This window comes from Triticum aestivum, chromosome 1B (genome assembly GCF_018294505.1).
Source record: "Triticum aestivum cultivar Chinese Spring chromosome 1B, IWGSC CS RefSeq v2.1, whole genome shotgun sequence".
NCBI classification, from domain to species: domain Eukaryota; kingdom Viridiplantae; phylum Streptophyta; class Magnoliopsida; order Poales; family Poaceae; genus Triticum; species Triticum aestivum.
The window spans coordinates 425621126-425693214 of NC_057795.1; the positions used below are offsets into that span (position 1 = coordinate 425621126).

The following is a 72089-nucleotide window of genomic DNA, read 5'->3' on the forward strand; positions in this document are numbered from 1 at the left end:
TTGGAGATGCTCGTCGGAAGAATACCCAAAGTCCTCCATCCCCAGCTGCGCCAGCTCCCGTCGATGACTGTAGCAATATTCACCAGACCCTCGGTCCAGTGCTCCACAGTCTCTCTAAATGAGTTCTGGGTGACGGCAATACTAACCAGCAGCGCCTCGTCGGCCTTGATCTTCTCCGTCAAGGTCACTTCCCACTCCCAGGCGTCGTCCAACGTCTGAGTCAACGTGGCCAGCTTCAGCTCGAGATCAGCATTGGAATCCTTGGCGGCGCTGAGCTCCTTGCTCCTCTCAGCGAGAAGGCCCTGCAGCTCACCATGAGCGGCAGCGTCCTTCTCGCGCTCACGCTTAAGCGCGGCAAGCTCCTCGCCACTCGCCCTGAGATCGGTTTCCAGCTGCGCGACCTTCGTCTCCAGCTCCTTCTTGACGGCCTCGGCAGCTACGGCAGCGTCCTTTGCTTCCTTGAGCGCCCCGCCGATTGCTTGCTCGCGCTCGGCAAGCTCCTCTTCGTGGCTGTCAAGGTTGACCTTGCGCTGCGCCAACTCTCCCTCCTGCGCGGATAGCTTCTCGACAGCAAGCCGCTGTTTCTCTTTGACCTCAGCCTTCTCGAGGAGGAAGGCTTTCCGCTCCTCGAGAAGTTGCTCCCGCTCCTCCGCCAAGGACCGGAGAGCTTCCTGCCTGAGGCCCCGGAGCTCCTCCGCGCGCTTCTCGATGTCAACTCCTGCCCTCGCGACAAGCGCTTCTCGGGAAGCCATCTTGGCTTGTCGGGCGCGGTAGAGCGACATCAGTTTCAGCAGCAGCCGCTCCTCCTCAGGCTCGTCGCTGCTGCTGCTTGGCGCGTCGACCAGCATCAGCCCAGCGGAGGCGAGCACCTCTCCGTCTAGGATTTCTCCCTCGACCGGCGCCCTGGAGCTTGACGCCCAGGGGAGCTTGATGAAGATGTCATCGCCGGCTTTCAAGTAGGCGCCGGGCTGGGGCTCTTCGGAGCCTGGCGCTGCGGCAGTGGCGGAGGGATCGGCGGTCGGTGTAGCGCCTGTCGCTCCTACGGCCTCGGGGCCGTCAGTGCGATCACCGGATCCCTCGCCAGCTTCTGCGGCGGTAGCTTCGGCGGCCTCTTCGCTGGCGGGCTCATCAGCGCCGGCCTCTCCTTCGGTGGCGACGGTGTCGTCGGCACTGCCACGCGCGCCCTCCTCGCCGGCGTCCTCGGTCTCCATCGGCTCCGTGGCAGATGGATCTGACAAACGGAAAAGGGAGAGAAGTCAAGCAAAAATGCAAGAAGAAAACCAGAAGAAGAAAAACCCAAGGGCAAGTTCTCAGGCAAAGGGATTACTTGTGCTAGGATCTGCAGTCATAGTCTCAACCACCGGAGGATCACTGGTGCCGTCCCTTGCCGGAGAACTGTCCCTTGCCGGAGAGTTCTCCCTTGCCGGGGAACACTCCCTTGCCGGGGAAGCCTCCCTTGGTGGTGTAGTAGAAGCGGATGGCACTTCGGGAGCGGCTTCCTGGCCCTCCTGGTGGGGCTGCTCCGCTCCTATACAAATCCAACAGTTAAGATATCAGCAAAGAAAGAGCACCCATGAGCGCCTGTCAGCAAGAAATAAACCATGTACTTACGCTGGGGGCTGCGCTGGGGGCTGCTTTGGGGAGTAGCTGTCGGGTCCGTCAAGGTGGTCTCAGACACACCCCCTGCTGACACAGTGGGATCATCCTCGATGACAATCACCGGAGCCTTGGCTGTCTTCGCCGCTCTCTGGGCCAGTGTCCTGAAAAGGAATGGGTTCAGAGTGAAGCAATTTAGATATAAGACAAAGCAACAAGATTGAAGAACTACAAGAACAGCGAAGAATCTTACTCTTCCTCTTCCTCGTCGGAGCTAAGCGCGGAGAGATCGAAGTCCGGCTCCCCTCTGGTGCGGCGAGGCGGAGGAGTAGGTTCCCTTGCCCGCTTGGCAGGGGCGGTAGCGGTGGACCGGGAAGATCCCGCTCCAGTTGCCGCAGCAGCGTGAGGCACTCCAGCGGCAACAGTGCTCGCCGCGGTAGAGCGTGTCGCACGGCTCGGCGGCTGTTGGCTCGTTTGCCGCCCCGCTACGTCCCCGGCCCTGCAGAGACGCCTTCTTGGTGCAGCTGGGGGCTCCACTTGCGGCAGGCTGTCTGAAGGTTCGAGCCCGACAAGAGCTCCCTCGCCGGGCTCGCTCGGTTTGTCTTCGGGCCCGGAAAGCTCTTCCTCGCCGGCAAACTCCTCGCGCTCGGCAAGGCTTGCCTCCTCTGCTGCCTCTGCCTCCTCTATGGTGAACCCGAACTCGCCCGCGGCAGCTGCTGCCACAGCCTCTTCCGTCCTAGTGGCGATGCGCTGCAGCTCCGCATCGGTGGTGTCACGGGTGAGGCTCTTCTGCTCGTCAGCGTGGACCGGCACTTCTTCCAAGTTGTCGAAGAACACTCGCATGACATCATCCGCAGGCTCTTGCCAAGTTGGAACGATTCCGTGTGAATCGCACAACGGCATCATGGCGCGGATCCGGTCAAGCGCAGAATTATTGCACAACGGAACAACACTCCTCGGCAAAATGAAAGGATGTTGGGGATCGGGTTTGAACAGCTCCAGGAGCATCGCATCCAGCTCCAGGACGGTGAAGTTGAAGTTGAGGCCCAAGCGCAGCCTCATGATATCCGTCGAGTTCTTGAACTCCCAGGCGGGTCTCCCCCTCTCCTGCAGGGGGGCGATGCGGTGGCGAAGGAAATCTGCGCCAACGGCGCCTACAGTGAGCCCGGCAAGCCTGAGGCGAAGGATCCGGGTGACGACGATCTTCAGCCTGTCGTCTTCCGGGGCCACGTTGCTCCAATCATTGCCGCGCACTATTGGGGCTTGGCGCAGGGCAGTGAACGGCTGTGGGTCCTCCTCGACGATCCAGCACCACTCCTCTCTCCACTCCTCCCATTTGCTGCGAAGCTCTCCCTCCAGATAAGCTTCTTTCTTGCCGACTCTCGAGATCCAGGCGATTCCGCTGGCAAGGGGCTCTCCTCTCTCGACTCGGGGCATAAAGAAATGGCGGAAGAGAGCTACATTTGGGTGGACTCCGACAAAGTTTTCGCACAGATGTGCGAAAACTGCCATGGTTAGAACGGGGTTGGGGGTGAAGTCAAGGAGGCGGAGCCCGTAGGTGTTCATGATGTCGCAGAAGAATTCCGAGAAGGGCGGGCAGAGCCCGCAATAGAAGAACAGCGCGAAGAAGGGGTACCCGTTTGGAGTCAGTTCCGAAGCGGTGGCCGGGAGTACCCTCGTGCATGGATGCGCTCGCGTCTCCGTCGACCAGAAGAGGTAGTAGTACTCCCTCAGCTCCTGCGCACCGAGCTGGGCGGAGAAGATCGCTCGCTCCTTCCGCAACGCCGCGAGCCGCTGCGCCTCGGCCGACTTCACGCCCTTCCCCTTGTCGGCTTTTGGAGCCATGGCGGAGGTGGTGGGGGAGATCGACGGCGTTGGTGATGCTGGTGGCAATGGGGGCGGAGCGCTGCTCTCTTTCGGCTTCGGGAAGAAGAGGGGAGCGGCGGAGATTTGTGAGAATGGAGAAGCAACCGGCGAGATGGGCGAACTGCCCCTGTTTCCCCTGCTTATAAAGAGGGAGGGGGCGGACGTTTCGCCCTTCCGAATAAAGAATCCACCCACGATCTCTCCCACGACGCTGCATTCAACGCGTGCCGTTGGGGAGGGCGCGGTGGATGCAGAGTAAGATACGGCGTAGCCCAGGCCGCGTGTGCCCGTGCCCTGTTTTGGGCCTGGCCCAACAGCGCTCGGCACCGTGTGTGGCTGAGGCCCGGGGGCTCCTGTCGGTGTACTAGAGTAGGGGTACCCTAGTATCTCAAACTTGTGCACGGGCAGTTGCAGCGCCCCGCGGCAGGGCTTGCCGGGTGACCGCCAAGGTCCTCCGTGGTTCTTTTGGAACCATCCAAGAACAAAGTATTCAAGCCAAGAAGACAAGGCCCCGGCAAGAGGAGCTTGCCGGGAAGGCCAACTGAGGCATCTCAAGGAACTTGCCGCGACACACCACGCATCCCGGCAAGGCCCGGTGAGCGACAAGCTTCCGGGCGCGACAAGACAACGACCGCGGCAAGGCACTTGCCGTGGCAAGCGGCCACTCTGTGCCCACGCTCCAGCACATCCACCAATGTGTCGCCCAGGGGGCCTTTCCAGGCGCGCGTGGCGGGAGGCTGTGCAGCCAGCGGTGCGCAGTGGCATGCGATGCTGACAAGATAGCCATCGTGGCAAGCGGTGGCGCCCCTGACGGTCCTTTTCTGCACTGTTTGGGTGACACAGACGGGCATTTAATGCCCTTATCCCCTGCCGTCAGGGTTAGGTAGGATACACTGTACAGGTAGCTGTACCAACCACCTCTCTTTTTACGTTTTTACCCTTGTTTACGCTGCCACCTGTCGGCGACCCCTTGAGCATATAAAAGGAGGCCCATGCGCAACGTAGAGGGGGTTCGGCTCAGTTCGAAATAGCAACACTCATGCTCGGTCTCGTTAGCTGCTCACGTGTACTGTAACACTCAGCGCTCCCGAGCACGAATACAATACAATCAGACAAGCAGCAGTAGGTGTGTTATCTCTCCGGAGAGCTCCGAAGTTGGGTAAACTGCTCGTGTGCTTCGCCTCGATCTGCTCTTCGTGCGACCTCCGCCCCCCGCCGAACCGAGAGGGGCTCGGTCCGTCGGTCCCATAGGTGTTCGTGGATCAGTTTCCCTGACACACATTTAAGTCTAACCCACTTCCTATGCATAGGGATTTTGTGAGCAAACAACTTATGGGAAAAATAATCAACTATCATAGGAAGGCAAAACGAGCATAGCTTCAAAACTTTAAGCACATAGAGAGGAAACTTGACATTATTGCAATTCCTACAAGCATATGTTCCTCCCTCATAATAATTTTCAGTAGCATCATGAATGAATTCAACAATATAACCAGCACCTAAACCATTCTTTTCATGATCTACAAGCATAGAAAATTTACTACTCTCCACATAAGCAAAATCCTTCTCATCAATAGTAGTGGGAGCAAACTCAACAAAATAACTATCATGTGAGGCATAATCCAATTGAAAACTAAAATCATGATGACAAGTTTCATGGTTGTCATTATTCTTAATAGCATACAAGTCATCACAATAATCATCATAGATAGCAACTTTGTTCTCATAATCAATTGGAACCTCTTCCGAAATAGTGGAATCATCACTAAATAAAGTTGACACTCTTCCAAATCCACTTTCATATTCGTCATAATAAGATTCAACATCCTCCAAAATAGTGGGATTACTACTTCCTAAAGTTGGCACTCTTCCAAACCCACTTTCATCAATATAATCATCATAAGTAGGAGGAATGCTATCATCAAAATAAATTTGCTCATCAAAACTTGGGGGACAAAAATAATCATCCTCATCAAACATAGCTTCCCCAACCTTGTGGCTTTGCATATCATTAGCATCATGTATATTCAAGGAATTCATACTAACAACATTGCAATCGTGCTCATCATTCAAAAATTTAGCACAATTTTCCTTTCCGTCATACTCACGAAAGATATTAAAAAGACGAAGCGTATGAGACAAACTCAACTCCATTTTTTTGTAGTTTTATTTTATAAACTAAACTAGTGATAAAACAAGAAACAAAAAGATTCGATTGCAAGATCTAAAGATATACCTTCAAGCACTCACCTCCCCGGCAACAGTGCCAGAAAAGAGCTCGATGTCTACTACACAACCTTCTTCTTGTAGACGTTGTTGGGCCTGCAAGTGCACAGGTTTGTAGGACAGTAGCAAATTTCCCTCAAGTGGATGACCTAAGGTTTATCAATCCGTAGGAGGCGTAGGATGAAGATGGTCTCTCTCAAACAACCCTGCAACCAAATAACAAAGAGTCTCTTGTGTCCCCAACACACCCAATACAATGGTAAATTGTATAGGTGCACTAGTTCGGCGAAGAGATGGTGATACAAGTGCAATATGGATGGTAGATAAAGGTATTTGTAATCTGAAATAATAAAAACAGCAAGGTAACTAGTGATAAAAGTGAGCGTAAACGATAGTGCAATGATAGGAAACAAGGCCTAGGGTTCATACTTTCACTAGTGCAAGTTCTCTCAACAATAATAACATAGATAGATCATATAACAATCCCTCAACATGCAACAAAGGGTCACTCCAAAGACACTAATAGTGGAGAACAAATGAAGAGATTATGGTAGGGTATGAAACCACCTCAAAGTTATTCTTTCGGATCAATCTATTCAAGAGTTCATACTAGAATAACACCTTAAGACACAAATCAACCAAAACCCTAATGTAACCTAGATACTCCATTATCACCTCAAGTATCCGTGGGCATGATTATATGATATGCATCACACAATCTCAGATTCATCTATTCAACCAACACAAAGTACTTCAAAGAGTGCCCCAAAGTTTCTACCGGAGAGTCAAGAACGTGTGCCAACCCCTATGCATAGGTTCATGGGCGGAACCTGCAAGTTGGTCACCAAAACATACATCAAGTGGCACATGATATCCCATTGTCACCACAGATAAACACGACAATACATACATCAAGTGTTCTCATAAAAGACTCAATCCAATAAGATAACTTCAAAGGGAAAACTCAATTCATCACAAGAGAGTAGAGGGGGAGAAACATCATAAGATCCAACTACAATAGCAAAGCTCGGAAGACATCAAGATTGTGCCATAGAGGGAACACGAGAGCGAACTTGAGAGAGAGAGAGAGAGAACAAACACATAGCTACCGGTACATACCCTCAGCCTTGAGGGTGAACTACTCCCTCCTCGTCATGGATAGCGCCGGGATGATGAAGATGGCCACCGGTGAAGGATCCCCCTCCGGCAGGGTGCTGGGAAGGGCTCCCGAGAGGTTTTTGGTGGCTACAGAGGCTTGCGGCGGCGGAACTCCCGATCTCTCTTGATATTCAATGGTTTTAGGGTACGTAGGCTTATATAGGCGAAAGAAGTCGGTCGGGAGGTGCTCGAGGGGTCCACGAGACAGGGGGCGCGCTTGGTAGGGGGGGGCCTATCTCCTGGGCTCCTCGAGTATCTTCTGACGTGGACTCCAAGTCTCCAGGATGATAATCTTCCAAAAAATCACATTGCCGAAGGTTTCATTCCGTTTGGACTCCGTTTGATATTCTTTTTCTTCGAAATACTGAAACATACAATAAAGCAGCAATATGGGCTGGGCCTCCGGTTAATAGGTTAGTCCCAAAAGTAATATAAAAGTGTATAATAAAGCCCATAATATGTCAAAACAGATAATAAAATAGCATGAATGCTTCATAAATTATAGATACGTTGGAGACGTATCAGTACTCTATCGCAAACAAACAAGCATACAATAAGTACTCAACTAGAAGCATGGGTAAAACTCAAATAAGAGATCTAACCAGAAAGTTCAACTTAAGAACTCCGGTTTGCAAAAAGAATCAAATCAAACGAAACAACGAAACTCAAACTGCGAAAGAAACAACATCCATTTACTAAACTGGACTTACGTCAAACTTTACAGTACCAAAACCTTGTTTAAGTTGGTTAACCAGAAAGAGGGCTGCGAGACGAAGATCTGGGTGCTTGAATCGCCTGATTCTGATAAACAAGCGAAAAGATAAACTAAAACGAAAATCAGGGCAGAAATTGCGATCGAAAATAATCGTGGAAAATCCCTAGAAAAAGAAAACTGACGAACAGGCTAACGAACGAATGTTCACTGTCTGCGGCTAACGGGTGAAAACCGTTCCTTAAAACGAACATACGAACCGGCGTTCGCTAAATAACTAAACCGGGAAAAAAATAAACCGATCTAAAAAATAACCGCGGGTTTCTTAAAAAAAACGAACGGTTAACCGGCAAAATCGGCGGCGGATCGGGTGGCTACATCAGGACGGGGTCGGCGAGCGGAAGAACGGCGGTGGCAATGGGTGGCGGCGGGGACGGGTGGCGGCGGGGCTCCGGGGAACGGCGGCGGCGCGGGCGGGAGGCGGCGACGTCGGGACTCACGGCGGCGGGGGCGACTCGCGGCGGCGGCGGCGACTTACGGCGACGGCTGCGGGTGGCTGGCGGCGGCACTAGGGTTTTGGGGGGCTGGGCTGCGTCTAGAGCCTCCCAGCTCTTAAAGGCCGACCGGGCGCAGTGTCCGGGTCGGACACGGCCCGTTAAGTCGGTTGGCGTTTTTTTAAAAAAATTCGCACGCAGAAAAACAAAGAAAAGAAATACTAAATGGACTCCAAAAATCCTGAAATAAATTTTCCCCGTCCTTTAAAAATATAGCGGACAAAGTGAACATTTAATTGGGCCTCTAATGAAATTTTGAAAAATGCATTTTTTCCTAATTCAAATAAAATAGCAATAAAACTCCAAATAAAAATTTATATTTGATTTTAATAATTAACCTCCAATATTTGTTTATTTTGGGAAAGTCATTTTATCCCCTCTCTTTTATTTTTATAAAAGAAATATTCAAAGAGAAAATAATTAAAATCAAATGATCCTTTCAAAATTTGAGAAAAACTCAAATATGAAAATAACAAAATCCCCAACTCTCTCCGTGGGTCCTTGAGTTGCGTAGAATTTCTAGGATCAAGCCCAAAATGCAATAAAATATGATATACAATGATGATCTAATGTATAACATTCCAAATTGATAATTTGGGATGTTACAAAGTGGCAATGCACACAGGGGCAACTATGTCCAGAAAATGTTTAGATGACGGTCAAACCTGTTTGACCAGACGGAAACGGCGCGGAGGGATATTCCCATAACGCCATCTAACAGAAGAGGGGTATAGTTGAGCACCCTTTTTATTTCGGGGTAAAGATGAGGTCGGGCCAAAGTTAGGGGGAAAATTGGAATTGGCCCAACATTAATTGTTGAATATAGAGACTCACAAACTTCTTTCCTTAAAAAAGGACCAAGGAAATCATATGTTAAAACCAACCAACCCTACAAGCCATCCTTAAAGATATTAAAACTTACACACATGTCTATGGGGAAATCGAAACCTTGCACTCATAGTGGTGAATGGTGAGTGAAGTCGATGCCTCCCCTGAACCTTTGAAACAACATCAGAGCTAGATAAACATTGTTGCTGGAACGGTCAGGAAGTTGTCGGTTGGAGCCAGAAGATGTTGTCAACATCAATCTAGGAAACATATCACCATCCTAAAGAAGACACTACGAAGAGGGCTGGATGACTACAAAAATACAGTTAGACATCACTACTGGAATTAGCTTATTTGTTGACTGCCAATTTTTTGTTGTCTGCTGGCTGACGGCAAAGAAGGTCTTTGCCATCTTCTTACAGAAAACGGACGGCAAAGAACTGGCTGATGGCAAAGAAGGTCTTTGCCATCAGCCAATTCTTTGCCGTCAGCTAGCAGACGGCAAAGAATCTTTGCCCTCGGCCAACAGACGGCAAAGAGAGAGGTGGGCCCCACTAATGAGCTGCTTAGAAAAAATATAACGGCCCCCCTCTTTGGCGTCTGCTAGCAAACGTCAAAGAGCAAAAAAGCTGACGGCAGAGGAGGGCGGATGACAAAGAATTGACCTAACTAACGGATGAGCCCCACCCCGCCCCTCTCTCTCTGTTTCTGTCCTCTCCTCCCCGATGACCACCGCCGCCCCCACCACCCGCCCCCTTGCCCCGCCGCCCGCCCACCTACCGCCCCTCACCCCATCACCCTGACCACCCATCGCCCCCCTTGGCCCACCACCCCACCACCCGCCGCCGCCCCCTTGCCCCGTCACCCCTCGCCCCGTCGCCCCGACCACCCGCCACCGCCCCGCCGCCCGATCGGCCCACCGCCGCGGCGCCCCGCCGTCCCCACTACCTGCCCAGCGCCCCGAAGCCCTGCGGCCCCCGTCGCCACCGCCACCCTGCCGCTGCGAAGCCCTGGCCAACGCCATCTCCGATGAGTTTTTTTTCTTTTTTCTTCTTTTTTTGTTTAATTGTTAGATTAGACTAGATATGTGTTAGTGTTAGAAGAAGAAGAGAAGGAAAGAGGAAGAAGAAAGGAAAGAAGGAAAGAAGAAGAAGGAGAGAAGGAAACACCCTGACTCCCTGACCCCCCGACCCCAACACCCCGACCCCGACACCCCGACCCCGACACGACAACCCGACCCCGAAACAGCACCCCGACCCCGACACGGCACCCCGACCCCCTGACCCCGACACCCCGACCCTGACACCACACCCCGACACCCCGACCCCGACACCGAAACAGCATCCCGACCCTGACACGGCACCCCGACCCCGACACGACACCCATGACACCCCGACTCTCGACACCTCTCAAAAAGGTGCTATTTGGCCTTCCAGAGGCCGAGGGGGTCATATATTTGTGAATTATGAGTTAGGTCGTATATTTTTCGATTTTGTTATGCAAAACATAATATATATTTGTGTTGATCAGGTGGATTTAAATGTGCAGTTGTTTCATCACTGCGAGAGTGTGGTGTTTGACGACCTCCCTGTGCATTCGACGAGCTCCGCCCCTGCGTTCATTGGTGAGAAGAAATGACATCTCCTCCTCCCCCCTTCATTTGCTCTATTCCGGTCTTCATGCCGATGAAACTTGCTAGCTATAGGTGTCAATCATCAGTATGCGTAACCACTATGCGTCTCCCGTTCGAAAGGGTTACATCTATAAATATGCATGCATTTGCATATTTATAATCATGATTCTTTTGAATTGTCCAACGTTATCCATGGACAGCCCGAGTATGTGTAGATTGGGTTTGTTTTCCCATACGCTCTGCTCCGGATCTGATGCAGAATTTCATCAGTGCCTCCCTGTTGTTATCCAGCTACACGTCCTCTGTGCTTATTGCCGACACATGTATCAGGAGAACAGCGGGGAGGTGCTGCCGAAATTTTGTGTCGGATCCGGAGCATGGGAAAATGAACCCAATCTACACATACTTGGGTGGGATTAGGACCTATCTTTACCTATTAGCATGTAGGTTGCATGGACGTAATAAAACTGACAAACTCCATTAACTGATGGATATGGTTTGCTTAATTATGTATATATTTCTTGTGTGTCCAGTAGGAAGTCTATATGAGTGATCGTGCGTGGATGTACACTGGTTACACTAGTCAGAAAGTTTGGACCAAGGAATGATTAACAAAAACCAAGGGGTTTGTTAGAGCCACATTTGCAAATGGCCAGAAATTAAGGTGGTGCCCCTATGTCGGTGTGACAACTATAATCGGAGCGACGAGCTTGAAATGAGTAAACACCCGCAGAAGTTTGGTTTTACGCCTGGTTACATAGTTTGGACATTACATGGTGAGTCTGCCCAACGTGCTAGAGCCGAGGTGGTTCATCATCGCGCCGACGAGCATGGTACCGGAATGGAAGACATGGTGCAAGACTTTGACGATGCTCGGGACTTGGACGAGAGATGAAGGAATCTGCAAAGGCCTTCACTGAAATGTTGGAGTCCTCAAAACGTCCTCTCCACAAGCACACTGAGCTTAGTCGGCTGCATGCCATCTCATAAATAATGGCTTTGAAGGCTCAATTCAACTTGGGCAGAGAATGCTATGACGCGATGATGACATTGTTTAGACGATTTCTACTCAAAGGCCATGTGCTACCTGCAAACCTATACCAGTCAAACAAAATCCTCCGTGCTCTTAAGATGCCCTATGAGAAGATACATGCCTGTGAGAAAGGATGTGTCTTATTTCGGCGTCAGTATGAGGACTTGAACTATTGTCCCATTTGCAAGTATTCCAGGTATGTTGTGGTAGACAATAGTATGGGTGAGAAGACGCAGACCAAAATACCCGTTAATGTTCTTTGGTATATGCCAATCGTACCAAGACTTTAACGTCTTTTCATGGTCAAAGATACGGCCAGACAGATGACATGGCACAAAACAGGCAAAAGAACCGAACTAGATGCAGATGGGAATGTGATGATGGTGCACACATCGGATGGTGAAGCGTGGAAGCGCTGCGATGCATTACATAAGGAAAAATGGCAGATCCAAGGCATCATCAAGTCGCCGTCACCACGGATGGGTTCAATGTGTTTGGTCAGACAGCAGCCCAATATAGTTGTTGGCCCGCGTTTGTCATTCCACTCAATCTCCCCCCCCCCCCCCCGGGCAGATTATGCAAAGAAAGAACATTTTCCTGACGTTGATAATTCCAGGGCCCAACTATCCGGGGAAGAATATGAATGTGTACATGCAGCCACTTAAGGACGAATTGCAAGAAGCTTGGGATAATGGGTTCAATACATACGACGCCTTTAGCCAACATAACTTCATAATGTGTGCCTGGTACATGTACTCAACGCATGACTTGCCGGCGTATGCGCTATTCGTTGGCTGGTGTGTGCATGGAAGGTTCCCGTGCCCCACATGCAAGGGCACAAGTATACTTGCTTCTACTTGCATAGACCGTTTCTAGATCCTCGCCATAAGTTCAGGAAAGACAAGAAGAACTTCATCAAAGGTAGAGTTGTCAAACACTCTGCACCACCTGCGTTGACAGGCCAACAGACCCTAGATCAGTTAAACACTCTCGAGCCAGATCCAGAGCGTCCAAGGTATTTCAAGGGGTATAATAAGGAACGCGCCTGGACTCACAAGACATGCTTCTGGGATCTACCTTACTTCAAAGACCTCCTTTGCCCACACAACATCGATGTGATGCACACTGAAAAGAATATCGCCGAAGCCATTTTTGGTACATTGTTCGGCATAGAGGGGAAATCAAAGGATAATAGTAAGGCTTGAGTCGATCAAGAGGAGCTATGTGATAGACCGTTACAAAACATGCAAGAACCGAAAGGAAAGCGGAACTGGACGAAGCCAAAGGCATGGTTCAATCTTGGAGGGCCAGCTATGAGGGAAATTATTTTGTGGGTGAAAATGCAGTTGATGTTCCCCGATGGGTGTGCAGCAAATCTAAAGAGGGGAGCGAGTCTTGATAAATTGAAAATATTTGGTCTAAAAAGTCATGATTGGCACATATGGATTAACCGGAAAATGCCGGTGATGTTGCACCTGCTTCATCCCTGAGCATGAATGGCTAGTACTGGAAGAGCTGAGGTATTTCTTCCATGTTCTTTGTGCAAATTATCGCTTGGCCTCCTAGAAGAAATGGAACAGTTGGCGCCGGAGTTGATCTGCAAGTTATAGATGATCTTTTCGCCAAGCTTCTTTAATCCAATGCAACACTTGATTTTGCATCTCCCGACCGAGGCAAGATTGGGGGGGGGGGCGTGCAAAATCGTTGGTGCTACTCAACTAAGAGGATGCAGAAGACGCTTCAAGCAAAATGTAAAAATAAACGTAGAATTGAAGCATCGATGGACGAGGCATTCATCTACAGGGTTTCAGAGGGAGAACAGGAGGCCGCGTCTATGGTTGTCGAAGCCGAGTGCAAGCACCTACTTCAGAACTTATGGCACGAGGCTCGGGTGCAGGCCATCGAGACTACTATGCCTCGAAGGGTATTAAGAGGGGCAAGAAGAAGTGTCGCAGCAAGTTTCTGAGTAAGGAGAAGTACTTGCAGGTAATTACCTATTCTTAAGGCCTTGAACTTAGTTTTCTTGATTTGATTCATAGGCGTAGCGCTGAAATTTCTCTTAACTAACTTAGGTGCCCCCGAGATGGTGTGCGGATAAGATGGACTGTTGGGAGGCGTTGGTGGATATGTGGTGTTCTCCCCAATGGCTAGTCGAACACCATAGGGCCAAGGATAAGCGTGACCAAATGGTTGGTGTGCCACACCATCAAGGGAGCTCCAACCTGTTTGAGTGCGGGGATCACCGGGTATGTGGTTTCCTACATCATTCATGCAATTTATGACATAATTGGCTCTAAAATGACATAATAACCTTAGATAGCTCTATAAAATAACTAAATATGCTTTAGTTAGTTAAAAAATGGCATAACTACCTTGGATAGCTCAATAATGACCTAAACTAATCTTAGTTAGTTCATTCATGACATAATTAGCACTAAAATGACATAATAACCTTAGATAGCTCTATAAAATGCCTAAATATGCTTTAATTAGATAAAAAAATGGCATAAATACCTTGGATAGCTCAATAATGACATAATTAGCATACTTTCGTCAAAAATGGCATAATAATCTTGGTTACCTCCAAAATGACCCAAACTTAGCTTATTTTCCTCGAAAATGACATAATAACCTTACTTAGCTCTAAAATGACCTATTTACATAGCAATATCATTCTTCATGCTAGCTTGAGCCCTTCACTAATATTTTGTTCCTCTCTCTCACGCACAGCACAACAAGAAGCCTGTGTCAAATCTGTTCACCTCTATGGCATGGCCCATAGTGCCCCTTATAAGAATGCCAAGGCATTATCGGAGTCTGACCTAGATCATCCACAGAGCTTCACCAACATCTCCTTGTTGGGGAACGTAGCAGAAATTCAAAATTTTCCTATGAGTCACCAAGATCTATCTATGGAGAAACTAGCAACAAGAGAGAGGGTGTGCATCTACATACCCTTGTAGATCGCTAAGCGGAAGCATTCAAGAGAACGGGGTTGAAGGAGTCGTACTCGACATGATCCAAATCACCAGAGATCCTAGTGCCGAACGGATGGCACCTCCGCGTTCAACACACGTGCAGCCTGGTGACGTCTCCCATGCCTTGATCCAGCAAGGAGAGAGGGAGAGGTTGAGGAAGACTCCATCCAGCAGCAGCACAATGGCATGGTGGTGGTGGAGGAGCGTGGCTATCCTGCAGGGCTTCACCAAGCACCGCGAGATATGTGGAGAAAGAGAGGTAGGGCTGCGCCAACAGGAGAAGAACTTCGTGTGTTGGGCTGCTCCTTTGCCTCCACTATATATAGGGGGAGAGGGGGGGCTGCGCCCCCACCTAGGGTTCCACCCTAGGGGCGGAGGCCAGCCCAAGATCCCATCTGAGGGGCGGCCAAGGGGGGGAGAGGGGAAACTTGCCCCCCAAGTTAGGTGGGTGTGCCCCCCTCCCCAAACCCTAGGCGCCTTGGGCCCTTGTAGGGGGGCGCACCAGCCCACCTAGGGCTGGTCCCCTCCCACACTTGGCCCATGCAGCCCTCCGGGGATGGTGGCCCCACTTGGTGGACCACCGGGACCCTCCCGGTGGTCCCGGTACGTTACCGATAAAACCCAAAACTTTTCCGGTGACCAAAACAGGACTTCCCATATATAAATCTTTACCTTCGGACCATTCCGGAACTCCTCGTGATGTCCGGGACCTCATCCGGGACTCCGAACAACATTCGGTAACCACATACAAACTTCCTTTATAACCCTAGCGTCATCGAACCTTAAGTGTGTAGACCCTACGGGTTCGGGAACCATGCAGACATGACCGAGACGTTCTCCAGTCAATAACCAACAGCGGGATCTGGATACCCATGTTGTCTCCCACATGTTCCATGATGATCTCATCGGATGAACCACGATGTCGAGGATTCGATCAATCCCGTATACAATTCCCTTTGTCTAGTGGTATTGTACTTGCCCGAGATTCGATCGTCGGTATGCTGATACCTTGTTCAATCTCGTTACCAGCAAGTCTCTTTACTCATTCCGTAACACATCATCCCGTGATCAACCCCTTGGTCACATTGTGCACATTATGATGATGTCCTACCGAGTGGGCCCAGAGATACCTCTCCATTACACGGAGTGACAAATCCCAGTCTCGATTCGTGCCAACCCAACAGACACTTTCGGAGATACCCGTAGTGCACCTTTATAGCCACCCAGTTACGTTCAAATTTTGACCGCTGTCCAACAGACACTTTCTCGATTATAGCCAACCCAACATGTCCTTTATTTACTCCAAGGACAATTTTGACCGCTGTCCAATGATCCATTCCTGGATCATTCTTATACCCCTTGACTGACTCATGGCAAGGCACACTTCCGGTGTGGTACACAACATAGCATACTATAGAGCCTATGTCTGAAGCATAGGGGACGACCTTCGTCCTTTCTCTCTCTTTTGTCGTGGTCGAGCTTTAACTCTTAACTTCATACCTTACAACTCAGGCAAGAACTCCTTTTTTGACTGATCCATCTTGAACACCTTCAAGATCATGTCAAGGTATGTGCTCATTTGAAAGTATTATTAAGCATTTTGATCTATCTTATAGATCTTGATGCTTATTGTTCAAGTAGCCTAATCCCGGTTTTCCATTGAAAAACACTTTTCAAATAACCCTATATGCTTTCTAGAAATTCTACATCATTTCTGATCAACAATATGTTAACAACATATACTCATCAGAAATTCTATAGTGCTCCCACTAACTTCTTTGGAAATACAAGTTTCTCATAAACTTTGTATAAACCCAAAATCTTTGATCATCTCATCAAAGCGTACATTCCAACTCCGAGATGCTTACTCCAGTCCTTAGAAGGATTGCTGGAGCTTTGCATATTTGTTAGTGTTCTTCAGGATTGACAAAACCTTCTGGTTGTATCACATACAACCTTTCCTTACGAAGACTGGTAAGGAAACTCGTTTTGACATCCATCTGCCAGATTTCATAAATGCAGCTAATGCTAACATGATTCCAACGGACTTAAGCATCGCTACGGATGAGAAAATCTCATCGTAGTCAACTCCTTGAACTTGTGAAAAACTCTTTGCCACAAGTCGAGCTTCATAGACGGTGACATTACCGTCCATGTCTGTCTTCTTCTTAAAGATCCATTTATCTCAATGGCTTGCCGATCAATGGGTAAGTCCACCAAAGTCCATACTTTGTTCTGATACATGGATCCTATCTCGGATTTAATGGCTTCTAACCATTTGTTGGAATATGGGCCCGCCATTGCTTCTCCATAGCTCGTAGGTTCATTGTTTTCTAGCAACATGACCTCTAAGACAGGATTGCGTACCACTCTGAAGTAGTACGTGTCCTTGTCGACCTACGAGGTCCGGTAGTGACTTGATCCGAAGCATCATGATCACTATCATCAGCTTCCACTTCAATTGGTGTAGGTGCCACATGAACAACTTCCTGTGCCCTGCTACACACTGGTTGAAGTGATGGTTCAATAACCTCATTAAGTCTCCACCATCCTCCCACTCAATTCTTTCGAGAGAAACTTTTCCTCGAGAAAGTACCCATTTCTAGAAACAATCACTTTTGCTTCCGGATCTGAGATAGGAGGTATACCCAACTGTTTTGGGTGTCCTATGAAGATGCATTTTTATCCGCTTTGGGTTCGAGCTCATCAACCTGAAACTTTTTCACATAAGCGTCGCAGCCCCAAACTTTTAAGAAACGACAACTTAGGTTTCTCCAAACCATAGTTCAAACAGTGTCATCTCAACGGAATTACGTGGTGCCCTATTAAAGTGAGTGTGGTTGTCTCTAATGCCTAACCCATGAACGATAGTGGTAATTCGATAAGATACATCATGGTACACACTATATCCAATAGGGTGCAAATATGATGTTCGGACACACCATCACGTTATGGTGTTCCAGGCGGTATTAATTGTGAAACAATTTCCACAATGTCTTAATTGCGTGCCAAAGCTCGTAACTCAGATACTCATCTCTATGATCATATCATAGACATTTTATCCTCTTGTCACGATGATCTTCAACTTCACTCTAAAATTACTTGAACCATTCAATAATTCAGACTTGTGTTTCATCAAGTAAATATACTCAGTATCTACTTAAATCATCTGTGAAGTAAGAACATAATGATATCCACTGCATGCCTCAACACTCATTGGACTACACACATCAAAATGTGTTACTTCCAACAAGTTGCTATCTTGTTCCATTTTACTGAAAACGAGGCTTTTTAGTCATCTTGCCCATGTGGTATGATTTGCATTTCTCAAGCGATTCAAACTCAAGTGAGTCCAAATGATCCATCTGCATGTAGTTTCTTCATGCGTATACACCAATAGACATGGTTCGCATGTCTCAAACTTTTCAAAAACGAGAGAGTCCAAAGATCCATCAACATGGAGCTTCTTCATGCGTTTTATACCAATATGACTTACATGGCAGTGCCACAAGTGGTACTATCATTACTATCTTATATCTTTTGGCATGAAAATGTGTATCACTACGATCGAAATTCAATAAACCATTCTTTTAGGTGTAAGACCATTGAAGGTATTATTCAAATAAATAGAGTAACCATTATTCTTCTTAAATGAATAACCGCATTGCGATAGACATAATCCATCATGTCTATGCTCAACGCAAACACCAAATAACACTATTCAGGTTTAGCACCAATCTCGGTGGTAGAGGGAGCGTGCGATGCTTGATTACATCAACCTTGGAAACACTTCCAACACATATCGTCAGCTCACCTTTAGCTAGTCTCCGTTTATTCCGTAGCCTTTTATTTCGAGTTACTAACACTTAGCAACCGAACCGGTATCTAATACCCTGGTGCTACTAGGAGTACTAGTAAAGTACACATTAACATAATGTATATCCACTATACTTCTATCGACCTTGCCAGCCTTCTCATCTACCAAGTATCTAGGGTAATTCTGCTTCAGTGACCGTTCCTCTCATTACAGAAGCACTTAGTCTCGGGTTTGGGTTCAACCTTGGGTTTCTTCACTGGAGCAGCAACTGATTTGTCGTTTCATGAAGTACCCCTTCTTGCCCTCGCCCTTCTTGAAACTAGTGGTTTCACTAACCATCAACAATTGATGCTCCTTCTTGATTTCTACATTCATGGTGTCAAACATCATGAATAGCTCAAGGATCATCATATCTATCCCTGTTATGTTATAGTTCATCACGAAGCTCTAGTAGCTTGGTGGCAATGTCTTTTGGAGAAACATTACTATCTCATCTGGAAGATTAACTCCCACTCCATTCAAGTGATTGTTATACCCAGACAATCTGAGCACAAGCTCAACGATTGAGATCTTCTCCCTTAGTTTGTAGGCTAGAAAACTCGTCAGAGGTCTCATACCTCTTGACGTGGGCACGAGCCTGAAATCCCAATTTCAGCTTTTGGAACATCTCATATGTTCTATGATATTTCAAAAATGTCTTCGGTGCCTCAATTCTAAACCATTTAACATTACCGAACTATCATGTAGTCATCAAAACGTGTATGTCAGATGTTCGCAACATTCACAGACCACGTTCGAGGTCCAGCACACTGAGCGGTGCATTAAGGACATAAGCCTTCTATTGTCCGCATAATTGCTACTCTCAACTTTCAACTATATTTTCTCTAGGAACATATCTAAAACTGTAGAACTAAAGCGCGAGCTATGACATAATTTGCAAAGGGTTTTTGACTATCTTCAGGATAATTAAGTTCATATTATGAACTCCCACTCAGATAGACATCCCTCCAGTCATCTAAGTGATTACATGATCCGAGTCAACTAGGCCGTGTCCGATCATCATGTGAGACGGACTAGTCATCATCGGCGAACATCTTCATGTTGATCGTATCCACCATACGACTCATGCTCGACCTTTCGGTCTCTTGTGTTCCGAGGCCATGTTTGTACATGCTAGGCTCGTCAAGTTAACCTAAGTGTTTCACGTGTGTAAATCTGGCTTACACCCATTGTATGTGAACGTTAGAATCTATCACACCCGATCATCACGTGGTGCTTCGAAACGACGAACTTTCGCAACGGTGCACAGTTAGGGGGAACACTTTCTTGAAATTTTAATGAGGGATCATCTTATTTACTACCTTCGTTCTAAGCAAATAAGATGCATAAACATGATAAACATCACATGCAATCAAAAAGTGACATGATATGGCCAATATCATTTTGCTCCTTTTGATCTCCATCTTCGGGGCTCCACGATCATCATCGTCACCGGCATGACACCATGATCTCCATCAGCATGATCTCCATCATCGTGTCTTCATGAAGTTGTCTTGCCAACTATTACTTCTACTAATATGGCTACGGGTTAGCAATAAAGTAAAGTAATTACATGGCGTTGTTCAATGACATGCAGATCATACAATAAATTAAGACAACTCCTATGGCTCTTGCCGGTTGTCATACTCATCGACATGCAAGTCGTGATTCCTATTACAAGAACATGATCAATCTCATACATCACATATCATTCATCACATTCTTTTTGGCCATATCACATCACATAGCATACCCTGCAAAAACAAGTTAGACGTCCTCTAATTGTTGTTTGCATGTTTTACGTGGCTGCTATGGGTTTCTAGAAAGAACGTTTCTTACCTTCGCAAAAACCACAACGTGATATGTCAATTGCTATTTACCCTTCATAAGGACCCTTTTCATCGAATCCGATCCGACTAAAGTGTGAGAGACTGGCACCCGCTAGCCACCTTATGCAACAAGTGCATGTCAGTCGGTGGAACCTGTCTCACGTAAGTGTACATGTAAGGTCGGTCCGGGCCGCTTCATCCCACAATACCGCCGAAACAAGATTGGACTAGTAACAGTAAGCATATTGAACAAAATCAACACCCACAACTACTTTGTGTTCTACTCGTGCAAAGAATCTATGCAATAGACCTAGCTCATGATGACACTGTTGGGGAACGTAGCAAAAATTCAAAATTTTCCTACGAGTCACCAAGATCTATCTATGGAGAAACTAGCAACGAGAGAGAGGGGAGTGCATCTACATACCCTTGTAGATCGCTAAGCATAAGCGTTCAAGAGAACGGGGTTGAAGGAGTCGTACTCGTCATGATCCAAATCACCGGAGATCCTAGTGTCGAATGGGCGGCACCTTCGCGTTCAACACACGTGCAGCCCGGTGACGTCTCCCATGCCTTGATCCAGCAAGGAGAGAGGGAGAGGTTGAGGAAGACTCCATCCAGCAGCAGCACAACGGCGTGGTGGTGGTGGAGGAGCGTGGCTATCCTGCAGGGCTTCGCCAAGCACCGCGAGATATGTGGAGAAAGAGAGGTAGGGCTGCGCCAACAGGAGAAGAACTTCGTGTGTTGGGCTTCTCCTTTGCCTCCACTATATATAGGGGGGAGGGGGGATGCGCCCCCACCTAGGGTTCCACCCTAGGGGTGGCGGCCAGCCCAAGATCCCATCTGAGGGGCAGCCAAGGGGGGGAGAGGGGAAACTTGCCCCCCAAGTTAGGTGGGTGCGCCCCCCTCCCCAAACCCTAGGCGCCTTAGGACCTTGTGGGGGGGCGCACCAGCCCACCTTGGGCTGGTCCCCTCCCACACTTGGCCCATGCAGCCCTCCGGGGATGGTCACCCCACTTGGTGGACCCCCGGGACCCTCCCGGTGGTCCCGGTACGTTACCGATAAAACCCGAAACTTTTCCGGTGACCAAAACAGGACTTCCCATATATAAATCTTTACCTCCGGACCATTCCGGAACTCCTCATGATGTCCGGGATCTCATCCTGGACTCCGAACAACATTCGGTAACCACATACAAACTTCCTCTATAACCCTAGCGTCATCGAACCTTAAGTGTGTAGACCCTACGGGTTCGGGAACCATGCAGACATGACCGAGACGTTCTCCAGTCAATAACCAACAGCGGGATCTGGATACCCATGTTGGCTCCCACATGTTCCACAATGATCTCATCGGATGAACCACGATGTCGAGGATTCGATCAACCCCGTATACAATTCCCTTTGTCTAGCGGTATTGTACTTGCCCGAGATTCGATCGTCGGTATGCCGATACCTTGTTCAATCTCGTTACCAGCAAATCTCTTTACTCGTTCCGTAACACATCATCCCGTGATCAACCCCTTGTTCACATTGTGCACATTATGATGATGTCCTACCGAGTGGGCCCAGAGATACCTCTCCATTACACGGAGTGACAAATCCCAGTCTTGATTCGTGCCAACCCAACAGACACTTTCGGAGATACCCGTAGTGCACCTTTATAGCCACCCAGTTACGTTGTGATGTTTGGTGCACCCAAAGAATTCCTACGGTATCCGGGAGTTGCACAATCTCATGGTCTAAGGAAATGATACTTGACATTAGAAAAGCTTTAGCATACGAACTACGATCTTTGTGCTAGGCTTAGGATTGGGTCTTGTCCATCACATCATTCTCCTAATGATGTGATCCCGTTATCAACGAGATCCAATGTCCATGGTCAAGAAACCGTAACCATCTATTGATCAATGAGCTAGTCAACTAGAGGCTTACTAGGGACCTGGTGTTGTCTATGTACCTACACATGTATCTGAGTTTCCTATCAATACAATTATAGCATGGATAATAAACGATTATCATGAACAAGGAAATATAATAATAATAACTAATTTATTATTGCCTCTAGGGCATATTTCCAACACTCCTCCCACCACAAGCTTGTGAGGTACAGAGATGAGGGGAAGGCGAGGAAAGGGGAGGACCTTAACCCGAGACAGGATCCTTTTGATACAGAGTTGGTGATGATATCTGGTGGCGGGAGGTCCCATTGCTCCGTAGCCATTGGTGATGGACTGATATGTTGTCCTAGGACTCTCCCGCAGATCAAGAAGCGCCAGAGTAGCTCTGCTCCTGAGCTAACGCCTCGTGCATGGCCCGTGGAGCTCGTCATGGCGGTTAGTTATACAGACTCTCTCACCTTTCCTCCATTACATTGTGTGTGCGTCCGTCGATAATTACAATGCTAACGAGGAGTGGTGTGTTGCAGGCATTGGTTGAGAAAGAGAGATTGAACACCCAGGCGCTTTTGGAGAAGGCAAAAAGGGAGGCGTCAGAGAGGGAGAGGGAGATGGAGAAGAGGACGTCTAATCTGTTGGAGGAGGAGAGGAACCGGAACAAGGCGTCTCACCGGGCCCTATATGAGCTCCTCGTGGTACGTTTCTCGTGCATATTAGCCAAATCATGCACGTAACGTTCACATTACTAACTAATAGGACTGACTCGTGAGAACCAAATGTGCAGACCATGTGCGAGAAAAACGGTCAGACCCCTTTGCCGATGCCCCAGATTGCTCCGGCGACCACGATGAGTTTGATTTGAATGGTCGCTAGTTACTAGTATTCACATTTCAGTTGCATCATGCTAACGAGACATTATTGGAAATGATCTTTGGTGCAGCATGCCTCCCGACAAGCATCTTCTTCTTCTTCTTCTTCTTCTTATTTTCCTCCTCTTACTTGTTTTTATTCATAAATGGCATAATAACCTTGCTAACCTCATAAATGTCATATACTTTAGCTTGTTGTCCTCTGAAATGACACAATAAGCTTAGTTAGGTCAAAAATGGTATAATTAGCTAGGTTAGCTCAAAAATGACCAAGTTTGCCTAGGTTAGCTCCAATATGATCCATTTAACCTACATTAGCTCCAAAATGATCCATTTAACCTACTGTCGGTGTCAAAACCGGCGGATCTCGGGTAGGGGTCCCGAACTGTGCATCTAAGGCTAATGGTAATAGGAGGCGGGGGACACGATGTTTACCCAGGTTCGGGCCCTCTCTATGGAGGTAATACCCTACTTCCTGCTTGATTGATCTTGATGAATATGAGTATTACAAGAGTCAATCTACCACGAGGTCGTAATGGCTAAACCCTAGAAGTCTAGCCTATGAGATTATGATTGTTGTGACTCTAACCCTAGAAGTCTAAACCCTCCGGTTTATATAGACACTGGGAGGGGCTAGGGTTGTACAAAGTCGGTTACAGAGAAAGGAATCTACATATCCGAATCACCAAGCTTGCCTTCCCCGCTAAGGAGAGTCCCATCCGGACACAGGACAAAGTCTTCTATCTTGTACCTTCATAGCCCAACAGTCCGGCCAATGTATATAGTCCAGCTGTCCGAGGACCCTTAGTCCAGGACTCCCTCAGTAGCCCACGAACCAGGCTTCAATGACGATGAGTCCGGTGCGCAAATTTTCTTTGGCATTGCAAGGCGGGTTCCTTCTCCGAATACTCCAACATAGTCTTCCGAACACAGGAAACGTGTCCGGCTCTGCAAAACAAGTACCACACACAACCGTAGAGAGTATAATATTTCATGAGTATAATCCGCTGACAACATTTTGTAGCGTAACATCACGTCACTGCCCGGTCTTTATTCGAACCATTTTTTAGCCTGTTGCTCCGTATTTTGAGGTGTGGTTTCACTGGCATGTCTTGTCGAAGCAGAGATCGTGTCCCCTTATCACGAGATTCCCATCAATACGGGCATGGGTAACCCAACCGTGCCATTTGCACGACGCTTGGGGAATAGGCGGATTTTAAGGCGAGGGGGGAGGCGTATGACTTTTATTGTCTTTATAAGGGGATAAGGATCCATCCTCGTTCACCCACGCCTTCTCCTTCCTCTGCCCATCCACTCTCGAGCTCCAGCGCCCAAGCTCTAGCTTTCTCCGCCCAAAAAAGCACTCCAACCATGTCTGGATCCAGAGCTGGAGGCAAGTGGATGGCCTCCTCCGTCAAGAAGGAGGACATCAAGAAGCTCCGGGAGGCCGGGTACCTGGCCAAGGACATCGCTCATCGACTTCCAGCCAAGGGACAAATCATCCCCACCCCAGAGCCCCAGGAGAGGGTGGTGTTTCTCACCCATTTCGTCCGCGGGCTAGGATTCCCCCTCCACCCGTTCGTCTGCGGATTGATGTTTTACTACGGGCTAGACTTCCATGACTTGGCTCCCAACTCCATCCTCAACATCTCGGCATTTATTGTCATGTGCGAGGGCTTCCTCCGCAGCCCACCTCACTTCAGCCTATGGCTGAATACTTTCAATGTGAAGCCAAAGGTGGTGAGTGGCCAACAAGCGGAGTGTGGAGGCGCCATGGTGGGAAAAATGCCCAACGTCATCTGGCCCGAAGGCTCCTTTGTGGAGACCATGAAGAGGTGGCAATCGGGGTGGTTGTATATCACCGAGCCGCGAGGCACAAACTGGGCGTCGGCCCCCGAATTCCGATCCGGAGTGCCAATGCAGCTCACCTCCTGGCAAGAGAAGGGCCTGGCATGGGGCTCTTTGGACGAGCTGACGGGGCTCCAGACGTGTGTCAAGAACATGATAAGCAAGAAAATCAAGCTTGTCAATGTGATCGAGGTTATGCTCTTCTGCCGGATCCTACCATACCAGCGCCGGACATGCGATTTGTGGGAGTTCGATCCAACCAAGCACCAGACGATGTTGGAGCTCTTCGGCACGATGCACAAAGACATCTGGAAGGTGCTCTGCAAGGCCGACAAGGTACCACCGCCCACTACCGAGGATCATGGGCTCAGCTCAAAACGTCGGGCTAATCCGGTAAGTTCTTTTGTGTTTTCAAGGCAAATCCTTTACTGGCTTATCTCAGGGAGGAATCTAAGCCTCCCTTTCAATTTTTCAGGCCTGGGTAGAGATAGCGGAGAAGATTAACTATCCGGCTCCGCTGCCCGAAGATGAAGAGACGCCTCTGATGAAGATGCTGTTTCCGGCACCTTATGAGGTGCCGGATAAGAAGGCCAAGAAGAAGGCCCCGGGGACCAGAGGTGGTCTCTGTCGCAAGGGTACTTCAGACGTGACGTTCGAAGACGTCGAGATGCACTCCTCCATCAAAGATGACGAGGAGGAGGAGGAGGAGGAGGAAGAAGTCCATTCCCCCCTACCGGGGGAGAAATAAGAGGAAGGTCTCCACCCATGGGGAAGTCGAGGTGTCCAAGAAGGGGAAAACTTCCCTTTCGGACAACTCCGCAGTGGCCACCAATAGCGGCGGGGAGTGGGAACCTAGGGTCAAGCCCCTAACCAACTCGTAAGTGTCCGGACACAGTAATATATCCGACATTTTTACTTTATTGTTTTTAACATGCTGGATCATGCATTCGCAGCCCGGCCCAGTCCAACATTGCGTTGTCCTCCTCTTTGGAGGAATCGTTGAGCGCGTCGGCGATGAACAGCGAATCCCTCCCGACGGCCTCTTCCTCCAAGGCCGCGGGAAACACCAAGGTGTTGTCTCGAAGGATCCCCGGCCAGGAAGAGGATCAGGAGGCCGTCCCGGTGGTGCCGGAGGGTAAAACCCCGGTTACCGAACACATGGGGGGACAGACCCCTGTGGATATCAATGATGGGGATCGCATCCAATTTGGCCCCCAGCCGAACATAGCTCCGGAGACCCAAGTGGCTCTGGATTCAGGCAGACCACCTCTTTCAAACGAGGGGGCGAGCCAACTCCGTCGGTGACCTCTGTCCATCCAGAGGCACAGGATAGATTACTGGAAGCGCTACAAGGCGCTTCCGTTGTGGAAGAACACCGTACTCTAATGAGTGCGGTAATTGAGAAGGTTCAGTCCACCAAAAGCGGATTGACTGAGGCTTGTACTAGCCTTCTAACAGGCTTTGACGTAAGTACTATAATTGTAAAAGAATATCATAGTGTAGACAGTTGTGACGCCCCCGATTCAATCGTACACTAATCATGCACGCAAATGTGTACGATCAAGATCAGGGACTCACGGGAAGATATCACAACACAACTCTAAAACATAAATAAGTCATACAAGCATCATAATACAAGCCAGGGGCCTCGACGGCTCGAATACAAGTGCTCGATCATAGACGAGTCAGTGGAAGCAACAATATCTGAGTATAGGCATAAGTTAAACAAGTTTGCCTTAAGAAGGCTAGCACAAACTGGGATACAGATTGAAAGAGGCGCAGGCCTCCTTCCTGGGATCCTCCTAACTACTCCTGGTTGTCGTCAGTGGGCTGCACGTAGTAGTAGGCACCTCCGGTGTAGTAGGAGTCGTCGTCGACGGTGGCATCTGGCTCCTGGACTCCAGCATCTGGTTGCGACAACCAGAAAGAAAGGAAAGGGGGAAAAGGGGGGGAGAAAGCAACCGTGAGTACTCATCCAAAGTACTCGCAAGCAAGGAACTACACTACATATGCATGGGTATATGTGTAAGGAGGCCATATCAGTGGACTGAACTGTAGAATGCCAGAATAAGAGGGGGATAGCTAGTCCTATCGAAGACTACGCTTCTGGCAGCCTCCGTCTTGCAGCATGTAGAAGAGAGTAGATTGAAGTCCTCCAAGTAGCATCGCATAGCATAATCCTACCCGGCGATCCTCTCCTCGTCGCCCTGTTAGAGAGCGATCACCGGGTTGTATCTGGCACTTGGAAGGGTGTGTTTTATTAAGTATCCGGTTCTAGTTGTCATAAGGTCAAGGTACAACTCCAAGTCGTCCTGTTACCAAAGATCATGGCTATTCAAATAGATTAACTTCCCTGCAGGGGTGCACCACATAACCCAACACGCTCGATCCCATTTGGCAGGACACAATTTTCTGGGTCATGCCCGCCCGCGGAAGATCTACACGTCGCAGCCCCACCTAGGCCAACAGAGAGGTCAGCACGCCGGTCTAAACCTAAGCGCACAGGGGTCTGGGCCCATCGCCCTTAGCACACCTACACGTTGCGTACGCGGCCAGAATCAGAACTAGCCCCCTTAATACAAGAGCAGGCTTACGTTCCAATCCGGCGCGCGCCGCTCAGTCGCTGACGTCACGAAGGCTTCGGCTGATACCACAACGTCGAGTGCCCATAACTTTCCCACGTAGTTGGTTAGTGCGTATAGACCAAATGGCCAGACTCAGATCAAATACCAAGAACTCGTTAAGCATGTTACTTTTCAGTATCCGTGGACGCCGAACAGAGCCAGGCCCACCTCTCTCCTAGGCGGTCTCAACCTACCCTGTCGCTCCGCCACAAGTAACAGTCGGGGGCCGTTGGGAATCCAGGCCCACCTCTACCGGGATGGAGCCACCTGCCCCTTCAGCCCCCATCTCCAAACAGTATCACAAGTAATGTAACAGTATAAAGTATATAGTATATGCCCGAGATCACCTCCCGAAGTGATCACGGCCCAGTAGTATAGCATGGTAGACGGACAAGAGTGTAGGGCCACTAATGAAGTACTAGCATCCTATACTAAGCATGTAGGATTGCAGGTAAAGGTATCAACAGTAGTAGCAAGGACAGGCTATGCATCAGGATAGGAATAACGAAAAGCAGTAACATGCTACACTACTCTAATGCAAGCAGTATAGAGAAGAATAGGCGATATCTGGTGATCAAGGGGGGGCTTGCCTGGTTGCTCAGACAAGAAGGAGGGGTCGTCGGTGACGTAGTCGACCACAGGGGCATCAGCATCATCACGGGGTCTACCGGAGGGAAGAGGGGGAAGAAACAGTAAATACATAGCAAGCGAGTGCATAACAGGACAACAAGCAGAGCTAGACGTGTTCTAACACGGTATGAGGTGATACCGGCGAAGGGGGGAAACATTCGGGAAAATATCCCCGGTGTTTCGCGTTTTTGGGCAGAGGAGTCGGAGGGGAAAGTTGCATGTTCTATAGGTTAGGGATATGTGGCGGACGAACGGGCTGCATATCTGGATTTGTCTCGTCGTTCTGAGCAACTTTCATGTACAAAGTTTTTCCATACGAGCTATGGTTTATTTTATATTAATTTTAAAAGATTTAAATCAATTTTAGGATTTATTTATATTCCCAATTAAAATCAGTAAATACTTTTGTCACATAGTGTAGTGACAGCCACAGTGTATTATAGGTGGGGTCAGGTCAAAGTCAATAGTGAAGGAAATATGCCCTAGAGGCAATAATAAAGTTATTATTTATTTCCTTATATCATGATAAATGTTTATTAATCATGCTAGAATTGTATTAACCGGAAACATAATACATGTGTGAATACATAGACAAACATAGTGTCACTAGTATGCCTCTACTTGACTAGCTCGTTTATCAAAGATGGTTATGTTTCCTAGCCATGGACAAAAGAGTTGTCATTAGATTGATGGGATCACATCATTAGGAGAATGATGTGATTGACATGACCCATTTCGTTAGCCTAGCACTTGATCATTTAGTATGCTGCTATTGCTTTCTTCATGACTTATACATGTTCCTGTAACTATGAGAAATATGCAACTCTCGTTTAACGGAGGAACACTTTGGGTACTACCAAACGTCACAACGTAACTGGGTGATTATAAAGGAGTACTACAGGTGTCTCCAAAGGTATATGTTGAGATGGCGTATTTCGAGATTAGGTTTTGTCACTCCGATTGTCGGAGAGGTATCTCTGGGCCCTCTCGGTAATGCACATCATTATAAGCCTTGCAAGCAAAGTGACCAAATGATTTGGTTACGGGATGATGCATTACGGAACGAGTAAAGAGACTTACCGGTAACGAGATTGAACTAGGTATTGGATACCGACGATCAAATCTCGGGCAAGTAACATACCGATGACAAAGGGAACAACGTATGTTGTTATGCGGTTTGACCGATAAAGATCTTCGTAGAATATGTAGGAACCAGTATGGGCATCCAGGTCCCGCTATTGGTTATTGACCGAGAATGGTTCTAGGTCTTGTCTACATAGTTCTCGATCCCGTAGGGTCCGCACGCTTAACGTTACGATGACAGTTTTATTATGAGTTTATAAGTTTTGATGTACCGAAGTTTGTTCGGAGTCCCGGATGTGATCACGGACATGACGAGGAGTCTCGAAATGGTCGAGACATAAAGATTGATATATTGGACGACTATATTCAGACACCGGAAGTGTTCCGGGTGATTTCGGAGAAAACCGGAGTGCCGGAGGGTTACCAGAACCCCCCCCCCCCCAGAGAGTTAATGGGCCACATGGGCCTTGGTGGGAAGAGAGGGCGACCAGGAAGGGCCGCGCGCCCCCTCTCCCTCTGGTCCGAATTGGACTAGGAGGGGGGGCAGCGCCCCCCTCTTTCCTTCCCCTCCTCTCCCCCTTCCTTCCCCTCCTAGTAGGAGTAGGAAAGGAGGAGTCCTACTCCTACTAGGAGGAGGACTCCTCCTCCTGGCGCGCCCAACAAGGGCCGGCCGGCCTCCCCCCTCCCTCCTTTATATACGGGGGCAGGGGACACCCCATAGACACACAAGTTGATCTACCGATCGTTCCTTAGCCGTGTACGGTGCCCTCCTCCACCATATTCCACCTCGATCATATCGTCGCGGAGTTTAGGCGAAGCCCTGCGCCGGTAGAGCATCATCATCATCACCACGCCGTCATGCTAATGGAACTCATCTCCGAAGCTTTGCTAGATCAGAGCCCGGGGATCGTGATCGATCTGAACGTGTGCTGAACTCGGAGGTGCTGTACGTTCGGTACTTGGATCGGTCGGAACGTGAAGACGTACGACTACATCAACCGCGTTGTCATAACGCTTCCGCCTACGGTCTACGAGGGTACGTGGACAACACTCTCTCTCGTTGCTATGCCATCACCATGATCTTGCGTGTGCGTAGGAATTTTCTTGAAATTACTACGTTCCCCAACAGTGGCATCCGAGCCTAGGTTTTATGCGTTGATGTTATATGCACGAGTAGAACACAAGTGAGTTCTGGGCGATATAAGTCATACTACTTACCAGCATGTCATACTTTGGTTCGGCGGCATTGTGAGATGAAGCGGCCCGAACCGACATTACGCGTACGCTTACGCGAGACTGGTTTCACCGCTACGAGCACTCGTTGCTTAAAGGTGACCAGCGGGTGTCTGTCTCTCTCACTTTAGTTGAACCGAGTGTGGCTACGCCCGGTCCTTGCGAAGGTTAAAACAGCACCAACTTGACAAACTATCGTTGTGGTTTTGATGCGTAGGTAAGAACGGTTCTTGCTAAGCCCATAGCAGCCACGTAAAAATTGCAACAACAAAGTAGAGGACGTCTAACTTGTTTTTGCAGGGCATGTTGTGATGTGATATGGTCAAGACGTGATGCTATATTTTATTGTATGAGATGATCATGTTTTGTAACCGAAGTTATCGGCAACTGGCAGGAGCCATATGGTTGTCGTTTTATTGTATGAAATGCAAACGCCCTGTAATTGCTTTACTTTATCACTAAGCGGTAGCGATAGTCGTAGAAGCAATAGATGGCGTAACGACAACGATGCTACGATGGAGATCAAGGTGTCGCGCCAGTGACGATGGTGATCACGACGGTGCTTCGAAGATGGAGATCACAAGCACAAGATGATGATGGCCATATCATATCACTTATATTGATTGCATGTGATGTTTATTCTTTATGCATCTTATCTTGCTTTGATTGACGGTAGCATTTTAAGATGATCTCTCACTTAATAATCAAGAAGTGTTCTCCCTGAGTATGCACCATTGCGAAAGTTCTTCGTGCTGAGACACCACGTGATGATCGGGTGTGATAGGCTCTATGTTCAAATACAACGGGTGCAAAACAGTTGCACATGCGGAATATTTAGGTTAAACTTGACGAGCCTAGCATATACAGATATGGCCTCGGAACACGGAGACCGAAAGGTCGAGCGTGAATCATATAGTAGATATGATCAACATATTGATGTTCACCGTTGAAACTACTCCATCTCACGTGATGATCGGACATGGTGTAGTTGATATGGATCACGTAATCACTTAGAGGATTAGAGAGATGTCTATCTAAGTGGGAGTTCTTAAGTAATATGATTAATTGAACTTTAATTTATCATGAACTTAGTCCTGGTAGTATTTTGCAAATTATGTTGTAGATCAATAGCTTGCGTTGTTGCTTTCATATGTTTATTTCGATATGTTCCTAGAGAAAATTGTGTTGAAAGATGTTAGTAGCAATGATGCGGATTGGATCCGTTATCTGAGGTTTATCCTCATTGCTGCACAGAAGAATTATGTCCTTAATGCACCACTAGGTGACAGACCTATTGCACGAGCAGATGCAGACATTATGAACGTTTGGCTAGCTCAATATGATGACTACTTGATAGTTTAGTGCACCATGCTTAACGGCTTATAATCAGGACTTCAAAGACGTTTTGAACGTCATGGACCATATGAGATGTTCCAGGAATTGAAGTTAATATTTCAAGCAAATACCCGAGTTGAGAGATATGAAGTTTCCAACAAGTTCTATAGCTAAAAGATGGAGGAGAATCGCTCAACTAGTGAGCATGTGCTCAGATTGTCTGGGTACTACAATCGCTTGAATCAAGTGGGAGTTAATCTTCCAGATAAGATAGTGATTGACAAAATTCTCTAGTCACCACCACCAAGTTAGTAGAACTTCGTGATGAACTATAATATGCAAGGGATGAAGGGATGACGAAAGTGATTCCCAAGCTCTTCATGATGTTGAAATCAATGAAGGTAGAAATCAAGAAAGAGCATCAAGTTTTGATGATTGACAAGATCACTAGTTTCAAGAAAAGGGCAAAGGGAAAGAAAGGGAAACTTCAAGTAGAATGACAAGCAAGTTGTCACTCCCGCGAAGAAGCCCAAAGCTGAACCAAAGCCTGAAACTGAGTGCTTATACTGCAAAGGAAATAGTCACTAGAAGCGGAAATGCCTTGAATATTTGGTGGATAAGAAGGATGGCAAAGTGAACAAGGGTATATTTGATATACATGTTATTGATGTGTACCTTACTAGTGTTTATAGTAACCCCTGAGTATTTGATACTTGTTCAGTTGCTAAGATTAGTAACTCGAAATAGGAGTTACAGAATAAACAGAAACTAGTTGAGGGTGAAGTGATGATGTGTGTTGGAAGTGGTTTGAAGATTGATATGATCATCATCGCACACTCCCTATACTTTCGGGATTAGTGTTGAACCTAAATAAATGTTATTTGGTGTTTGCGTTGAGCATGAATATGATTTGATCATGTTTATTGCAATACGGTTATTCATTTAAGTAAGAGAATAAATTGTTGTTCTGTTTACATGAATAAAACCCTATATGGTTACACACCCAATGAAAATGGTTCATTGGATCTCGATCGTAGTGATACACATATTCATAATATTGAAACCAAAAGATGCAAACTTAATAGTGATAGTGCAACTTATTTGTGGCACTATTGGTGTAAAGCGCATGAAGAAACTCCATGCTGATGGGATTTTGGAATCACTTGATTATGAATCACTTGGTGCTTGCGAACCATGCCTTACGGGCAAGATGACTAAAGACTCCGTTCTCCGGAACAATAGAGTGAGCAACTGACTTATTGGAAATAATACATACTGATGTATGCGATCCGATGAGTGTTGAGGCTCGCGGCAAGTATCATTATTTTCTGACCCTCACAGATGATTTGAGCAGATATGGGTATATCTACTTGATGAAACATAAGTCTGAAATAGTTGAAAAGTTCAAAGAATTTCAGAGTGAAGTGGAGAATCATTGTAACACGAAAATAAAGCTTCTACGATCTGATCGTGGAGGAAAATATTTGAGTTACGAGTTTGGCCTTCATATAAAACAATGTGGAATAGTTTCACAGCTCACGCCACCTGGAACACCACAATGTAATGGTGTGTCCGAAAGTCGTAATCGTTCTCTACTAGATATGGTGCGATCTATGATATCTCTTATCAGTTTACCACTATCGTTTTGGGGTTATGCATTAGAGACAGCTGCATTCACGTTTAATAGGGCACCATCTAAATCCGTTGAGACGACACCGTATGAACTATGGTTTAGCAGTAAACCTAAGCTATCGTTTCTTAAAGTTTGGAGTTGCGATGCTTATATGAAAAAGGTTTTCAACTTGATAAGCTCGAACCCAAATCAGAGAAGTGCGTCTTCATAGAATAGCCAAAGGAAACTGTTGGGTACACCTTCTATCACAGATCCGAACGCAAAACATTCGTTGCCAAGAATGGATCCTTTCTAGAGAAGAAGTTTCTCTCGAAAGAAGTGAGTGGGAGGAAAGTAGAACTTGATGAGGTAATTGTACCTGCTCCCTTATTGGAAATTAGTTCATCACAGAAATCTGTTCCTGTGACTGCTACACCAATTAGTGAGGAAGTTAATGATGATGATCATGAAACTTCAGATCAAGTTACTATAGAACCCCGTAGGTCTTCCAGAGTACGGTCCGCACCAAAGTGGTACGGTAATCCTGTTCTGAAAGTCATGTTACTAGACCATGATAAACCTACGAACTATGAGGAAGCGATGATGAGCCCAGATTCCGCAAAATGGCTGGAGGCCATAAGATCTGAGATAGGATCCATGTATGACAAGAAAGTGTGGACTTTGGTGGACTTGCCCGATGATCGGCAAGCCATAGAAAATAAATGAATCTTCAAGAGGAAGACGGACGTTGATAGTAGTGTTACTATCTACAAAGCTCGACTTGTCGCAAAAAGGTTTTTCGCCAAGTTCAAGGTGTTGAATACAATGAGATTTTCTCACTTGTATCGATGCTTAACTCTGTCCGAATCATGTTAGCAATTGCCACATTTTATGAAATTTGGCAAATAGATGTCAAAACTGCATTCCTTAATAGATTTATTAAACAAGAGTTGTATATGATGCAACCAGAAGGTTTTGTCAATCCTAAAGGTGCTAACAAAATATGCAAGCTCCAGCAATCCATCTATGGACTGGTGCAAGCATCTCAGACTTGGAATATACTCTTTGATAAGTTGATCAAAGCATATTGTTTTTGTACAGACTTACGGTGAAGCCTGTATTTACAAGAAAGTGAGTGGGACCACTACAGCATTTCTGATAAGTATATGTGAATGACATATTGTTGATCAGAAATAATGTAGAATTATTCTGCAAAGCATAAAGGAGTGTTTGAAAGGAGTTCTTTAAAAGAAAGACCTCGGTAAAGCTGCTTACACATTGAGCATCAAGATCTATATAGATAGATCAAGACGCTTGATAAGATTTTTCAATGAATACATACATTGATAAATTTTTGAAATAGTTCAAAATGGAACAGTCAAAGAAGGAGTTCTTGCCTGTGTTGCAAGGTGTGAAGTTGAGTAACACTCAAGAGCCGACCATGGCAGAAAATAGAAAGAGAATGAAAAGTCATTCCCTATGCCTCAGTCATAGGTTCTATAAAGTATGCTATGCTGTGAACCAGACATATTGTATACCTTGCTCTGAGTTTGGCAAAGGAATACAATTTTGATCTAATAGTAGATCACTGGACAGCGGTCAAGAATATCCTTAGTAAGGACTAAGGAGATGTTTCTCGATTATGGAGGTGATAAAAGAGTTCGTTGTAAAAGTTACATCGGTGCAAACTTTTACACTAATCCAGATGACTCCAGGTCTCAAACTAGATACATATTGAAAGTGGGAGCAATCAAGCTAGAGTAGCTCCATGCAGAGCATTGAAGACATAGAATGTTTGCAAAATACATACGGCTCTGAATGTGACAGACCCTTTGACTAAACTTCTCTCACGAGCAAAAATGATCATACCTTAGTACTCTTTGGGTATTAATCACATAGCAATGTGAACTAGATTATTGACTCTAGTAAACCCTTTGGGTGTTGATCACATGACGATGTGAACTATGGGTGTTAATCATATACAGATATGAATATTGGTGTTAAATCACATGATGATGTGAACTAGATTATTGCCTCTAGTGCAAGTGGGAGACTGAAGGAAATATGCCCTAGAGGCAATAATAAAGTTATTATTTATTTCCTTATATCATGATAAATCTTTATTATTCATGCTAGAATTGTATTAACCGGAAACATAATACATGTGTGAATACATAGACAAACATAGTGTCACTAGTATGCCTCTACTTGACTAGCTCGTTTATCAAAGATGGTTATGTTTCCTAGCCATGGACAAAAGAGTTGTCATTTGATTAATGGGATCACATCATTAGGAGAATGATGTGATTGACATGACCCATTTCGTTAGCCTAGCACTTGATCGTTTAGTATGCTGCTATTGCTTTCTTCATGACTTATACATGTTTCTGTAACTATGAGAAATATGCAACTCCCGTTTACCGGAGGAACACTTTGGGTACTACCAAATGTCACAACGTAACTGGGTGATTATAAGGGAGTACTACAGGTGTCTCCAAAGGTACATGTTGAGTTGGCGTATTTCGAGATTAGGTTTTGTCACTCCGATTGTCGGAGAGGTATCTCTGGGCCCTCTCGGTAATGCACATCATTATAAGCCTTGCAAGCAAAGTGACCAAATGAGTTGGTTATGGGATGATGCATTACGGAACGAGTAAAGAGACTTACCGGTAACGAGATTGAACTAAGTATTGGATACCGACGATCAAATCTCGGGCAAGTAACATACCGATGACAAAGGGAACAACGTATGTTGTTATGCGGTTTGACCGATAAAGATCTTCGTAGAATATGTAGGAACCAGTATGGGCATCCAGGTCCCGCTGTTGGTTATTGACCGAGAATGGTTCTAGGCCATGTCTACATAGTTCTCGAACCCGTAGGGTCCGCACGCTTAACGTTACGATGACAGTTTTATTATGAGTTTATAAGTTTTGATGTACCGAAGTTTGTTCGGAGTCCCGGATGTGATCACGGACATGACGAGGAGTCATGAAATGGTCGAGACATAAAGATTGATATATTGGACGACTATATTCGGACACCGGAAGTGTTCCGGGTGATTTCGGAGAAAACCGGAGTGCCGGAGGGTTACCGGAACCCCCCCCCCCCCGGAGAGTTAATGGGCCACATGGGCCTTGGTGGGAAGAGAGAGGGGCGGTCAAGAAGGGCCGCACGCCCCCTCTCCCTCTGGTCCGAATTGGACTAGGAGGGGGGCGGCGCCCCCCTCTTTCCTTCCCCTCCTCTCCCCCTTCCTTCCCCTCCTAGTAGGAGTAGGAAAGGAGGAGTCCTACTCCTACTAGGAGGAGGACTCCTCCTGGGGCGCCCAACAAGGGCCGGCCGGCCTGCCCCCTCCCTCCTTTATATATGGGGGCAGGGGGCACCCCATAGACACACAAGTTGATCTATGGATCGTTCTGTAGCCGTGTGCGGTGCCCTCCTCCACCATATTCCACCTCGGTCATATCGTCGCGGAGTTTAGGCGAAGCCCTGCGCCGGTAGAGCATCATCATCGTCACCACGCCGTCATGCTGACGGAACTCATCTCCGAAGCTTTGCTGGATCGGAGCCCCGGGATCGTCATCGAGTTGAACGTATGCTGAACTCGGAGGTGTCGTACATTCGGTACTTGGATCGGTCGGATCGTGAAGACGTACGACTACATCAACCGCGTTGTCATAACGCTTCCGCCTACGGTCTACGAGGTTACGTGGACAACACTCTCCCCTCTCGTTGCTATGCCATCACCATGATCTTGCGTGTGCGTAGGAATTTTTTTGAAATTACTACGTTCCTCAACAAATAGTCCAGTCAGCAGTTGACTAGGTGAATGTTGACTAGTCAAACTAGCTGGTGGGACCCAGCTGTCATGGAATAGTGTAAATTAACAGTTTAATTAATTTAACAGATTAGGTGGGGGGGCCACATGCCATTGACTTAGATATTTTGAAACAGGCTTTTATATGAAAAGGAACCACATGTCATTTTCAGTTATTCAACTAAACATTTTTATTAGGTTCTAATTAGGTGGTTAGGGGAATGGTTAAACCGGGCGGGCCCACATGTCAGTGGGTCAACCCACTGTCAAAACGTGTGTGCGCGTGTGCGTGCCCGTCGGTGAGTTCAAAGAACGGCGCCGCGCGCGGAGCCGACGGCTCCAGCGACCAAAAGGGGTAGCCCCGACTGCCAAATGGATAAGCGCGAGGCACAGCATCAAGACCTGCCTTCGTCTGTAGCTAGGAGCGGCTAAAACAGCGTTGGGGCGACGGAAGGCGGCGACTACGACGGAGCTAGCGGCAAACGGTGCTGGAGGGCACGGGGAAGAGGGGGAAAAGGCCACGGAGGGCCGGAGGCTCACAGCGGAAGCGGCAGGATGCGTGATGGAGCCAGAGGAGGTCGGGGTCGAGCAGATCGATGACGAGGTTAGCGGCGGCGTCCGACGGTGTCGGAGAAGAGGGTTCCGGTCGACGAGGGGACTCCAGCGAGGGGAGCAAGGCGAGGGAGGCCGGATCCGCGACATGGCCCCCGGGATCCGTCCCTCTCTGATGAGGAGGCGGCTTGGCGGCGGTTCCCCGGGCGCGGGCGTGGTCGGGCGGTCGTGCACGGCGAGGTGCCGGCAGGGGAGGGCTCTGGCGCGGGAGTGGAGGCGGAGGTGGGTGCAGGGGAGGGTGAGGCGAGCTTGGGGTGGTCCGGCGAGGCAGATAGTCGACGGGGGGGCGAGCTGGCGGCGACGAGGTCGAGGCGGAGGCGCTCCAGGCGGGCAATGGGCAGGGTCAGGGGCGTCGGTTGCCCCTGATCCACTCGGGGCGGGGTGGGGAGATAAGGTGGGTCGAGGGAGGAGTGGGGGTTACGGGCGACGTGGGTTAGGGTTTGGAGGGGTTATGGGGGCGCCGGCTGGGCCGAGGCCCAGCGGGGGGGGCTTTTCCTTTCTTTCTTTTTGTTCTGTTTTCGTTTCTTCTTTTTATTTTTATTTTTCTGTTCTGTTTTATTTTACTTATATAATAGTTTATAGTTTTACAAAAAGTGAAACCCATAGCTAAAATAGAGTTCCAATTATAACTACTGCCACGAAAGGTTTTATCCCTGAACAAAATAGTTTAGTATTTTATAAAACCCAAAATGCATTTATTTAATTGTTTTACCTACTGTTTTAATCATTTTAGGGTATTAAAACATTTTATAAAAGTGGGGTTTCTTCACCACAATTAACTTTGCATTATTTGGCACAACTCGAATATTTTAGTTTTAAAGTTTGAAAACTTTTACCATTTGATTTGATTTTGAATTTGAATTTGAATCAGTTTCGAACTAACGCGAGTTTAGCAACAGTAATTATGGTGACGTGGCATCATTAACAGAGGTTTATTGTAGCTTAAGTATCCGGGCGTCACAATTCTCCTCCACTACAAGAAATCTCGTCCCGAGATTTAAGCGGTGGAGTAATGGGGGAAAGATGCTAGTAGCGAAAAACCTAACGAGTCTTCTCGGTCTTGGCTGCCCTTTCGAAGAGGTTGATCCCTTTCATTGATGTCTTCATTTCTCTTCTTCAAGTCACCATGATCAAGTCGTCATCCTTTCTTCGGGATCTCCATCGTCCTACGAACGCGGCCAAGGGGAAAAACTCTGGAAGAACGCATCTCCACAAAGCTGGGCATCTGGCGGTGAACTCAATGGGAAATACACATGGTACCCCACAAGTTGTATTTCAGTGAATTCGTTGAGTGCAATAGACGATGGTACCAAAGTTTTAAATGGGTAGGCAATCATTCGATGACTAGGCAGAAGGTGGAATGGGGGTTTGAACAACGAGAATAACATGGTGTTTGATTCCAGGATGGATAATGGTATAGCATTTAGCTCATGAATCACATACGAAGGCAGGTGCAAAGGATCCATTAGAATCCGGGTTGTAAAGAAGAGTCAGGTTTCGATCCAGTGGACCTGTGGGTTATGGGCCCACCGTGTGGTTTAAAAGTAGGAAGGGCGATGACATCTTGCACAATAATGTAAGCAAGTCATGTCAGAGGATAGCCTGTCAGTTATGTCGGCAAAAACATCGGTACCAAGGGCGGGGGACGAACATAACCATTTTCCTGCTCGTTGAAACGAGGCGGACCAATAGGCAAGGTTCTCATCCATCGGTGGCTACCAGAATGTCATCAACAATAGTAACAGGGTCTTATTGATAGAGTGGTACACCGAGGTGCTTACCTAAGTCGAGAATTATCACTGCTTAGTTAAGTAGATTACAAGAAAGGTTAAACAAAATAATGGAAAGTAAAATACGTTTAAACACATATTTCAGGGGGATATCCTCCCCAAGAACAAGCAGGGCATGATATCCATGAGAGGATATAATGTAGAAAACGCTTTAGGAAAGGGAAGAGAAATTTCATGACATTACCATACAACGATGTTTGGATAATTTGATTAAAAAAATTTAACATTGTGTTTTGAGTGTTCTTATTGATGATAGGAGTACCACATACATGCTTCGAGATAGCATTGACATGGTCATTGGTAAAGGTCAGACTTTGGATACACAAAGGATCCATCAGGGACAACTTGTAGAATAAGTCTTACAATTTCCTCACGGAAGAATGACTAACCTTGCCAAAAAGGAAACTATAACAATAGGTCCTCCGGCCAAGTGTGCTAGGCACGACATCACCTTACCGGGTCACATAAAGACCATTGTTATAACTCTTGGAAATATGTTCCAACCATCATCTCTGACCGAGATTCAGATCCGATTGGTGTCATGATACCTCAGACTCAGGTTGTCCAAGAAGAAAAGGTGCAACACAAATCGACGAAATGACATTGCCAGATTCTCGGGAAATGAACTATGGGAGCGGGTTCCTGAAACAATAGTTCATCATTAAACCAAGAAGAGGATGAGGAGGTGACTGGTGGACTCAGCGATAATTCATCGAGGTATCCAAAAGATGGATCTCCAAAATTATGTGGATAAGGAGATAACATTTGTCATATCAAATGATATAAGGAAGTAAGCTCGAGGAAAACATACACAATTAAACATTGGTTGAAAGGTGCGCCCGAAATACGGGTTGGGTTGCACGACCAATGTCAGAATGGTGATTCAATAATTAATAGTCTAAGAATGAATGACCGACCATTAACTTCGAAGCAATAGGGTTGCTAGAAGTGAAAAATCCAAACAACACCGCTCACCTGTTGGTACCCCGGTTGGAATCAACATGAGGACCAAGAAATAATGGTGATGGTGATAATTATCACTATACCAAGAATTCTTAAGAGGTGGAGTAATCCTCACGACATTCTTGACATAAAAGATGGTAACACTCCAAGGTAAAGAAGAATAAATGCTGGATAGCAAGGAACTCAAGGTATAACACAAAACACGAGCAAGTTTGTGTTGGAGGGAAGGCAATAAAGTGGCCGATGATAACACAACTCATCGAGGGCAAGGATGGTATTTCCCATGAAGAATTCAATAGATATCTTGGAAGAGCATCAAAATGTTGATGATGATCATGACACATTTGTCAAGAGAATTCATGAAGATGTAATCAATCGGCGATGACATCAAGTCAAAGGAATGATGAAGCGAAAGGTTATTGGAACCATGAGTACGACACAAACTCGAAATCAAGCTTGCTGTTCAAGGTGAAATGATATGACAAGGAAAATCGACGCAAGCTTAGCTCATCGTCGAAAGTGGTGCTCCGAGAATAAGGACCAGGTAGCACCGTTAAAATAATCACGACAATCATATAGCCAAACAGGCTATGAGTGCCGTGATTGGGTACAAACTCGTACGTAAGGAAGATTACTAAGAGTTGTTAAACCGCAGCGCAGACTCGGTTCAGTTATCGGTGTCTTTGAGTGTTTAATAACTCAAAGCCCGTGCAAACTTGGAATCCGTGAGAATGTAGTACTTGATGAAGAACTCGTAAGAATTTATGCAGTTCCATGATAATCTCGAGATACCAGGGGGTGATACTCGATGACAGATCAAAGTAGAGGTTGGACTGGGGTATTGCTCTGCACAAGACAAGTGCTTAAACTTGCACGAGAAATGGTAAGTAAAGGACAACGTGGTCGGGACCACGATTGCAAAAAGGCATGATCCCAGATATAAGATGAACTAATACCAAGGGAATAATTAATGTAAGAGGAGCTTTAATGATAAGATCTACATCGTGTCCATAGGCATGAACACAAAGTTCAAGGTCGACACCCACTTCTTCAATGCATAACCTTTCATTCACTGCTCTATTAAAGTAATTTGAGTGTGAAGACCTACTTGGTGAATTACCAGAGGAGTATGAACCTTGAAAAACTTTCGGGTTCACACCGATTAAGAAAGGCATAGGTTCAACCCATCGAGGCATCTTAGAAACATATACCACAAGCTTTGAGAGTAATTATCACCAGCTCGAAAGCAGAGCATGGTTGGCCAATTCAGAGTATAGGATTTACCAATGGTATTATGTATCAGGGAAAGAACTCACAAGGTGATTAAATATGAAGGACACTGTCGGATAATAGTCCAACAAAGGACTTGATGGTCCACAAAGGATCTGATGTGAGTATCGGTACTCAACCAGAAGAGGAAAGAATGCAAATGCAACGGTTGTGGAATCATCTGAATAATTCGAAGCTCAAATGCAAAGGAAATATGATTCCAAATCGAAGGATCGGAAGCAAACGCTCTGATTAAGAATGGATAAGCTGAATAGACTTAGGGGTACAACCGACGGCAATTGATTGGTTGAGAACCAGCTCATGTTCAAAAATGACGTCTGAGCCGGAAGGATGGATTCTAATTGTGATTGACGATTGCGAACAACCGCATCATATTGAATCAACAGTCTCAAAATGATAGTGCAAAGGATGTCAATGAATAATGCTAGGCATTTGGGATTTAACCATAATGCAGGCAGACAAGAATTTCTAGAGCCATAGGCTGCAGAGGATTCTCGAAAATTAGATAATATTTCGAAGAATTTTGTGAAACACCTGAACAACTAGGGAGAAACAAATCCTCGGTAAATGTGAGGATTAATTTGTAGGTGTATTCAGGCGACAAGGAACTGCAAGGCATTAGGCACAAAGTATTCTCGGAACAATAGAGAAAACTTCGGGGTATCTTGTAATAACAAGATCAACGGGGGATGATCGTATGAATGGCAAGTGTAAGTAGTTATCCATAAGGATTTATCGGTGGTCGGGAATAGCAAAAGTGGTGGACACAAAGTCTTGAGAGCATATCGAATAGTATCTTCGGAATCTTCCAGTGAAGCAGGCCATCATCTGGAATGAAGGGGCTCTCCGGGAGAAAGTATTTACGAGAACCTAGAGTTAGAGTTAGCAACAATCATTTAACCCGAGTAGAAGAGAGATCAGAATCCCAGAGTATAGGTCGAGGAATAAAAGATCCTAATATCACCCAATGGCGACGTGGGCTCATGGGCCGCACAGCCATGTTAGTAAAACAGTTTTGTAACATCTAGACTCAACTTCGGCCAAGGAGTGTGGAAGGGGGATTCCTACAAGCAGTCGGCTCTGATACCAAATTGTGACGCCCCCGATTCAATCGTACACTAATCATGCATGCAAATGTGTACAATCAAGATCAGGGACTCACGGGAAGATATCACAACACAACTCTAAAACATAAATAAGTCATACAAGCATCATAATACAAGCCAGGGGCCTCGAGGGCTCGAATACAAGTGCTCGATCATAGACGAGTCAGCGGAAGCAACAATATCTGAGTACAGACATAAGTTAAACAAGTTTGCCTTAAGAAGGCTAGCACAAACTGGGATACAGATCGAAAGAGGCACAGGCCTCCTGCCTGGGATCCTCCTAACTACTCTTGGTCGTCGTCAGCGGGCTGCACGTAGTAGTAGGCACCTCCAATGTAGTAGGAGTCGTCGTCGACGGTGGCGTCTGGCTCCTGGACTCCAGCATCTGGTTGCGACAACCAGAAAGAAAGGAAAGGGGGAAAAGGGGGGGAGAAAGCAACCGTGAGTACTCATCCAAAGTACTCGCAAGCAAGGAACTACACTACATATGCATGGGTATATGTGTAAGGAGACCATATCAGTGGACTGAACTGCAGAATGCCAGAATAAGAGGGGGATAGCTAGTCCTATCGAAGACTACGCTTCTGGCAGCCTCCGTCTTGCAGCACGTAGAAGAGATTAGATTGAAGTCCTCCAAGTAGCATCGCATAGCATAATCCTACCCGGCGATCCTCTCCTCATCGCCCTGTTAGAGAGCGATCACCGGGTTGTATCTGGCACTTGGAAGGGTGTGTTTTATTAAGTATCCGGTTCTAGTTGTCATAAGGTCAAGGTACAACTCCAAGTCGTCCTGTTACCGAAGATCACGGCTATTCAAATAGATTAACTTCCCTGCAGGGGTGCACCACATAACCCAACACACTTTGGCCGGACACACTTTTCTGGGTCATGCCCGGCCGCGGAAGATCTACACGTCGCAGCCCCACCTAGGCCAACAGAGAGGTCAGCATGCCGGTCTAAACCTAAGCGCACAGGGGTCTGGGCCCATCGCCCTTAGCACACCTGCACGTTGCGTACGCGGCCAGAAGCAGAACTAGCCCCCTTAATACAAGAGCAGGCTTACGTTCCAATCCGGCGCGCGCCGCTCAGTCGCTGACGTCACGAAGGCTTCGGCTGATACCACGACGTCGAGTGCCCATAACTTTCCCACGTAGTTGGTTAGTGCGTATAGACCAAATGGCCAGACTCAGATCAAATAGCAAGAACTCGTTAAGCGTGTTACTTTTAAGTATCCGTGGACGCCGAGCAAGGCCAAGCTCACCTCTCTCCTAGGCGGTCTCAACCTGCCCTGTCGCTCCGCCACAAGTAACAGTCGGGGGCCGTTGGGAACCCAGGCCCACCTCTACCGGGATGGAGCCACCTGCCCCTTCAGCCCCCATCTCCGAACAATATCACAAGTAATGTAACAGTATAAAGTATATAGTATATGCCCGAGATCACCTCCCGAAGTGATCACGGCCCAGTAGTATAGCATGGCAGACGGACAAGAGTGTAGGGCCACTAATGAAGTACTAGCATCCTATACTAAGCATGTAGGATTGCAGGTAAAGGTATCAACAGTAGTAGCAAGGACAGGCTATGCATCAGGATAGGAATAACGGAAAGCAGTAACATTCTACACTACTCTAATGCAAGCAGTATAGAGAATAATAGGCGATATCTGGTGATCAAGGGGGGGGCTTGCCTGGTTGCTCAAACAAGAAGGAGGGGTCGTCGGTGACGTAGTCGACCACAGGGGCATCAGCATCGTCACGGGGTCTACCGGAGGGAAGAGGGGGAAGAAACAGTAAATACATAGCAAGCAAGTGCATAACAGGACAACAAGCAGAGCTAGACATGTTCTAATGCGGTATGAGGTGATACCGGCGAAGGGGGGAAACATCCGGGAAAATATCCCCGGTGTTTCGTGTTTTTGGGCAGAGGAGTCGGAGGGGAAAGTTGCATGTTCGATAGGTTAGGGATGTGTGGCGGACGAACGGGCTGCGTATCCGGATTCGTCTCGTCGTTCTGAGCAACTTTCATGTACAAAGTTTTTCCATACGAGCTACGATTTATTTTATATTAATTTTAAAAGATTTAAATCAATTTTAGGATTTATTTATATTCCCAATTTAAATCAGTAAATACTTTTGTCACATAGTGCAGTGCCAGCCACAGTGTATTACAGGTGGGGTCAGGTCAAAGTCAATAGTCCAGTCAGCAGTTGACTAGGTCAATGTTGACTGGTCAAACTGGCTGGTGGGACCCAACTGTCATAGAGTACTGTAAATTAACAGTTTAATTAATTTAACAGATTAGGTGGGGGCCACATGCCATTGACTTAGATATTTTGAAACAGGCTTTTATATGAAAAGGAACCACATGTCATTTTTAGTTATTCAACTAAACATTTTTATTAGGTTCTAATTAGGTGGTTAGGGGAATGGTTAAACCGGGCGGGCCCACATGTCAGTGGGTCAACCCACTGTCAGAACGTGTGTGCGCGTGTGCGTGCCCGTCGGTGAGTTCAAAGAACGGCGGCGCGCGCGGAGCCGACGGCTCCAGCGACTAAAAGGGGCAGCCCCGACTGCCAAATGGATAAGCGCGAGGCGCAGCGTCGAGACCTGCCTTCATCTATAGCTAGGTGCGGCTGAAACAGCGTCGGGGGCGATGGAAGGCGGCGACTACGACGGAGCTAGCGACAAACGGTGCTGGAGGGCACGGGGAGGAGGGGGAAACAACCACGGAGGGCCGGAGGCTCACAGCGGAAGCGGCAGGATGCGTGATGGAGCCGGAGGAGGTCGGGGTCGAGCGGATCGATGACGAGGTTAGCGGCAGCGTCCGACGGTGTCGGAGAAGAGGGTGCCGGTCGACGAGGGGACTCCGGCGAGGGGAGCAAGGCGAGGGAGGCCGGATCCGCGACATGGCCCCCGGGATCCGTCCCTCTCTGACGAGGAGGCGGCTTGGCGGCGGTTCCCCGGGCGCGGGCGTGGTCGGGCGGTCGTGCATGGCGAGGTGCCGGCAGGGGAGGGCTCTGGCGCGGGAGTGGCGGCGGAGGTGGGTGCAGGGGAGGGTGAGGCGAGCTTGGGGTGGTCCGGCGAGGCAGATAGTCGACGGGGGGGAGCTGGCGGTGACGAGGTCGAGGCGGAGGCGCTCCAGGCGGGCGACGGGCGGGGTCAGAGGCGTCGGTTGCCCCCGATCCAGATCCACTCGGGGCGGGGTGGGGAGACGAGGTGGATCGAGGGAGGAGTGGGGGTTACGGGCAACGTGGGTTAGGGTTTGGAGGGGTTATGGGGGCGCCGGCCGGGCCGCCCTGGCTAGCCTAGTGGCCAGCTGGGCCGAGGCCCAGCGGGGGGGGGGGGCCTTTTCCTTTCTTTCTTTTTGTTCTGTTTTCTTTTCTTCTTTTTATTTTTATTTTTCTGTTCTGTTTTATTTTACTTATATAATAGTTTGTAGTTTTACAAAAAGTTAAACCCATAGCTAAAATAGAGTTGCAATTATAACTACTGCCACGAAAGGTTTTATCCCTGAAAAAAATAGTTTAGTATTTTATAAAACCCAAAATGCATTTATTTAATTGTTTTACCTACTGTTTTAATCATTTTAGGGTATTAAAACATTTTATAAAAGTGGGGTTTCTTCACCACAATTAACTTTGCATTATTTGGCACAACTCGAATATTTTAGTTTTAAAGTTTGAAAACTTTTACCGTTTGATTTGATTTTGAATTTGAATTTGAATTAGTTTCGAACTAACACGAGATTAGCAACAGTAATTGTGGTGACGTGGCATCATTAACAGAGGTTTACTATAGCTTAAGTATCCGGGCGTCACAACAGTAGCCCCTGATGCTCTGTTCGGTGTTCGGAAAGAAAAGCCGAACAGAGGATCAAAATAACTTTCACATGAGTCTAACATAATATGTCTATGTGAATAAGCAGGCATTGATGTTAGCTTCTGCCGCTCATACTGTGGAGGTCTCCGGACTGAAGCAGAACCTAGAGCGGGCCGAGCAAGAGCTCGGCCTCTTGAAGCAGCTGCTAGAGGAAAGCAAAGGTATGTTTTTAACTTGCGTGTATATTTTAGGAAGGATAAATGGTTTGTGGTGACTAAAGTGTCATGAACTTTATTAGGGGACACGACTGAGGTGGCGGCCCTCAAGAAGGCGTTAGCCGAGGCCAAACACAAAGCGGGCAAGGAACTCGCTGCACACAAAAAGCAAGAGGCCCGGGTCAGCGAGGTCCAGCAAGAGCTCCAGGACGCCGTCAAGAAGTATGAGTCCTTGGAGCGTGATTCGAAGATTCAAGAGTCCGAACTTGCCAAGGCCCGCTAGAGCACACAAGACGCCCGAGCCAAAGCCCAGGGTGCCCTACAGGAGATCCAGGCGGCAAAGAAAATTACAGCGGGTAAGGCTTTTATTATGCAAAGCCGATATGTGAAGGAAACATTCATGTTACTTTCCCGGATTTGGAGCTCTCCAGGGGCGTTTACGGATCTGCCGTGCAGCATATTAGATGATGCAGCATTTTATCGAGCCGAAGAAGGGAGCTCGACGGAGAAGCTATTCTGGTCTCAATACCTTGCACCAGAACTTCCGGTGCCCTTTAGCAACCAACTAAAACAGTTGGTCGAGCTGCATAAGGCGGCCGAACTGGCCATGAAGGACTTAATAGTCCGTCTGTGGCCTGCCGAGCCCATGCCTAGCAGCTACTTCAGACTCGTCAAGCGGCTTGTGAGTGCCTGCCCGCGACTTGAAGCCATCAAGCGATAGGTTTGCATCGAAGGTGCGTGGATGGCCTTTGCCCGCGCCAAGGTACACTGGGCAAAGATGGATGCCAGGAAGCTGATGACCGAGGGGCCGCCTGAGGGCAAGGAGCACCGCCGTCCCGAGATGTATTTTGATAGTGTCCTGGAGGGATCCCGCCTTGTGGCGGAGCAATGTATGAAGGATGTTATATTCCCATGAAAACATTCGTTTTATCCTGTCCTGTAATTGTGAAACAAGGTCGTTATGTAGTATAATGCTTGTCACTTAAATTTTTTACCTCATGTGCGGCCGTTTATGAAATCTGAGAGTTGGCCAGTCACCGGCTTCTGGCCCCATGTAGATATTACCGGGGTGTTTGGGATAAATATAAACACTCTTTACTCCAAATTTTGGTCCTTAAAGGAGGTGTTTAACGTAACGAACAAGGCAATCGGACTATACGGCTTTATCACCCTCACTTAGCCATAGGAGTTTGACAATGAAAATTTTGGCGAAGCCCCTGGTATTCGGAAGACCGAAGTTGGGGCGCTAGACACGCCTAATCGGATGAAAGTTGATTCCTCTCATAAAGCGGAAAAAATCTCTAAGGATTTGAAGACCTTTGGAACAGCTGACCAGCTCTCGCCGCATCATGACAGTCACTTTTCGGCTTTCTCTACTGAGGTGCTTGTCCGAAAGAACCGGGACACAATCGCGGTAGTTCTCCCTTTACTACCCTAGCTGATATAGCAGAACGTAAGGTAGTAAGCACAGGAGTCGGGCAACCCAACTATTGACCAAAGACATGATTCGGAGCCGATGCATATAATGCTATAAGTTTGGGGTGCCGAACTATACTGTAAAAGTGTTAGGACTTTATTGCCGTGGTGCGGGGCGTGATGAAGCCCCTGGCGAATTAATACGTACCAGAGTGTACGGGTGCAACAAGTAATAAATACAAAGATAAGGAAAGAGTCAAGTAATAACCTGACGCCAAGAATATTGAGCCGCAAACTATTTTCCATTGTAATTTGTTTGATACGTCAAGGCGTACTTGTACAAATAATGCATAAGCGAGTAAGGCTATTTAACATGCCATGACCAAGAGCGAGCTGTGTACGGGTATGTAAAACAAGTATAGCGATCGTTAGCAGAGACCACCTGGGTATTCCCTTGTATGTCAAAGCCCCTTACCTTCTTGGTGTATCTGTCCCGTGATGGGTCCGACGATCAGTTTATCGGAAAAAAGCCTCGAGAAGAGAAAAACCTGAAAGAAAGAGAAAAAAGTGAAGGAATGCGGATCCGAAAGTGGTTGAGCTGCATTGTGGACCGTGGTCTAGCTATGCCTCCGTCCGTGCCCATGGTATTTTGAGTGCGTAGTTATGTACGTGCGGTATGAATGTCACCGCTTGATCGGGGCTGGGACCGTGGTCGGATTGCTAGTCAAGCTCTGGACGAGCTGGACCGTTCTGCCGCAGAGTAGTTTGGACTTGCTTGACGGTGTCCGGGGGCTTTACTGCCGAATTGAGGTTCTGCCTAAAAAGGCTATTCTGTACTTCTGCTACAAGGGCCGCGGTGTGCTCTTCAGTACGGAGGGAGCGCTCCATATTTCCATTGACCGTTATTACACCACGTGGTCCGGGCATCTTGAGCTTGAGGTAGGCGTAGTGCGGCACCGCATTGAATTTAGCGAATGCAGTTCGTCCGAGCAGTGCATGATAGCCACTACGGAAAAGGATGATATCGAAGATTAACTGTTTGCTTTGGAAATTATCCGGGGATCCGAAGTCCACTTCCATTGTGATTGAGCCTGTACAACAGGCGTCTACACCTGGTATGACACCTTTAAAGGTGAATTTTTGTGGGATTGATCCTTGAGGGATCGATACCCACTTTGCGCAATGTATCTTGATAGAGCAGGTTCAGGCTGCTACTACCATCCATGAGGACTCGCATGAGATGGAGTCTGTCAATAATTTGGTCAAGGACCAGTGCAGCTGAACCGCCATGACGGATATTGGTCGGATGGTCCCTGCGGTCGGAGGTGATTGAACAGGAAGACCATGGGTTAAATTTTGGGGCGACTGGCTCCATCGTGTAGACGTCCCTGAGTGCACGCTTGCGCTCCTTCTTGGGGATATGGGTGGCGTATATCATGTTCACCGTTTTAACTTGGGGGGGGGGGGGGTCTTCTTCTGTCCCCTTGTGTTCGGTGGTCGGGATTCCTTGTCATGATCCTCGCTTTGCGACCCTTTCTCCTTATTCTCGGCGTTTAACTTGCCGGCCTGTTTGAGAACCCAACATTCCCTGTTGGTATGATTGGCTGGTTTATCCGGAGTGCCATGGATTTGGCATGGTTGATCTAGTATGCGGTCCAGACTGGACATGCCCGGATTGTTCCTTTTAAATGGCTTCTTCCGCTGACCGGACTTAGAGCCGCTGAATCCGGCGTTGACCTCCATGTCTTCAGTGCTATCGCCGTTGTTTTGACGCTTGTTCTATTGTATCGTGGATTGCCGTTGCTATTTCTGGCTTCAGAAGTGCCAGGTTTGCTTGTGTTGTTGTTGCTACGGGCTAGCCAGTTGTCTTCGCCCGCACAGAAGCGGGTCATGAGTGCCGCGAGGGCTGACATGGACTTCGGTTTTTCCTGGCCGAGGTGTCTGGCCAGCCATTCGTCGCGGATGTTGTGCTTAAAGGCCGCTAGGGCTTCGGCGTCCGGACAGTCGACGATCTATTTTTTTAGTTAGGAACCGAGTCCAGAATTTCCTGGCTGACTCTTCGGGCTGCTGTATTATATGACTTAGGTCATCGGCATTCAGAGGTCGGACATATGTCCCTTGGAAGTTGTCAAGGAAGGCGCCCTCCAATTTCACCCAGATGCCAATGGAGTTTTTGGGCAGACTGTTTAACCAGTATCTAGTTGGTCCCTTGAGTTTGAGCGGGAGGTATTTGATGGCGTGAAGATCATCGCCGCGGGCCATATGAATGTGGAGAAGAAAATCCTCAATCCACACCGCGGGGTCTGTTGTGCCATCATATGATTCGATTTTTATGGGTTTAAACCCTTCTGGGAAATCATGTCCCATTACTTCGTTGGTGAAGCAGAGGGGGTGTGCGGGGCCTCTATATCGGGCCAAGTCGTGATGTAGTTCGGATGGAGCTCGTCTGCGGTTTTCGGCCCGTATGTGGTTATGTTTCTCACGTTCCGTCGGATGGTCGTCATCGCGCGTCGAGACGCGCCCCCGTGATCCATAAATTGATCTTTTCTGACCTGCTCTCTTTTCCAAATCGCGTCGCAGGTCGTGTGTATATCTCCGAGCTGTTGTATTTCTATTTGTTTGGCGAGGTAGTCTGGGTTGGTATTCGGCTTGAGGTGTTGCTTTGTCCCGGCCACGTGGTGGTCGGTCAGCCGTATTGTACCTTGGAAGGACGGGCTGCAGTGCCTCGTCGTCGAACTGTGTTAACAATTTGCGCTTCAGGCAGCTTTTGGTTGGGCGCTCGAGGCCATATTCCTCGGCTGCCAGGACGTCAGTCCATCTTTCATTGAGCAGATCTTAATCAGCTTGAAGCTGTCGCTGCTTCTTTTTCAGGCTTCTTGCAGTGGCAATTAGCTGACGCTTAAAGCGTTCCTATTCGGCGGGCTCTTCAGGGACGATGAAATCTACGTCACCGAGGCTAACCTCGTCCTCGGAGAGTGGAAAGTAGTTGCTATCCTCCGAGTCTTCGTTCATGGCCCGTTCGCCAGGGCTGACTTGCCCATCATCCCGTTCCTCCTTACGGAGGTTGGCTCAATGGGGTCTTCATTGTTTTCGGCACCGTCCAGAGTGTTGTCCTCTTCTATGACGGTATTGCTGTTTTTGCTGTGGCATGGCTTGGAGCAGTGCCACTGACGCCGGCGCTTCAGTTGTATCTCAGGAGGTTTATCCTTGACTGGATTTTCATCATCGCCGTTGTTTTCTTTGGGTGTATCCACCATGTATATGTAGTATGAGGAGGTGGTTGTCCAACGCCCTATAGGCAGTGGTTCCTGATCCTCTCCGGCATCATCGTCCATACCGTCGATGTCTTCGGAGTTGTAGTCAAGCATGTCGGTTAGGTCGTCGGAAGTGGCTACAAAGTGGGTGGTGGGTGGGGAACGAATTTCTTCATCATCCGCTTCCCATTCAACCGGACATAGTTCAGCCAAGAATCCCTAACAGGGAGAGAGATTTCAATGAATTTAACACGTCGCCAAAAGGCGAGTGCTGGAAAATGTCCGCGGAGCTGAACTCCAAGACCGGCGCCCAATTAGGTTCATTAGACGCGGATGCACGCGGTCCGGAATCCATGGCAGGAGACGAGTCCAGGGTTCCGGTGACACAAGACCTGCTCGATGTTGGGTCTGTGTGCGGCTCGAGCTTTGCCGAGTCTGTGGCCTCTGTGGTGGGGTTAAGCTTCCCGTCCTCGGACGACACAGTCCGCTCCAGCTCTAGGGCCAGGGCGGTCGTGGGTGCTATATCATGCGTGTGGCCCGATTACAGATCTAGGTCATGTTCATCGTAGTGGGCGGGGACAGCCTTTATGGGCTTGAATCCGTTGAAGATCAAGTCTCCGCGGACATCGGCCACAAAATTCAGGCTTCCGAATCTGACCTGATGGCCAGGGGCATAGCTATCGATCTGCTCTAAATGGCCAATCGAGTTGGCCCGCAGTGCGAAGCCGCCGAATATGAAGATCTGTCCGGGGAGGAAGATTTCCCCCTGGACTGCATTGTTGTAGATGATTGATGGAGCCATCAAGCCTATCTTCGACGACAGAGTGGAACTCTCAATGAAAGCACCAATGTCGGTGTCAAAACCGGCGGATCTCGGGTAGGGGGTCCCGAACTGTGCATCTCAGGCTAATGGTAACAGGAGGCGGGGGACACGATGGAGGTAATACCCTACTTCCTGCTTGATTGATCTTGATGAATATGAGTATTACAAGAGTCGATCTACAACGAGATCGTAATGGCTAAACCCTAGAAGTCTAGCCTATGAGATTATGATTATTGTGACTCTAACCCTAGAAGTCTAAACCCTCCGGTATATATAGACACCGGGAGGGGCTAGGGTTGTACAAAGTCGGTTACAGAGAAAGGAATCTACATATCCGAATCACCAAGCTTGCCTTCCCCGCTAAGGAGAGTCCCATCTGGACACTGGACGAAGTCTTCTATCTTGTACCTTCATAGCCCAACAGTCCGGCCAATGTATATAGTCCGGTTGTCCGAGGACCCCTTAGTCCAGGACTCCCTCACCTACGTTAGCTCCAAAATGACCTATTTACCTAGCTTAGCTCTAAATTGACCTACACACTTAGCATTTTTACCTACCTTAGCCCAAAAATGGCATTTTACCTACCTTAGACTATTTAGTCCACAAATGACATAATAAGATGAAGAAAGTCAAGGAAGAGGAAGAAAAGAATGAATAGGAAGAAAAGAAGAAGATCTTCTTCTTCTTCCACAAATGACATAATAAGATGAAGAAAGTCAAGGAAGAGGAAGAAAAGAATGAATAGGAAGAAAATAAGAAGATCTTCTTCTTCTTCTTCTTTTCCTCCTCTTCCTTTTCTTCTAGCTAGTCTTCTTCTTCTTGTTGTTCTAACTTTCATCTTTCCCAATTTGTAGATTTGCTTTAGATGAGGAAGCTTGCATTGATGGAGTGTCCTATTCTTCTGTTGCTTCCTTGTTGTTTATGAAAACTTGTTTGGAGATGTATATTATATGTCTATATGGATATGTTGTTGGAAACTTGTTTTTGGATATGTATGTATATATATGGATATGTTGGACTTTGTTGAACTATGTTGTTGGATATGTTGGATTTGATGAAATATGTTGTTGGACATGCTGTTATATGTTGTTGGATATGTTGGAGTTGTATGTATGTATATCTATGTGTGAAATTTTACCAAATTAAATGGATTCAAATAAAAACAGGGGATATATAGCCTCTTTGCCGTCCGCTAGCAGACGGCAAAGAGCTTTGCCAACTGCTAGCAGACGGCAAAGAGGTCACGTGGCAGCTACCTGTAGAAACTGGGAACACTGGGCTGCCTATTTGGTCACTTACGTCAAAGTGACCAAATAGGACTGGCAAACAGGGCCAGCTATGCCGTCGGCCAGCGGACGGCAAAGATTCAAAGCTCTTTGCCATCCGATGGCAGACGACATAGCTGGCCACGTGGCAGCTTCTTAGTGTTGGCCGAGCTGAGCTCTTTGTCGTCCGCCAGCGGATAGCAAAGAGCTTGGCCTCTTTGCCGTCTTCTGGCGGATGCCAAAGAACACGCCGTTAACCCCTAACGGCTCTCACCCCACCCCACTGTTGTCCAAGATCTTTGTCGTCTGCTTGGCTACGACGGCGGACGTCACAACCCTTTGTCGTCCGCTTCTATGAAGCAGACGCAAAGAAGGCCTTTGTCGGCACTAGTTCGGCCGGACATTTTGCCGTCCGCCATCCATGCCTTTGCCGTCCGCCATGGCAGACGGCAAAGAAGCTAATTCCAGTAGTGCATGTTCAGGGTGGCCTTACCTTAGAAGCTCCATGATGACATCAAAGTTGTTCGAATGTCGCTGCTTGGAGAAGGAGCCAGAGGACTAAGACACGAAGCGGCACTGTCCAGTCCGTTGAAGGGCACTTTTGAATACCACTTGCATAACACAGAGACAATCAAATCCACCACTTCATAAAAGGAGCGACCGCACGACCCACACCCTCCTCTATGCCATCGATGAGACCGTCGTCGACAAGGTGCATCGGGAGTCGGGGAAATCATGTTATTGATCCAGATAACACCACCATCACCACCAGAATGCTACCACTAGGGAGGGAAACTCTAACTCTAAAAGACCTAACCAAAATACCACAATGAATATCTAGGATCCCCGCTGCCAGGCTTGGATCATGCAACTAAAGTTATCTCCGAAGCTCTTAGCCACAAGTCAAGCATACCAATTCAGTTAACCAAAGGTGAGGATGCACAGAGGGCGACATGATCAACGATGCTAGTTCAAGCTATTATGACTGTTGTTTACTTAACCACCATACATTTTAATTACCTATAAGAACAACGTGTACATCCCTACACCATATACAACCACTTTGGAGAAGGTAAGAGAGAAGCGATTACATCTAGTCCTAGACTCCTAGTTAGGTAGTTTCTCTTCTTCGTGTATATCTCGATCCATCATTCATGGAACCCTATCTTCTCCCCAAAATCTCCATCAATTCCTCCTGAATTTGATCAGAAATCCATTTAGGGATTTACATCCACCCCGTCCCGCCATCAAAGCAGCATGCAAATGCGGAGGAAACTTGTAGCCTGACCTTCGGGGAGCAGGTTGAGCGGTGACGGTTGTACATGGCTCGCACTCTCTCGTTTTTTTTGAAAGCAAGTTCTCTCAGTTTAACATTGCTCGTTGTCATGCATTTTATTGTTTGGCACAAATTATGGAATAAAGTGGTGCACGACGAGATATGAAGACTGGAGAAGTTATGTGTTAAATATCAGAAAAAATGTGGCCGTTCATAAAAAGGAAAAAAATAGTGTCCTAAAACAAAATGGCAGACGTGGGCCAACTCCAGCGCAAGACCCCATCCTGTCCGTCCATGTCCGTTTGAAATAAAACGGACAGATGACACGACCCAACGCGCAACCCCATTCGTAAAAAGTGTTCGTTTTTGGTCCGATGTACCTCATCCTGGGAGCAAAGTTTCGTCGGGTTTGCATCTGGAACGGACACAAGCGGATGATTCTCTGCGTGGTCCTCGTTCGCATGTGTCCTTTGCATGTGACCCCAGGCCCACTTGTCATTGGGCCCGTCTGCCCACCCACCCATCCCTCTCTCTCCCTTTATCTCTCTCTCTTCCCCACCAACCCAACCATGCATGGTCTCGCGCCGGGCACCGGCTCTGTGGCCGCCGCCACCTAGTGCCGGTCCTGCACGCTAGTGTTCCAAGCGCGGGAGCTCGAAGGCGAGCGCCAGCTGCAGCACCGGGCCGCAGGCGCGACGGGGCGAGGTGGTGGGCGGCGGGGAGCTCGAAGGCGACCGCCAGCTGCAGCACCGGGTCGCGGGCGCGACGGGGCGAGTTGGTGGCCGGCGCGGCTGCAGCCACGCGGGCGCAGCGGCAGGACCGGAGTAGGGCACGGATGGGCGGCCCCGGCGAGCGAGCGCGAGCGGCCATGGCGAGCGCGGCGGCACGGCGACAAGATGCAGGGGCGGATGCAGCGGACGTTTTGGGTCGCTCCGCCCCGTTGGATGCCTCCAACAAAAGCCGGACACGCATGTTTGTTTTCATCCCAATTGCCATCCCAAACGGACGAAATTCGGACGTAACGGACGTACCTACGGTGGCCTGACCTTTGCGTGATGACCCCCGGCTGAACCGTCATTGACCTGACCTGACCAGACCGTGGACCGTCGGACGCGTCAGGAGCCAGATCTCACTCCACCACTCGCACCCGCCCCCACTCCCCACCGCGTAGCCCTCCCCTTCGTCGGCAGCCCAAAAACCCTCGGGGCCGAAGCGAGGAGAGGACGGCAATGGCGGAGGCGCGACGCAGCCACCCGTCGCAGTACGTGAAGCTGACCAAGGACCAGGACGCTTCCGCCTCCGGCCCCGGCGTGGAGGACATCCGCCCTGGCGAGCTCAACCTGCCCGTCGCCGTCCCGCAGGTCGGTCTCGCCATTCCTCGCGCGATCCTCGTTTCTTCCAGTTGCTGCTGCTGCGATTGTTTGTTCGATCTGATTTTGGGCGGTGTGACTATATAGCTGGAGCGGATGATGTGCATCCAGTGTGGGCAGGTGCTGCCTGAGGGCCACCAGGCGCCGGCCGACGAGCCGTGGACCACCGGCATCTTCGGTTGCGCTGAAGACCCCGAGAGCTGTAAGTGACGTGGAATTTCCTTCTCGCCCTTGCATTTGATCTGCCCCTTCAACTGCCTAGCCGATCTAGTTCTGCTACTTCCTACCCTAGACGGATCGCATTCAAAATTCGTGGTAGTTTTGATATGCTGATAGCCTGATACCCCTGGAGATGCCAGAGTTGGCAGGAACTATCATGCTGATCTGCACAGGATGGGATTGTGTTGCTGTGGTTCAGCTCAGGGTTCGTGGCTATCACACACATTGCACAACTCAGCAACTAGATGTTTGTTTCCATGGCATTGAAGTGTTACTGACGTGTTACTATAGAGGCTAGGTGTTTCAGTTTTAAATCCTTTAGCGGTCCTGCGTATGAAGCACACGCAGGTTTTTATTGTGAAATCCCTTGCAGGTACATCAAGTGAATCTCTAGTAAGAAAAGAGGAACAACATGTGTGCTGGACAAGGATGGCCCATACACTTCTCATCCTCGTTTTTTTCATTTAGGCTTATATTGTTTCCCATTTTTTGCATGTGTTTGTTAGAGACTGTTTTTAAGCATGAAAGATGTTTCTTTCGAAATTTGAATTGCAAATTACAACAGTATTGATACTTATATATCAATGTGAAATATTTCCGCATTAGTTCAGTGAGCGGTTGCCAGCCAGAAATTTTGTGTTACCTCCTTTTTACCTGTTACCAGTTGAGACAGTTTTCAAACAAAGATGCCCTGCAAATCTTAATGTCCTTCCTCTCTATCATTTTTCCATTAACACGGTGAACTTAATCAATGAACAAACCATGGTAGACTAAACATACAGTCTTTTTCTAATGTCTATGAGAAAGGCATGATTTATATTTTACACTGCACATATAAACTCAGTTGTAAACTGGTGCCAGTCCGATGCTGATATATGCCTTATACTACACATGTAACTCAAATTTGTAATGTGGACCAATCTGATGCGTATCTGACCTCCATTTAGGAGCTATTTTTACCTAGAAGTCCAAATTGAGTACTTGTTAATTTTGTTTTATACTTCCCTGGCTCATCCTTTTCCCACATTTTTAGCAGATGTATATGAAAACCCATATCTTTATACATTTTATTTTGAACTATTTATTGTTCACATACTTTTTTTTATCATATTGCAAGCCTTTATGGTTCACAAATTTGTAGTACTGTTATGTTTCGGTCTTTTATTATCTTTGCAAAATTAGCCCTGTGATGATGTGCTCATGTGGGAAGGATGAGGCACTGGTCACTGCCTGAAAGAAATAGAGTACTCCCTCCGTCCCATAATATAAGATGTGAGTGGTAGTCATAACTTGGGAAGTTCTTCAAGATGTACACACTTCTCCATCTTACTGCCAGTTATGATTTTAGCTCTTCTGGGCTCTCTGCAAAATCAACACGCTGTGATAATGTGCTCATATTGAAAAGAATTAATCATTGTTCCGGTTGGATTCCAAATTGTTTCAAAGAAGCAAAAAGTAGTTGCAACGTTTACTTCTATTACGATGCTTTCGACCCAGAGACGTCTTTCTTCTTGATCTGTTTGAAAATTCTTCTACAGGTACACTTTCCCTGTATAAGTGTTAATTGTGATAAACTGTTGAGCACATAAATGACTGCGGCATACATGGCCGAAACCCGAAAGCTTAAATGAATAGCATTACTCTGCAGCTAATGGCTAATTCCTTTTTCTTTCTTGACTTTCATAGGTTGGATTTTTTTTTTCTTATAGTGATGGATCTTGTAATATGCTCCTTTGTTCCTTATGCTGTTCTTCTGAACTTGAACATGGATTAGCTGAATCTCTAATCAGAAGAGGGAACATCTCCCGGTTTACTGAAGAGTCGAGTTGCTGATATTAATCTAAGCACAGAAAGGATCACCATGAAGTTTGCGGAAGTGTCTACTAGTCAATAATGGCTCTTAGTCTATTACTGACTTTCATGGGGCCTTTTTATGTTCATTTCAAATTGTGTCATCATAGGGTTTGTGATGTCTGCACCTTTATGCTTCAGTCCGCACAGTTTTCATATGTATTACTGCTATATTCCGAGATACTTCTGAACCTCTTATGTGCCTGATCTTCTTAATTTGTTAGGCTGGACTGGACTATTCTGCCCCTGTTTGTTGTTTGGACGAAATGTTCAGGCCCTTAGAGAAGATATCCCATGGACAAGACCCTGCACTTGCCATGCTGTCTGTGTTGAAGGTGGCATTGCATTGGCAATCCTTACGGCTATATTCCATGGTGTTGACCCAGACGCATCGATCCTGATTGGTGAAGGCCTGGTCTGCTGTTGGTGGATATGCTCTATTTATACTAGTATTGTTCGTGAAAAGCTTCAGAAGAAGTATCATCTCGAGGTACTTCTTTCTCTCGTCCACTGTTTTCTTTGTATATGTCATGATTAATCGCATTCAGAATAACAATCTACAAACAGTTGTATTTGTTTCTACTGTAAGAACTACACAATTGCATTCTCCATCTGAGATAGTTGTATCAAGTATTCAGGCATCCAGAAGCAAACTCTTAGCTTTGCATGGTTGAAGTTATCTGGTTTGGCCCTCACTAGAATAAGGTTTTGTAGTTTGGATCAGAGAGTTCTGTCATCCAGCGAACTTCTGTCACTGTCAAGAAATTCTTGCTTTGCATTGTCCACTGGCGGTAGCTGGTTATATCATTGAATTATCAGATCATTTTTATCATTTTATCAATTCTTGCTTGGCCACCTTTTCACGTATAGTATCTTTTTGTGGTCACTAATTCTAACTAGTTGTCAAGTCTAGCATTTGATAAGTGGACTGGGTTTCTACTTTCGTGCATCAGTATCACGGGCCTTTTGCTAACCACCACATATTGTTCTGCTTCCACCAGAAATCTCCATGCGATCCTTGCATAGTTCACTGCTGCTTCCACTACTGCGCGAACTGTCAGGAGCATCGTGAAAGGAAAGGCCGACTTGCAGAAAACAGTGTTGTTCCAATGACCGTTGTCAACCCACCGCCGCTGCAAGAGATGAGCATGGCTGAGAACAACGCTCCCACATCCGAGAATGAAGGGTCAAAGGCAGCATGAGAACTGAAACTGACATGGAGTCTGCTCGCCCTTTTAGAGGCCACTACTATATACAGTATATTGTTAAATGACTGTCATCTGGCAGGTACCGTATGAAACATTGGTCTGATCCAGATTTTAGTTTATGACCATTACTACTTGTGATAGAATATTGCCCGTGGGCATATGATATATATGTGTGGAGACCATTACTACCTATGATAGAATGTTGCTTGCGGGCATATAATATATGTATGGATATATTTACATTTGTGAGCCGTATGTCCTATCGATGTTTTTTTTCGAAAAGGGGGACTCCCTGTCCTCTGCATCAGAACGATGCATACGGCCACATTTATAGATAAAAGAGGTTCAACAAGGTCTTAATGTCTTGAAACAAAATAAAAAACGGCAAGCTCACACAGAGCCACAATGCAAAGAACAAAAGGCCCAAAAGCCACAAAACAAAAAATAGGTAAACTAATCGCCTATCCTATTACATGACCGCCATCCGAACCGGTTGAAAATATCCCGCGCTACCATCTCCCACCGGACAGATCCAGTAACCAAACGCTCCCTGGCCTCTGTCGAAGTGAGTAAGGACCACATACGGATCAACGTAGTAGCCCGGAATAAAACCTGCAAAAAATGAATAGTTGTTGTTCTGTTAAAAGCCAAATCATTTCTGCAGTTCCAAATTGCCCATAACAACGCGCATACTCCTACACGAATGTGTCTAGCTGTTTCGGACTCTATCCCAACAAGCCATGTTCCAAATAACGTACTGATCGAATTCGGAGGAGTAATGTTAAAGGCAATTTGCACGATGCGCCACAAAACTCTCGCCAATGGGCAATCAAAAAAGAGGTGCTTGATAGTCTCGTCCCGATCACAAAAACTACACCTAGTAGATCCTGTCCAGTTGCGCTTAACCAAATTATCCTTTGTTAAAATTACTTGTTTATGCACAAACCACATAAACACTTTAATCTTCAAAGGAACTTTGACTTTCCAAACATGTTTGGAACTATGAATAATACTAGAGTTAATGACATCGATATACATCGACTTGACTGTGAACTCCCCAGACCTAGTAAGCTTCCAACACAACTGATCGGGCTGATAAGCTAGCTAAACCTCCATCAATCTACTCACCAAATGAAGCCATGCTTCCCACCGGTCGCCAACAAGCACCCTCCGAAACTGAATATTAAGGGGAATGGACTGCATAATCGTTGCAACAAGAGAATCACGACACTGAACAATACGATACAGGGACGGATACTGGAGCGCCAACGGCGTTTCACCAATCCACGTATCTTCCCAGAAGCGAGTGGTGTTGCCATTACCGACAATAAACTTTGTTCTATTAAAGAAGGCAACTTTGACTCTCATAAGCCCCTTCCAAAACGGCGAGTCAGTTGGTCTCACTGTCACCTGGGACAAAGTCTTGGACTGCAGATACTTACTACTGAGAATCTGCGCCCACGTTACCTCAGTCTCAACTGACAACTTATACAACCACTTACTGAGAAGACATATGTTCTTGACTTCAAGATTCTCAATACCAAGGCCCCTCTGGTCCTTTGGTCGACAGATGATATCCCATTTGGCGAGTCGGTATTTTCTCTTAAGTTCATCACTCTGCCAGAAAAATTGGGATCGATAGAAGTCCAGCCTTTTCCTAACCCCAACTGGGACTTCAAAGAAGGATAAGAGAAACATAGGCATACTCGTGAGCACCGAATTAATAAGAATCAATCGGCCTCCATATGACATGAGTTTTCCTTTCCAGCAACTCAGTTTCTTCTCAAATCGATCCTCGATGCACTTCCACTCTCTGTTTGTTATCTTACGATGGTGAATGGCTATACCTAGGTACGTAAAAGGTAAAGCCTCCAATTCACATCCAAACAATTGCCTATAAGCCTCTTGTTCGTCCTTGGCTCTACCAAAGCAGAACAACTCGCTTTTATGGAAGTTAATCTTCAATCCAGTCAATTGTTCAAATAAGCATAATACCAACTTCATATTTCTCGATTTTGCCAAGTCGTGCTCCATAAACATGATTGTATCATCAGCATACTGCAGGATGGACACAACACCATCAACTAGATGAGGCACCAAGCTACCCACCTGACCGGCCTCCTTTGCCCTACCTATCAGGATTGCCAACATATCAACCACAATGTTGAACAAGATAGGTGACATGGGATCACCTTGTCTCAGGCCCTTGTGTCTCTGGAAATAATGACCTATATCGTCATTCACTTTAATTCCAACACTCCCTTTTTGCGTGAAAGATTCTACCTGGCGTCGCCAAGCTTCATCAAAACCCTTCATGCGTAAGACCTGTTGAAGGAACGGCCATTTGACTTTATCGTACGCCTTCTCGAAATCCACCTTGAAAATAACCCCATCAAGTTTTTCTCGTGTGAATCTCATGGAGCGTTTCATGAAGGGCCACAACCCTTTCAAGGATGTTCTTGTCCGACATGAAAGCAGTTTGAGTAGGCTGCACCATAGCATGTGCAATCTATGTGAGCCTAATCGTCCCGACCTTGGTAAAAATTTTGAAACTAACATTGAGAAGACAGATGGGTCTGAATTGCTCGATTCTCACAGCCACTATTTTCTTAGGAAGCATGGTTATTGTACCGAAATTTAGCTGAAAAAGCTAAAAAAAAAGCTGTCCCGAGAACAAATCATGGAACATCGGCAACAGGTCCCCTTTAATAAAATGCCAGCACTTCTTATAAAACTCAGCTGGGAATCCATCTGGGTCGGGAGCCTTATTATTTTTCACCTGCGAAATGGCCTCGAACACCTCCTTTTCAGAAAAAGGAGCGGCTAAAATATCATTCTCAACAACAGTAAGTTGAGGCACATCCTCAAACCTAGACTCATCCAGAGACACACAGTTATCCTCTCGGGGTTCAAACAACTGCTTGTAATACTCAGTAATGTATAATATTAGGTTCTCCTGACCGATAATCGTTCCTTCATCTTGTTCAAGCTGAAAGATCCTCTTCTTCCTGTGTTTGCGTCCCCCTGGACAACTCTTTGAACCTTGGCCCGCAGAGCCCACTTTAATTCTTCTTCACGAAGAAGTTCTTTCAGCCTCATCTCTGCGTCAAGCTTGGCATGAAGCTCTGCGGCTGGCAGAACCGTGGTTTCTGCTTTTACATCTAAGGACTGAATAAGGGTAAGGAGCCGTTCCTTTTCAACCTTATAAATCCCGCTAAGATGCTTAGCCCACCCACGTAGGAAACTTCTCAGGTGCCTAATCTTATTCTGCCAGCGCTCAAGCACAGTCCTACCTCCTGCATCCTTAGCCCACTCTCTGGCTACGAGATCAAGGAAGCCTTCTCTTTCAAACCAAGCAAGCTTGAACGAGAATAAGTTTTTGTTGCCCAGGTGGGAGGCCTCACCAGAGTCAAGAAATGAAGATGTGTGGTCAGAAATACCATGAGAGAGTGCCTGAACTGTTACAAAGGGAAACTTCTATTCCCATTTGACACTTGCCAGTAGACGATCCAACTTTTCAAACGTTCTATTTGGCATCGCGTTAGCCCAGGTGAACTTCCTACCCGAAAGCTCAATCTCTCTCAGATCCAAGCTTTCAATGATAGTGTTAAACATGAACGACCATCTCCCGTCAAAGTTATCATTATTATTCTCATCACGCCTCCTAATGATGTTAAAATCCCCCCCCCCCCTTACCACCAGGATTGGGAGCTGCTCAGAGCCACAACCCTAACTAGATCAGCCAAGAAATACGGTTTGAATTCTGGCTGTTCGGCACCATAAACCGCCACCAGAGCCCAATCCAACCCATCAGCCATCGACCGCACCCTAAACTTAATAGCGAAATCTCCCATGACCACACTTCGGACTTCGAGAGACTCGCATCTAACACCGAGTAAGATCCCACCCGATCTTCCTCGCGGCGGCAGACAGTGCCAGTCGAAAACAATACCACCCGATAAAGTATTGAGAAATTGTGGCGAGAAATTATCTCTACCAGTTTTCGACAAAGCAATAAAGTCCAACCTATGCTCGATAGACGCTTCTGCAAGAAACATTCTTTTAGCCAAGTCTTTGAGACCTCTGCTATTCCAAAAGATTCCTTTCATATCTCGTCATGGAATTTTTTAGCCGTGCGGATCCTAGCACTCCTACGCATTGCGAACATCGGGTAGATCTTCCGCTTCCATTTGCGTTAAGGACTGATTTTACTCTCCAGCCGGTCCTCACAACAAGGCTCAGGAGGTCTTACTACAGCATTCTCAAAACTCCCATCCTCCTCCTCAGGCTCAGAGAGGGGATTAGCAAGATCCACACAAAAATTATCCAGCACCCGGACCCCCAAAGCATCAATATCAGAATCATTCATGGGTTTGATCGCCGCTAAGTTACGGATCATTTCTAAAGCCCTCTCGGCCTCTAAATCCAGTATATCATTAACGGAATTTGAAATTTCACCATCATTACTACCTAGTGAAATTCCTAATTGGTTTGCATTATCAACAATCTCATCGTTAAAAAAGTGCAAGATGGAATTAGAGGTATTAACCGACATACCAGTAGTGACCTCAACGTCACGAAGCTTGGCCAGCCTCATGGCGCACCGCTGTTGTATATTGTCCACCTCTGGATGGTCCTGAAGGTGGCAGCTCAACCGTCTCCCCTCAGAAACCGGGTCCGGAATCCCGCCAAACGCTATCACCTCCTCCCGAGTGATGTTGCCCGGGGAGGGGCCTCCTGCCCCATCCTGAATACTCAACTGGTCCCCACGGCATGGAGACAGCACCGAGTCGGTTGATGGGGTAACATGGGCCGGCCTCCCTAGCTCCCCACCCACCCCAGTTCACCGACAAGAGGTGCTCACCGACGCCAACGGAGGGCCGGCCGCCCTAGACGCCGAAGGAGAAAAGGGCCCCGAGGCCACCTGCCCCGAGCCCCCTCCAGGGATCGGAACTGCCACCTGCAGCTCCGTCCTAGCGAGAGGAGAAGAGGGTGCCGAGGCCACCTGCCCCGGACCCCCTCCCAAAGATAAAGCCTCTATCACTGAAACCTCGTCCGACGCAATAGGAGAAGAGGGCGCCGAGGTCACCTGCCCCGAGCCCCCTTCATAACTCGGAACCACCACCTGCAGCTCCGTCCTCGTGACAAAAGAAGAGGGAGCCGAGAACACCAGCCCCAGACCCCCTCCCGAGGGAAAAACCTCCACTGCCGGACCCTCTGTCTGAGAAGGAACAACAACATGGGAAGGAGCCTCCTCCTCCTCTCCCCTGACCAGGTCGGCGAAGTCCCAAGGACGGGACACGTAGCATCCTCAAAATCCAAAGCGGGTAATGTGTGCTCAAAAGCCTCAAAAGACTCCACTAGCTCACTCCACAGTCACGGAGGTGCAGAAGCATGCTCGAGAGACCCAAATCTTAGAGTGGTCATAGGCACCGAGTAGGGTGGAGCCGTCCCATCCCCGGTCATCTGAGAAATAGACCCCTGTCCTTTGGACAACTCTCGTCCAGGATCAGCGACCGGATTCTCCTTAGCTCCCGCGCCGTCGTCACCCTCGTGCATATCAACATCAGTCTCGGTAGCTGCCTCGGCAAACAGGCTCTCATCCTAAAACTCAATCCCAAGGTTGTAAATCTGGCCTCGATATGACCACTTGACCACATCAGGCACGAACTCAATGTCCAAAATACTAACCAGTAGACGAGCTATCCCATGAGCTCTAGTGAAGGCCATATCCATTCGCTCAGTTTTTTCCACCATGATGCCCAAGCTAGCAACGACCCTAGCATCCTGCATAGGCTTTGAAGGAGCCCCAGGAAAATGTAGCCAAGCCTGGGTAAGAGGCTTACCCTGAGGCTCCACCAACTTCCACTCATGGAACTCGAGGATGCCATCTGTACCTGGCACTTTGCACATCCCAAAACTCAGCAGGCTCTGCAAATCCTCCACCAACGGGAACTCAACCCTAAACAACTTTGCCTCGAGACTGACAAGCTCCCAATGGAAGTCCCCTGGAGCTAGCTCCCGGAGCCGCTGCACAATCTGGGTCTCAGAGACTTCTCCTCTGGTCACTTTGACAATCCTAGTGGTCATACTCTGAGCCTCATCAGGAGCCTCCCTCTCATTCGGAGACTCAAAGAACGTGAGTTCAGCACAGTACACTCCATACATCATAAGAGACGGTGCCTGATCCCTCAAAAGCGGACATTCCCCCGAGTCATGGGCTGGTTTGCCACAAGTATCACATAAAACTGCCAAACACTCAGCTATAAAATGGCCCTTCTCGCCACAACGATAGCATAACATTTTTTCCTTCTTGCGCGCGCACTTGGACGCCCTGTCTGAATCAGCCCTGTCTGACGCCTCCACAGACACAGACCCCAAGCTTACATTCCCAGGAACCTCGACATCAGCGAGTGCCGTCACCACCTCCATAGCTTGGCCAGACAACCCAGACTCCTCGGTAGCCCCGCCAATGACCGTCTGCTCAACCACAACGGTCGGATGAGGCTGTCGTGGACGATACCGGCCACCTCGACTGCCTCGGCGACCATGATGACCGCGGAAACCACCGCGGTGTCGATTTCCCGGGTGTGACGCCCCCTCAACAAAGCCTCTCGTGGGACCCATGAAAGGTGTCTCAGCCGAACCATCGCTCTGCTAGGCATACCCCCGACCACCACCCGTGGACAAGGATCCCCAGTGCTGACCATCTCCATACGCATTATAACCGCCATCGCCCCATTGACCACAAGGCACACCCGTATCAACTCCACCAGCCGAAGTTTGTGGCGAAGGTGCCTGCGTCAGCACCGGCGCAACCCGATTTTGCGACTGCCAGGCGACAAAGTGAGGCGGCCTTGCACCGGACTGAGGCGTCGCCGGTCGAGGCTGCAGGTCTGTTGCAGGGGGTGGCGGCCTCGGACCAAGAGCACCCCTGCCCGTAGCAGCAGTCGAGGCTGGGCTCGGCACCGGGGGTCGAGGATTCACACCACCCCGGCCCATCGCCGGCTGCGGCACCACCACCAGCGCCGGGGGTCAAGCGCCCGGGAGACCAGAACTGCGGCCAACCGCGCCAAGCCCGGGCGCCCCGCTAGCCGGAAGCGGCCTAGGGTCGGTCACCTCTGGAGCAGCCCTGCCGGCACCAGCGCCCGGCGTCGGGGCAACCCCACCGCGGCCAGTCCCCCGCGGCGGACCGTTCCCACCGTGGCCAGATCCTGGCGGCGGGTCGTTCCCGCCGCGGCCAGCTCCCGGCGGCGGCTCTAGCCCTCCGCGGCCAGCACCACCCGCGGCGGCACTCTTGCCAGGAGGCGCCACAGCTCCTCGGCCAGCCATGGCCCGGAGTGGGGGGATGCACCTTGCCCGCCCTGCACCACGATCACAGAACCCCGGCCGGCCACGTCGTGGAACCCTAGACCGCAACGACGGCAGACAGACTCGATGATCGAACGTGCATGGAACGATAGGAGGAAGCGAAGTAGTGATCGGGTTAGACTGGGTCTCATACCCAGCTAACTCCGGCCCAACTACACGCAGGCCCGGCTCTCTCAGAACCGGCCCAACCCCAGGCGCACCCAGCTCGCGGCCCAGGAGAGATTTCAAACGGTGCGCCTGCACCATCGAGATCTCGATCGCTCGCCCAGCCGGCAATGCCGCCGCGGCCGCCGCCGGCGTCCAGGAAGCACTTGCTCGGCGCACATGTCTCTTTTTCCTCTGAACTGTAATCCATGAATCTGGCCTAATCAAATCAAAAAGAGTAAGATTGGGAAGACTAACCTTCGGGAGAGGACCCTTCCATGGCCTGATAGCCGTCGCCACCGTTCTCCGGTGAACAACGCGACGGACCATCTCCTTCCTGTCGCCCGCGTGAAGCCCAACCCTCGCTGGATCATCCACCGGCAAGACCTTCTATCGACGTTATGCATTGCCTGTGTTCTCGTTCATGGAAGGTATTCTCTGGTCTAAAGGATAGAAATAGGAAAGTCATATGTAATGAGGTGGCATACATGTCAGGTCCTATATGAAAAGAGATGCTATTTGATTCATAGGATGAGATTTTACCATTAGGTTTGTGCTAATGTTTTTTTCTTTGAAATGTGTAGGATATATAGAGACCAGTCCTACATAGGAAATCCGGTCCTACAAACTCTATTGAAAATTTTCAATCCTATCCTACAACATTCCTACAAATCAAAGGAGGCCTAAGTATACGGTACAATTGTATAAAGAGGTTTAGGAATATCTGAATCTCCTCTGATGTAGTGTACATGAGCATTTACGTGAAATTCTTGCAAATTTTATATGAAATTGTGTTTGCTATTTACAAGTTTTTTGGGAAGAGAGTATGGTGATGCGGAGGTGGGTGATGCAGCCGGGCAGGGTCATGGGGGGTTGTCTATGACAGAGAGGATGATGAACTTAGAGGGATGGCTAGGAGATGCAGCAGACCAGTAGAGGTGGCGGCTCAGAGAGGGCGTGGGGCAGCAAGGAGACCGGCCATTCGGCTGGCATTGAAGGCAGCAGGAGGAAGAAGCTAGGAAGGATAAAATGGACTAGCCCTTATTAGGTTTTTCCATGTGAAGCGCGACAACTTTTCTGTATTTGTACTACCTAAAAAGAATGTAAGGTTCCCGTTTCATCTTTCTTTTCACCACCTCTTCGTCCAAACTTCCATCTATATGATAATCAATCACCTTAATTTACTTATCTTCTGAATCAATTTCACTTTAATTTACTTACCAAACTTCTAATTAAAATATAAGGTAATTCATGGCCAGAATCTGTGCTACCTAAAAAGAACATGAGGTTCCCATTTCACCTTTTCACCATCTTTTCGTCCAACCTTCCACGTATATGATAATCAATCACCTTAATTTACTTATCTTCTGAACTAGTTTCACTTTTATTTACTTACCAAACTTTTAATTAAAATATAAGGTAATTCATGTCCAGAATCTCTGCTACCTAAAAAGAATATAAGGTTCCCATTTCACTTTTCTTTTCACCACCTCTTCCTCCAACCTTCCATGTATATGATAATCACACACTTTAATTTACGTATCTTCTGAACCAATTTCATTTTATTTTACTTACCAAACTTCTAAATTAAATATAACGTAATTCATGGACAGAATCTCTGCTACCTAAAAAGAACATAAGGTTCCCATTTCACCTTTATTTTCACCACCTCTTCGTCCAACCTTCCATGTATATGATAATCAATCACCTTAATTTATTATCTCCTGAACCAGTTCCACGTTAATTTACTTACCAAACTTCTAAATAAAATATAAGGTAATTCATGGTCAGAATCTCTGCTACCTAAAAAGAACGTAAAGTTCCCATTTCACCTTTCTTTTCACCACCTCTTCGTCCAACATTCCATGTATATGATAATTAATCACCTTAATTTACTTATCTTCCGAACCAATTCCACTTTATTTTACTTAGCAAACTTCTAATTAAAATATAAGGTAATTCATGGCCAAAATCTTTGCTACCTAAAAAGAACGTAAGGTTCCCATTTCACCTTTCTTTTCACCACCTCTTCGTCCAACCTTCCATGTATATGATAATCAAACACCTTAATTTACTTATTCTCTAAACCAATTCCACTTTAATTTACTTACCAAACTTCTAAGTAAAATATAAGGTAATTCATTGCCAGAATTTGATGAACATTTATTTACACAATCGCATTTTTATTGACAGGTAAATCACAAGCTAACGTACTAAAATATTTATATCATGTGGCAACGCATGAGTATTGTTCTAGTTTATTTATAAAGAGAGCTCCCACTGACTTCTATTAATAGAAACCACATTGTCTTACAAACTACCAGCACTAGTAGAAAACAGGGCTTTGGTCGAAGCTCAATCTACACATTAGTCTCGGTTGCATTACGAACCGGGACTAATGTGAGCATTAGTCCCGGTTCGAGCGGCTAGTGCGTCGGGCAGGCATTAGTCCCGGTTCAAATGGGACCTTTAGTCCCGGGTTGAGACACCAACCCGGACTAAAGGGTGCCATGCCCTTTAGTCCCGGTTGGTGGCTCGAACCGGGACTAACCTTTAGTCCCGGTTCAATCCACCAACCGGGACTAAAGGGGTTCTGAAAATTGCTTTTTGTTTTTCTATTTGTTTTTTGTTTTTCTGTTTTAAATTGCTTACATCTTTTAGGATATTTGATGTTTTTGAGTGATTCTTTTTGCATTAGATTCAAAATTTTGTCTAGTTTCTGTTTGTGCCATTAATTTTCAAATTTGAATGATTTAAATATGAATTTGTTCAAATTTTCTTCAAACCTAGATTGTGAATAATTTGAGTTTAAAAATAGTTTTAAATTTAATTCTTTTTGCTCCTAGTCACATGTTAGATCTTTGTCACAGTAAGAATAATGAAAGCACAAGTGCTCCCTGGGTGATTTTAGTAATTAATGTCAACATATCTCTTGTTGGACTAATATTTTCATCTAGTATATTTCAGATAAGTTCAACATTGGAGTTGCATGGACAAGAGGATGTGAAACCCCTTCTAGATGCTAAGGACAAACATAGGAAAAAGCTCAAGACTTTACAGTTTCATTTTAAGTGGTCCAAGATCACATTGAGTCCACTGGAAAAGCCAATACTATTAAAAGGGGAAGAGATGTTGCTTAATGGCTTGCTTGCTCAAAGTGCTTAGTGATATGCTCCAAAGCCCTCAACCACTTTCTCATTTTCACATATGTCCTAAACCTAAAAGTCAAACTCGGCCCCACCGATTTGATCTATCCAGCGCCACCGCGTTCATTTGACATAGCCACTGCCAGAAACCCTAACCAGCTCGGTCTCACCGATGGGATCTCGGTCTCACCGAGATGGCTTGCAAACTCTGTGTTGCCTATTGCAATAATCTCGGTCCCACCGAGATATGCAATCGTTCTCACCGAGTTTGCTTGACCAACTCTCTGTTTGCTTATTACCAAAATCGATCTCACCGAGTTTGCGTAATCGGTCAAACCGAGTTGAGGTTTTACCCTAAACCTAGCACATCAGTCCCACCGAGTTGATGTTGTCGGTCCCACCGAAAACTCTAAGGTTCACATTTTGAACTAAATTGGCCTGATGGAGTTTCACTATTCGGTCTCACCCAGTTTGGGAATTTGTGTGTAACGGCCAGATTTTGTGTGGAGGCTATATATACCCTTCCACCCATTCTCCATTCATGGAGAGATCTATCAGAATGTGCCTACACTTCCACTACTCATTTTCTGAGAGAGAACCACCTACTCATGTGTTGACACCAAGACATTCCAATCCAACCACAAGAATCTTGATCTCTAGCCTTCCCGAAGTTGCTTTCCACTCATCTATCCACCATAGTCAAATTTGTGTGAGAGAGTTGAGTGTTGGGGAGACTATCATTTGAAGCACAAGAGCAAAGAGTTCATCATCAACACACCATCTATTACCTTTTGAAGAGTGGTGTCTCCTAGATTGGTTAGGTGTCACTTGGGAGCCTCCATCAAGATTGTGGAGTTGAACCAAGGAGTTTGTAAGGGCAAGGAGATCGCCTACTTCGTGAAGATCTACCCAAGTGAGGCAAGTCCTTCGTGGGCGATGGCCATGGTGGGATAGACAAGGTTATTTCTTCATGGACCCTTTGTGGGTGGAGCCCTCCGTGGACTCACGCAACCGTTACCCTTCGTGGGTTGAAGTCTCCACCAACATGGATTATGATAGCACCACCTATCGGAACCACGCCAAAAATATCCGTGTCTGCAATTTTGTTTACACACTCCAATCCCATCCCTTTACTTTCTTGCAAGTTGCATGCTTTACTTTACGCTACTCATATACTCTTTGCATGCTTTCTTGAATTGTATTGTGAATGTTTGAAGTTGTGCTAATCTCCAACATCAACTTGAAGAACTTAAAAACTGATACATATACTTGTTGAGGGTCTAATCACCCCCCCCTCTAGACACCTCTTGTCGGTGTCAAAACCGGCGGATCTCGGGTAGGGGGTCCCGAACTGTGCGTCTAGGTGGATGGTAACAGGAGACAAGGGACACGATGTTTTACCCAGGTTCGGGCCCTCTTGATGGAGGTAAAACCCTATGTCCTGCTTGATTGATATTGATTATGTGGGTATTACAAGAGTAGATCTACCACGAGATCAAGGAGGCTAAACCCTAGAAGCTAGCCTATGGTATGATTGTTGTTCGTCCTATGGACTAAAGCCATCCGGTTTATATAGACACCGGAGAGGGCTAGGGTTACACAAAGTCGGTTACAATGGTAGGAGATCTACATATCTGTATCGCCAAGCTTGCCTTCCACGCCAAGGAAAGTCCCATCCGGACACGGGACGAAGTCTTCAATCTTGTATCTTCATAGTCTTGGAGTCCGGCCGATGAT

The 72089-nt window shown here is 47.4% G+C and overlaps 1 protein-coding gene across 1 annotated transcript; it reads left to right on the forward strand.

Moving 5' to 3' along the window:
* The first annotated feature begins 56151 nt into the window (after positions 1-56151).
* LOC123092049 (cell number regulator 6) lies at positions 56152-59933 on the forward strand. Its single transcript, XM_044513717.1, has 4 exons — positions 56152-56404; positions 56501-56615; positions 58708-58973; positions 59485-59933. The coding sequence occupies exons 1-4, from the start codon at positions 56273-56275 to the stop codon at positions 59683-59685; spliced, it is 714 nt and encodes a 237-aa protein (XP_044369652.1). The 5' UTR covers positions 56152-56272; the 3' UTR covers positions 59686-59933.
* The last annotated feature ends 12156 nt before the right edge of the window (positions 59934-72089 follow it).

What these genes read in the sequence shown, in the direction of transcription:
- LOC123092049 (XM_044513717.1), top strand. Translation starts at nt 56,273, where the DNA reads ATGGCGGAGGCGCGACGCAGCCACCCGTCGCAGTACGTGAAGCTGACC. An exon ending in TGCCCGTCGCCGTCCCGCAG is followed by an intron (nt 56,405 to 56,500) that starts GTCGGTCTCGCC and finishes GTGACTATATAG; the next exon opens with CTGGAGCGGATGATGTGCAT. An exon ending in AGAAGAAGTATCATCTCGAG is followed by an intron (nt 58,974 to 59,484) that starts GTACTTCTTTCT and finishes TGCTTCCACCAG; the next exon opens with AAATCTCCATGCGATCCTTG.